This window comes from Fundulus heteroclitus, chromosome 16 (genome assembly GCF_011125445.2).
Source record: "Fundulus heteroclitus isolate FHET01 chromosome 16, MU-UCD_Fhet_4.1, whole genome shotgun sequence".
Classification (NCBI taxonomy): Eukaryota; Metazoa; Chordata; class Actinopteri; order Cyprinodontiformes; family Fundulidae; genus Fundulus; species Fundulus heteroclitus.
In genome coordinates, this window is record NC_046376.1 from 28,307,181 (window position 1) to 28,377,645 (window position 70,465).

General features: G+C 41.8%; 5 protein-coding genes across 10 annotated transcripts in view; 3 read left to right on the forward strand and 2 right to left on the reverse strand.

Annotated features, from left to right (window-relative positions):
- Nucleotides 1–16,120, forward strand: part of LOC105938047 (transmembrane protein 184B) — a 23,043-nt gene extending 6,923 nt beyond the window's left edge. For 2 of the 3 annotated variants that reach the window (XM_012879655.3, XM_036148356.1), the window contains 8 exons: nt 457–622; nt 5,756–5,846; nt 5,986–6,061; nt 8,106–8,197; nt 8,359–8,528; nt 9,586–9,780; nt 10,563–10,589; nt 13,162–16,120. In XM_012879655.3, the coding sequence (XP_012735109.1) occupies nt 457–622; nt 5,756–5,846; nt 5,986–6,061; nt 8,106–8,197; nt 8,359–8,528; nt 9,586–9,780; nt 10,563–10,589; nt 13,162–13,391 (1,047 nt within the window). In that variant the 3' untranslated portion in view covers nt 13,392–16,120. The remainder of the gene's footprint in view (nt 1–456; nt 623–5,755; nt 5,847–5,985; nt 6,062–8,105; nt 8,198–8,358; nt 8,529–9,585; nt 9,781–10,562; nt 10,590–13,161) is intronic. The other variant, XM_012879656.3, reaches the window with a different exon arrangement.
- Nucleotides 16,121–22,750: 6,630 nt separating this feature from the next.
- Nucleotides 22,751–35,058, reverse strand: LOC105938046 (ADP-ribosylation factor-binding protein GGA1). 2 transcript variants are annotated; one of them, XM_012879654.3, is made up of 17 exons: nt 34,969–35,058; nt 33,617–33,701; nt 32,530–32,605; nt 32,311–32,409; nt 32,087–32,210; nt 31,821–31,921; nt 31,586–31,666; nt 30,089–30,226; nt 29,409–29,490; nt 29,207–29,311; nt 28,964–29,110; nt 28,774–28,847; nt 28,488–28,675; nt 25,315–25,526; nt 24,705–24,874; nt 24,336–24,446; nt 22,751–23,896 (listed from the first exon to the last, which is right to left on the reverse strand). In XM_012879654.3, the coding sequence occupies exons 1-17, from the start codon at nt 35,009–35,011 to the stop codon at nt 23,786–23,788; spliced, it is 1,947 nt and encodes a 648-aa protein (XP_012735108.2). In that variant the 5' UTR covers nt 35,012–35,058; the 3' UTR covers nt 22,751–23,785. The 2 variants fall into 2 exon arrangements, with proteins under 2 accessions (XP_012735108.2, XP_036004250.1); XM_036148357.1 differs by lacking the exon at nt 33,617–33,701 and having other exon boundaries at nt 34,969–35,020.
- A 3,007-nt stretch (nt 35,059–38,065) lies between these two features.
- Nucleotides 38,066–53,988, forward strand: LOC105938055 (MICAL-like protein 1). The gene is made up of 15 exons (XM_012879669.3): nt 38,066–38,453; nt 40,018–40,066; nt 40,178–40,319; nt 42,495–42,565; nt 42,649–42,791; nt 44,696–45,261; nt 45,433–45,469; nt 48,074–48,722; nt 49,984–50,106; nt 50,278–50,404; nt 50,509–50,596; nt 52,716–52,789; nt 52,902–53,010; nt 53,097–53,134; nt 53,225–53,988. The coding sequence occupies exons 1-15, from the start codon at nt 38,311–38,313 to the stop codon at nt 53,347–53,349; spliced, it is 2,484 nt and encodes an 827-aa protein (XP_012735123.3). The 5' UTR covers nt 38,066–38,310; the 3' UTR covers nt 53,350–53,988.
- Nucleotides 53,989–54,711: 723 nt separating this feature from the next.
- polr2f (RNA polymerase II, I and III subunit F) lies at nt 54,712–57,416 on the forward strand. The gene is made up of 5 exons (XM_012879672.3): nt 54,712–54,867; nt 54,995–55,061; nt 55,187–55,317; nt 56,821–56,892; nt 57,004–57,416. Exons 1-5 carry the CDS (start codon nt 54,848–54,850, stop codon nt 57,092–57,094), a joined length of 381 nt encoding a protein of 126 aa, XP_012735126.2. The 5' UTR covers nt 54,712–54,847; the 3' UTR covers nt 57,095–57,416.
- Nucleotides 57,417–66,311: 8,895 nt separating this feature from the next.
- The window catches only part of sox10 (SRY-box transcription factor 10), a 7,164-nt gene continuing 3,010 nt past the window's right edge, over nt 66,312–70,465 (reverse strand). The window contains exons 2-5 of one of the 3 annotated variants that reach the window (XM_021307121.2): nt 69,995–70,465; nt 67,329–67,597; nt 67,038–67,175; nt 66,312–66,935 (exon numbers count right to left, since the gene is read on the reverse strand). The exon at nt 69,995–70,465 is cut by the window's right edge and continues 411 nt beyond it. In XM_021307121.2, coding sequence (XP_021162796.2) covers nt 66,406–66,935; nt 67,038–67,175; nt 67,329–67,597; nt 69,995–70,425 — 1,368 coding nt within the window. In that variant the 5' untranslated portion in view covers nt 70,426–70,465 and the 3' untranslated portion in view covers nt 66,312–66,405. Of the gene's footprint in view, nt 67,176–67,328; nt 67,598–69,994 lie in introns of all 3 variants that reach the window. The other 2 variants (XM_021307120.2, XM_012879670.3) reach the window with 2 other exon arrangements.

Consider the following 70,465-nt stretch of genomic DNA (forward strand, 5'->3'; position numbering starts at 1 on the left):
CTATGTTCATTCACGGCTTTTAGAAACTCTGTCTGTTCTTTGCACCTTGGCCCCTTTTTGGCTGCATGGAGGCTTAGCTTCTGGGCCAGGATGTTTTTTTTTGTTTTTTGTTTTTTCTCCCCGGCTGAATGTGTTGACGCAGTTTTCTCCGTGGACGCGAACAGCTAGATAACCACGGCGGCTTTTTAAAACAGTGAGACGGACACCCGATACCTCCGACTGATTGAGTCTTCCCAGTTACCACACTGTTGTTCTCAGCCCCCCCCCCCCTCTCTCAGTTCTCTGTTTGCAACTAAACAATTAACCCTTTTGCTTCTTGTTTACACTCCACACAGCCTTTACTTTCGTGTGGTAATTTTCTAGCTGCGTTAGTGCATATATAAAATGTTTAAGTGTGTTTAAACATCAGACTATAAATGTGTTGTTTCTCTGCTTTTCTTCTCCAAATCTTCTTAGATCTACATGCACCTCCGTTACTACAGCTCTCCGAATGAGCAGAGACACATAGTCAGGATCCTCTTCATCGTCCCCATCTACGCCTTCGACTCCTGGCTCAGCCTCCTCTTCTTCACCAATGAGGAGTATTACGTGTACTTCGACACAGTCCGAGACTGCTACGAAGGTTAGTGCACAGCTAAAAACTGACTCCGGGCCGCTGGTGACAGTCGGGCGTTTTGTGTTTGAGAGTGCGTCTCGACCCCGGTTAGAGACGAGACGGCGGGGATTTATGTGCAGCCCCGTTGGCAGATGGCCTTTGTAATGTCTTCATTTACAAAGGTTGCCATCTTTGTTGTCACGTCTCCAAGGCCTGCTGGGATTGCAGAGGAGGGGAAACCAGTTTCCTAGCAACTGTTTGAAACGGCGGACAAATCCCAGAGAAAGCATCCCACCTTTGGGCAGATTGATCATAACTTGTCCGGCAAATCCCATCAGACCACGGCTCGATTATTACGCATAAAGTTTTGTTCTAATGCCCCGCAGACGTATCGGAACCTTTTCACTTTTTGCCACATTACAACCGCACACTTCAAAGTGTGGGATTTCATAGGATAGAATAACACAAAGCCGAGCCTAGTTGTGAAGTGGGAGGAAGCAGATTCATGGTTTTCAACATTATTTTACATAAAAAAACATGAAATATGTGGCATGTGTTGATCTTCAGCCCCTTTGAGTCACTACTTGTCGAACCCTATAGCAATTAATGCTCCAAGTCTTCTGGTATCTCTCTATCAGTCTAGGGCGTTTTTTTGTCCATCCATTTAAGCAAAATAGCCCAAAGTCAGTGAGACTGGATATAGAGCATCTAAGAAAGATTCCAGATTCAACTGGACTTTGAACGGATCATTTCTTATGGGCTCGACACACGGTGAGTCACAGACGACAGCGACTAATGGCTGTCAATGCCACCGCCGTGAAGACCCAACACACGACATCGACGGCTGCGTTTCAGTAATAGTAATATCATCTTTATTGTCATTGAAACATACATTACAACAAAATTTGTTCTCTGCTTTTAACCCATCACTCTTGGGGAGCAGTGGGCTGCCATGTGCGGCGCCCGAGAAGTGTTCTGGGGTTAAGGGTCTTGCTCAGGGACCCAGAGTGCAGGCGCTGGGGATCGAACCGGGTACTTGCATCTTTCTCTGAGTGCAAGCGCGCTGCTCTAACCACTAGGCCAAGACTCCCCATACACCGAGACGTAGCTCGGTAAGCAATTTGGGGTTAAGTGCTTTGCCCAGGGGCACATCGACATGTGGCAAGGGGAAGCTGGAATCGAACCCACAACCTTCTGATTGCCAGATGACTACTCAACCCATTGGATCGCTTCCTTCCCAGAAAGTTTATTGGTTATGAAATTCAATTCGATGTTATTTATATAGCGCTAATTCATGAAACATGTCATCTCAAGGCACATTCAAAAGTCAGATCCAATCAAATCACACAGATTGGTTTAACAGTTTCCTCTCTAAGGAAACCCAGTAGATTGTATCAAGTCTCTCCAAGCAGCATTCACTCCTCCTGAAAGAGTGTAGAGCCACAGGGAGAGTCGCCTGCATTGTCGATGGCTTTGCAGCAATCCCTCATTGGAGGGCTTTTGATATTTTCAAAGCAGTCCATGACCGACAAGGACGAAGAGTCGGAAGATTTTACTGGAAATAACTGAAATCTTGCCTTTATGTCAACTCCACAAAAGAAAAATACACCCGGGTTCATCCTCTGTTAGAGACAAGGAATCAGCCTGGAGAATATCATCGTTTTAAGGGCGCACCTCACGGCTGATCCAGATAAATGGCTGTAGAGCCAAACGAAAGCGACAAAAGTTGAACGTTGTTCGACCTTCTTGTGTCGCGTCGCCAGATGGTGCGAACCTTCACCTGTACGAGCTTGAATTTTCACACGTGTGAATTTCGCGGGCCGCTTGGCTGGAGGAGGGCAGGTGATCGTCGCACCTTCTCCCACTGCCTCCAGTACTTCATGGGGTTTTCTTCAGATTTGTGAAGAGCGTGACAGATTCTCCCACATGGATCTCTGCAGCTCCTGCAGAGTTACCGCGAGCCTCTCTGCTTTCATTTTGGAAGAATAGAAAGCTCAATTATTGCCCCTTCGGTGGGGAAATCCAGGAGCACCAGCAGGAGCGTCACAGGCAAGTCGAGTCACGTAGATTCACACAAAGGCAAAAATAACAGAACAGGAGACTGTACAGCAGGGGAAAATCTACAGCAAAAAAAAAAAAAAAACTGTGCATTTCTACAAACTAGCATACTCCAACAAAATCTGAAACTGATTACAAGTGTTGGTGGACGACTTATATTTGCAGCTGCGCTCTTGTTGCTGTCAGATAAGGGATGGATGTTATGCTATAGCCTAACCCAGACCTACCTGCTACTGGCTTTTGTTCAGGGGTAATAGACTACGTGGGTTTGATACAAACTCAAGCCAAACTTTGGTGTAAGAAGTGTTGAAAACCCTAGATCTTTTTCCCTTCCTCTTCCAGTATGTGGTTGTAGCGTGGCCGAGGGCGTCGGCGTTCGAGGGTTCTGGATAGTTTTGCAGGGCAACGTTTTCCCTCACATGCGGATCAGCGTTTTAACCTGTGGTGCTGAAGTGACGTCACTTTGCTCGTTATGCTGCGTTGCTCGATGAACTAACTGCCAGAGACAACGCGCGCCTTCCAGTAAATGTGCACAGGTCTTGAGATGAAGCTTTCCCATCGGATTCCTGCACAGCGGCAGGGATATCCAGGTGCTTCCTGGCTATAGTGCTCGTTGTGCGAAGCTGTTTTAGAACCATGGGTTTTGGTGAATCTGTCAAAGTGTATACTTACGGCTTAATGGAGGCGCAGGAACTGAGCTGTGATGCAAAGCAGATCCTGCAACTCGCCATAAAGCTTTCCAAGAAACTTCAGCTGCAGCCTTTGGAGCGGGCCTCTCCAGGACCCCTCCCCTGATGAGGTTTTATTTCAAACAGCTTTAAACAGTGTTTTGGCCTTTTAAGCTGTAACTGCAAGGGCAGAATTGAGATCTTGCGGCGATCTTGGCGTCAGAAAATCGTCAAACCAAGAAAGGACGACGTTTGGCCCGGCTGAAAAAGACACGTCCAAGCAGTATGAAGGACAGTGCAGATCAGCAAAGCTGCCGTTTAGTTTCCTTATAAGCAACCTTTACACTCTCCTTCGTGAATGTGCACGGCAAAGTTTTTCATAATGTAATTATCACAAGAGTTTTAATCAATCGGCTGTTTGTGGGTCGTTTTACGCGCTATTGAAGTTATGATTCTTGGGTCTGTTCTCCTAGAAGTTTGCATCGACAGTGTTTTTTCCGTCAAGCTACAGGGCGTGAGTTCACTTCAGAGGGAAAAGCTCAGCATCTGCGATTACGCAACGCTAACAAAGCCAGCACTGTGCTGCTGCTGCTGCTGCTGCTGCTGACTGCGCTCTGGCGAGTGTTTTCACTATGCTACAGATTTACGCTCTGCCACTTTGGACAGTAAAATAAAAAGCAAGAGTGCAGGCGGAGGAGATCTGGCATCTGTAGGCTCCACCTGGGCCAGCAGATGAGAAACAGTCTGCTCGCTCAGCGGCAGCGATTACTGCCATCGACGGGCCCGGCCTCCGTGTTTATCTGCGCTGTTCAGCAAAAGGACCGATGAACGACAGACCAGAACCTAAAACTGGATGTTCATGTTAGCTTTTTTTTTTTTTTTTTCTTTCGTTAGCAGCCACGGTGTAAATATGCAACTATCTAAATGTTAAGATAAGAATTCCTTTATCGCCCCACATTGGGGAATGTTTAAACAGGAAGAGCAGACATGGTTATTTAAGCAGCATAATGGTTGCCAGTCGGCTGCAGGTTTTTAAACGGCCTCATTTCTAAGTCGCTCTTTACTTCGAACCCCATACAGGGTGACTGAGCGGCCTTAAAAAGTCTTACTTTTAATCCTGGTAGTGATAGGCCTTAAAAAGTCTTAAATGTGCCCAGATTCCCAAGGCTGGGAGTCTTCGATGATGTTTGGTTGAGTCTTGAATTTGAATATTTGGTTATTCATTGCTTACTCCACCGGGCGCTAGTGGTGCTCGTTCTCTCCGTAGTTTGTTGTTCTAACCGAGGAATTTAGGTGTTACAGGTTGTGAGAAACCCACAGGCTCCGTGATGCAGGAGAAGTGATACCAACAGTGCCCTTTAAGGCACACGCTGCTTTGTTACTGTCGGTTCATTTCCTGTTTGGTCGACGCTTGTGGTGAAACCGCGAGAGAGATGCGGGGGTGGGGCAGCTAGTGCAGAACCATGACGTGGGAGAAAGTGATACAAGGTTTTCTCAAATCAGAAATCTAAAAAGTGTGGCATGCACACGAAAGCTGCACATCAAGCCGGGACACACCATCCCCACTCTGGAACATGGTGGTGGGAGCATCATGCTCTATATGAGAGATGTGGCAGCATGCCTCAATGTGGCGAAGTTCAGGCGGTGGCTTTAGGGGCGGTGTAGCCTGTTCTAAAGAATAGCACAACCCTCCAGTGAGCTGCAATTAAAATGCTATTTTATTTAGTTGCTCTTCCTTTTTATTCACGCTTGTGTTTACATAGATTTAAACATGACAAATGACGTAAAGTTAAGGTGAGCGTGGAGCTCTTCGTATGACACGGTACCGACGAAGTAGCTCTCAGTTTCAAAAAGGTTGATGATCCTTGGTCTAATTACTCCCATCTAACATTGGTTGCGGTAAAAAAAACTTGACGTTGAGCACAAAGTGCTACAAAAGACGGGCTCGTACCAAGCAGGAACACGACGCGGCGGCCGAACGACCCGACGTCTGACATCAGCGTCCCGCCCTCCATCGCGTGGCAGCGTTCCACGAACACAAGCTACACCGGGAGTCTGTCTGTTCCCAGAGGTTCCCTCTCACCATGCTGAGCCAGCAGGCACATTACTGCGATGGTCAGACGCAGCCAGCAGATGGGTGTTGGGGGGGGGGGGGGGGGGGATTCAGCTCTCTGCCCGAATCTGGCCGAATCAGCAAAACGGAGCTGCGAAGATTTCATAATTGATCAGTACGTCTGTTGTAGCCGCGTTACATCTGCGTGTTTCAAGGAATTTGTTATAAAATCATCCCCGATACACAGTTGTTAAAGAATTAAACCCGGATATAAAATGAAACATTGAGGACTGTGTGCTTCATGTAGTTGAGAAGCGATGTGTTATTCATCTCTTATTAACAAAGTGTTCATTTTTTTCTTTATTCCTCCCCTTTTTCCAGCATTTGTCATCTACAACTTCCTGAGTTTGTGTTATGAATATCTCGGAGGAGAAAGCGCCATCATGGCTGAAATCAGAGGGAAACCCATCGAGTAAGTTTCAGTGGCTGCCGGCGCAGCTTTCCGCTTCCCTTTTTGCTCTTTCTGCTGCAATCGCTTGCTTCACGTGTTTTACATGCAGATTTTTCTAGATTTGTCAACTCAGCCTGCGTTCCCCCGTACCTTCCTGCAGGTCCAGCTGCATGTACGGGACCTGCTGTCTGTGGGGGAAGGCCTACTCCATTGGTTTCCTCAGGTTTTGCAAACAGGTAGAAATAGCTTTTGCTTCTTCTCGCTGCATACAGATGAATTTCAGCTTTGTGACGACCTATTAGAGTTTGTTTTAATGCAACGTACAGTGTGACGCTCAGGGTTTTGCCGCAGTTTGTTTATATGAAAGGTGCACCGATTAAAGATGGCCACTACCAGTTTCTCCTAAAGAGACGTAATTAACTGCACATAAAATATATTCCTAGTCACGTGCTTTAATGATTTTATTTAGGTTGCAAAGGCGATGTCTCCATCTGCGTGACAGGACATTTTGAATCTTAATTTTATATAATAGTGGAGAATGGACAGCGGGATGGATGGATAATGACTCTGACATTTTGAAAAGGCTGTTCACAGCTCCACGTCCAGGTGGTTCCACACAGCTTAAACGTTTAAAAGAGCAAAAGAAAACAACATGAAAAACATAACATGCTCAGCATTCCTGGTATCTTCTCACGACGGCTCCAGGTCGGTTCGTATGACTTGTCGCCCTCGTGCACACGGCCCCTCCAGCGTTTGCCAAACCTGCAAAGGCACAAAGTGAGAGAAGCAGCTACTCGAGTCTAGCTCTCTGTCCTTGCAGCCTGGATGGATGCTGACATGAGTATAGAGTAGGGGTGGGTGATATGAAGAAAATCTAATATCACGATATCTTTGGGCTATATCGCGATACACGATATATATCACAATATGTTCAAATAACCTTGAATAACAGATGTTTTTAGCCAAATAGTGCCTAAAGTTGCATTGGCATATCTCATATTAACGTGTCAAATTTTTTTTTTGTTTGAAAAATTTATTGCAAAATAAAAATTAATTTAAAATGTTATATTTTAGACATTTTTTAACCACAGCTGCACATAGAAGCGTTTCACAAATTACAATATTGTTACATTAGAGCTCTTTCGTGATCAACACTGGACCTTAAAAAACAGAACATCCCAGCGGCCAAAAGGGACACCAAGGAAAAATCTGACACAAAATAAACCTGAAATAAAAGGTGCTTTTTTGTGCTTAAGACATATAAAATCTGTATAATAAAAATGTGACAATCCCAAAAACAGAAGCTTGTATTGTGACTATAAAATCAACTGACCAGTCACAGCTACATGTTCAGAGCATCTCAAAAATATTTCCGTTGCTCTTTAGGTGCTGGGAAATTTTAAACAAACGTTTTTTTTCTTCTGTCATATAGGATTTAGCAAAAGAAGACGCCAGTTTCAACAGTTTTACGGCTGGTTTAATTGAAGTTTCCTTCGGTGTTGGGGGGGAGGGGGGGGTCGACACGCGGAGTTTACAAGAGTTGCACTGGATGACGTTTTAGGTGGAACAAATTTGTGCTACTGCTACCTTTTGTGGCAATGGTGTTACGGCATGTTTTGCAAATTACCGCGTTTTGTTCGACATCCTTTTTGTGAAATCCAAACCACTGCCTGAAACGCCGCGCTGTCGCCATGGTTCTCGCTGTCTACGTCAATGTAAGTAATCGCACGGGTACGTTGTTGTGCGTTTGCGCCAGAGCGCTTTCTGGCTTGGAGGCGGAACGAATGATGCGTTCACAGAATGTGGGAGAAACTAAACTCACAGTGAATTAAATACAGCGGCTCAATCTTGCCGTGAAAATTTGCACGCGATGGTCGCGATAAAGCCATTTTCAATATCGCGCCGAGGAAAACTCGAGATACATCGAGTATATTCGATATATCGCCCACCCCTACTATAGAAAATGTTTTCCTTTTAAAAAGCTGCTTACATCCCTGTGTTTCCTCTGACTTTATTCTAAGCCCCTAAATCAAACTGGAAATAGCTAACCATGAGTATTCCTACCTCATCAACAGCTACCAGAAGGGTGTTGTTGTTACCCCCACCTTCTAGTTCTTACATCTTACACATGTGGCATTCACAGACTGGGGAAATATGGGATTTTAGAGCTTCTGGCCAGCCGGTCACCACTCACGCTTCTCTGTGCATCTCTAATAAATAAGCCTACTTGCACTACCCTGTTGCTCCCCACCCCTGTAACCGTCATCTCCTCATCCTCAGGCCACTCTTCAGTTCTGTGTGGTCAAACCTCTGATGGCGGTGATCACTGTCATTCTTCAGGCCTTCGGCAAATACAAAGATGGAGACTTCAAGTAAGAGACAGCCGCAGCTTACTCTGCACACCGAAGCACTCAAAGTGTTTGGTGAACTGAAACTTGACAAACTAAACCAAGCTGACCACTGGGTAGCCTCGGGTCGACCTCATGCACATATTTCCTGATGACTTTTCCTTCCCTGTCTTTGTGCTCTCCAGTGTGGCCAGTGGCTACCTGTACGTCACCATCATCTACAACATCTCTGTGAGTCTGTCGCTCTACGCGCTCTTCCTCTTCTACTTTGCCACGCGCGAGCTGCTCGTCCCTTACAACCCCGTGCTCAAGTTCTTCATGGTGAAGTCGGTCATCTTTCTCTCGTTCTGGCAGGGTAAGAACGCCACACGCTTTTTTTTTTTTTTTTTTACAGTCAAAAGGGTTTGGAAAAATCTATAATATATTTGTGACATGGATAAATATTAGTTATGTGTTGTATAAGCGATGAAAATATCAGATTCATATCTGTACATTCCTATTTTTCAATTAAAGTTAGCTCTCTTAATATTGATTTAATCACTTTTTTCCGTTAATTTACACATTTATTTCAATATTTAGACATGTCACCAAATTTTGGTTGATTTTTTTTTATTTTTATTATTTTCTTTTTTCTAAAAAAAAAAAAAAAAAAAAAAAGAAAAGAAGGGGAAAAAAACAGAAAATGTTGATCATGATTGTGGTTGAAGACAAACGCAGCACGCCTGGGAGACTGATTTAGGTCAAGGTATAAATCTGGTTCATTTTCTGCATTATTTAAAGCCTCCTAACACAGACTAAAACATTTATTATTCTTTTAACGGGTGAATTGAAAGGAGCAGCACAAAGAGGAAAAACAACCCAGTGACGCGTTCTGAGTTTGGCCAGAGGCCATGAGAAATGTTCATTAAGCTGGAGCTGGCGTCAGCTTCCATCATCCGTTCATGGATCACGTGTTTAAAGGGATTCAGTGGTAATCAGACGTTTACACACACACACACACACGTCGTGGGCATGAACGTCATATTCGGTTTGGCCTCGTACTCTTTCTGTTTCAAGTCCGGAAAACAAGTCCAGTTGCTTTGTTTTTTACCTTTTTTTGGAACATTCAAGCATTATTTTATGTTTTTGACACTAAACTGATTAGAGAAATTCCACTGTAAATCCGAACTTGTTGACCCGATTGGAACTCATTGCAGTTTTAGTCAGTCTAAATATTTCCCTTTGGGAGGAAAATGGGTTAAAATAGACGTATGCCCTTGATGAGTGTATGTAAACTTCTGAGTCCAACTGCGGGTCAGCTGTTTTGCAAGTATTGATCACGGAAAAGTCTTTTTTTTGTTCCGGTGTCGCGTTCTAGTTGAAAGAACCACACCTGGAACTGACTGCTTTTTCTGCATGACGATGTGACGCAGGGATGCTGCTGGCCATCCTGGAGAAATGCGGCGCCATTCCTCAAATCAACTCCGCCGACTTCTCCGTGGGGGAAGGAACGGTCGCAGCCGGCTACCAGAACTTCATCATCTGCATCGAGATGTTCTTCGCCGCTGTGGCTCTGCGCCACGCTTTCACCTACAAGGTCTACATGGACAAAAGGCTGGACTCTTATGGTAGGTGGCGCCTGTGGGAGGATTCGTCTCTTGGGTTCAGAGGTGTGTGTGTTGATCTTAAAACAGCTGGAATATGTGGATGGATGGGAAAATAGCCTTTAGAGGTGGGGGAAACGGACTTTACATTTTAACACTGGATATATACTGTATTGTGGTAATGATAAAAGTGATGATAAAAGGCTATTACCAGCTTATTTCTGTCTGTTTAGGTAACTGTGGCTTCATGTCAATTGTCGCCCTATAAATGCAAATACTGTCCTCAAAAGGCACATTTAGTAATGTAGCATGTATTAAAACAAAATTGAAATATGTTTCATCAGGACACAAGTTGCATAAAAATTTAAACTGCATACAATAATGGCATTTCACTTTGTTTTTGAAGAAACAAACAGTGGAGAAAATGGCTAAAGTTAGAATCCTGACAGTACTGTCAGCTTTTGGGGTTTTCAGACATTATTAATGGGAATTTATCGTTGCAGAGATAAACCCAAATTCTTATCATGATAAGCAATTTCCACGGTAACGATAAAATGAGACGATAAAGGCCCAGCCCTAACAGCCTTCGCCAGTGATTCCCAGTTTTCCTGATGCAGTGTGAGTGCGCTGCGGCGCTATGACCTCTCTTTGCTCGTCCCTCCCCTTCTTCACTTTGATTCCTGTCCATACGGCAACGAACCATTGATGGTCGCTGTCCTTTCTCCTTCTGTTTGCGCTACCTTTGTTTTCCTCCTGACTCTTTTGTTCCTTCTCTTTCTCTCCTCCTCGTTCTGCTGCGCTCAAAGGCTCATTTCCAAACTACGGACAATACGGTAGGTCTGACGTTGGCTCCGTGTCGTCTTCACCCCTCCCAGTATCGTATGTCAAGAGGCTGGTTTAAATGTGCTCTGTGATTCATTACTTTAAAGGCCTCTCTGTGTTTCATGTGAATGTTCTCTGATATTATTTTACCATTTGAAATGTGTTTTCATTGATCCCTCCCCCTTATTGCTGTTTCATTTCAATTTGCAAAATGTAGTTTAGTCTGTGTTTTTATCAGCTCATTTCACTCTGTAACAAACATCTTCCTGCAGACTAAATCTCTTGAAAAACAAAAATCTGACGTTATGAGCTTAATGTATTTATCCTCTGCTCATCATGAGGGTTTTAAATATAAAAGTAATGAAAATTCTTGTTTTAGCACATTTTAAATGTTTTCATGCAATATTTCCTGAGAATTTCCACCATGTGACAATAATGCGTAGTTTAATTGTCTGAAGTTATTTTTTTTGTCATCAGGTCGTGATTGACGGTTTTATTTTCTCTATCATTTTCCATAACCATTGACATGCTTTTAAAGAAAATGTGTTCATTTGCTTTTGATAAAATTTTATGTTTTCTTGTTATTTTAAAGCGTAAAAGTGGTAATAAAAGGTGTTTGTTGAATTATGGGAAACAAAAGCAAAACAAGTTTCCCGTAGGAGTTATTTCTAAAACACGTGTCAAATTCAAGGCCCGCGGGCCCAATACGGCCCTTCAAGGCAATTTATCCGGCCCTCAAGAGCCAAAAAAAGCATGCTGTGTCATAAAGTAGAGGCATATGTCCTTTTTAAATTGAAAAAATTGTCTAAAACTATTTTTAACTGTGTAGTTACAGCATCCTGCCACTAGATGTCAGTTTTTCCCCAACACATTAAAACAACCTAGAAATGTCCAAAAAGAGAAAAAGTGATGCAGTATGCCGAGTTTAAAGTGTAACTCCCCCCAATACCAACGTTTTTACAGATAGACTGTATAAGCTGAGCCTAAAGGGGCTATTTTTATGTTACTGTGCATTTTTTTCTATTTGTATGTGAACTGAAATGAAGTAATGAAATCAAAAGTATCATCTATACACATGCAACCGGCCCGTTTAATGACGTCATGATGCCAAAGTGGCTCAATATAGAAATGAGTTTGACACCCCTGCTCTAAAACGCTGACGTTATTTTTTTCTCGGAGGGTCAGGCAACTTTTACGCGTCCAACCAAACTGTATTCAGGTGGGCTGAGATGGATCGTTGGATGGTAACGTTTGCTGGACCCTGGACTGATCGATCAACTAATTTGTCAATTGAATTAAGTGATTAATTCACCTCCAAATAAACAATGTTGTTTCTCAGAATTCTTCTTAGCAGCCAGCTTTGACACTTATATACCACAAAATGAAAAACAAACACGGTGTTGCATATTAAAACACAAAGATATTAGATATAAGGCATCAGCTTTATCCAGAGGAATGAAAATAATTCATATCCTTTATATATTATTAAAAATCCAAATAGTCCCCATTTTCTAAAAGAATGATCCATATGACCACACCTTCTGTTAGCCAGGAGTTTGATCTGGTATTAGACTAAAATAATCTCAATTTTATCAAATCCATTGTCTAAACATAAGAGCATAAACTGTAGCATCTTGATGTAACATAGAAATATTTGTTGATGTGATTTAAAAGGGATTGATTTAGATATCGGCATTGACCCACGATTAAGCATGATTGAAATCAGGTAGTGTTGATAGAAAGGGCTTCCTCAACTCTACACATTAACACACAGCTCCAGTAGTAACGCAGGCTGTCAGAATGAACCAGAATCAAATGTCTTACATTAGAAGGACCTTGTAGGACCAGAAGTTTGCTGTATTTGCTCTGTACCGCATCACCATGTCCCATTGGAGCCACATTATGGCCCTATAACTGCCTCCTGAGGTGGATCAGAGGTGGGACAACTTTAGATCCCTCATTCTGTGTCGACAGAGTGAGACATAAAGAATACATGTAATCACAGACAAAGTATGACCTGAAAGGGTCTAATGTTAGTGGCAGCAATCGTGTTTCCCTTGTATTTCTGCTCCGGACTTTCGGATTAAAAGGAGTGGATCAGCTGTCACGGAGATCTTGTGTTGGTCTTCGTATACTGATTCATGACTTGAAACCTGTTTTATTTATTTTTTTCCTTTTTCCATTTTTTTTCTTCTTTTTTTTCTTTTTTTCCATTTTTTACCCCTTTTTTTCCCTTTTTTTCCTTTTTGTATGAAAAAGAAAAAAAAGAAAAAAAGGAAAAAAAAAGAAAAAAAAGAAAAGAGAAAAAAAGAGAGAAAAAAAAGAAAAAAAGAAAGGAAAAAAAGAAGAAAAAAAGGAAGAAAAAAAGGAAAAAAGAAAGGAAAAAAAGGAAGAAAAAAAAGAAACCTGTTTTATTTATCCTTTTGCACTATTTGAAATATTATTTAGTGAGACCATTCCCGTTGGTTTTGATTAAAAAGCAGTTTTCGTCACCCATCAGCCTCCCCCCTCCCCCCCTCCCAGAGTCGTGTCTCCCAGTGTCGGGTCATTATTAACTTTCCAACCTTGCCGCCCCGCCTCCAGGTCGCTGCGCTCCGATGAAGAGCATCTCCAGCAGCCTTAAGGAAACCATGAACCCCGGCGACATGGTCCAGGACGCCATCCACAATTTCTCCCCGGCCTACCAGCAGTACACCCAGCAGTCCACGCTGGAGCGGGGGGGCGGGCCGTCCCTGTCCCGCAGCCACAGCAACGTCAGCACCCGGGGCGACAACGAGAAAACCCTCCTGCTGAGCTCCGACGACGAGTTCTGAGACCGGCGGCCCCCTCTGCGGCTGACACGGATCGGATCTTTCATTTAGGCCTTAACATTAAACGTGCCGTTAGTTTTAATTTGAATAAGAAAGAGAGCTCAGGTTATCAGGCTAACGGGGGACCGACGGCAGCGGCTGGTGATCAGACAGAGGTGTGAGCGAGCATAAAGGGTGAGCCTAGGGAGCGAGGAGGTGCTGCAGAGCGAGGGAGGAGAGCACCGTCAGAATCTTTTAAAGGTCAAGTTATTTGTGTTGATGTCACGCAGCAGCTGGGGCTGCTGCTGTTACAGAGACCAGCTAAACATCTGCATCCAGAAGATGGATTAGTGCAAATAACCGTGCCTCCTCATAGCATCTGGGTGATGCACTCTAGATGGTAGAGCAGAAAAGATAAGCCAGAGAAAATAAGTGCCATCTTCCTTTAAAATATGTGGCTTTCTTCCTTCTTTTTTTTTTTTACTTATTAAAACATTGCCAAAAAAAAAGAGAACTCTGAGATGATTTCGAAGCATAGAGTTGCTTTATAGTGAAAGGTACGGAGCTGAGCTTTGATGGGCTGGCTTTGGGTGTTTTATTTTTTTTTTTTAATTATAAATAATTTTATATATGTTATGCTGTGTGTACAACTCGTTAACACACTGTTTGAGAAACGTGTGTCAGCTATATCGGGTCAACGTGTGTCAGCTATATTATGGAAAAACTCTGTACTTTGTTGTTATTGTAGGATTGTTTGTGAAAAAGCGGCAGAGGTGAACCCTGCGGTCAGCGTGACTCCCTCCGGCTTCTCGTCTGTTCGGGCCTCACAGAACAGCTGTAGGAGAGATTGTTTTGCTTTTTTAGCGTGGGCGGGGTGGGGGGGACGAGCGGAAGGACGGCGCCCACGCAGATTACAGATTACCCAAGAAGCAGCGCTTCCTGCTGAGCTGGCCCAGCTGTGATATGCTGGAGTCTGTAATCTTATAATTGACGGCATTGACTGCGATGCTCTGCGCAGACCAGGCCTGCCCCTGCTGGTTCTGACATGTAACGGCATTTCTACTGTAGTAGATTTCAGATTTAACACTATGATCCTTTGGGTAAAGGAAGACTTTTAACCGTAAGGGGATTAGTATTCCTGACAGTACGTGCATTTTAATGTTTTGTTGAAAAAAAAAGAATGTGTTGAAGATTGTATCAAAGCAAAACAAATTGTGATTTCTGTTGTCTTTGCTGTCCTCTGCTGGCTTTAATGACCTTTCTCTAAGACATAATGGAAATCGTTATAAACCTTTACATTTCAGCCGTTACTTGCTGGTGTCTTTCATGCCTCTGAATGTATATCTTCTCGCTTCTTCAATCACATATTTTACATATCGGTTTAAGTTGATAGGCAAAAACGAGGCACCTCAGAGTACAGCTCATATGAATGAATGGATTCAGTAAAGGTGGAAACTAGTGTGTCAGTAGGATGAGAACCTTACGATTGATTAGGGACGTCCTGATCCGACCCAAAGCATCATATTTTTCACTTATGTCTGAGTCTCTGACTAAACCCAACTCCCACTGCTTGTCGTGATTGTGTTTCTGTCACAGTTTTCTTGACTGTTAAAAAATCACAGCCGATACTCACGTGGACAGATGTTTTTTTTTTTTTTTCTTAATCTAATGAAGCAGAGGTTTTTCCTTCAAAATTCAAGTGGGGTTATTACCCTCTCCAGTGTTCACGGTGAAAGAGAGACTGATTTGATTGTTGCCCCCCACGTTGCGTTATTGTAAAGTGACCTTGTACCCCAGACAGCGACGGGGTAGAAGAGAGCCGCGCCAAGAGCAGCTGAGACGGCAGTCATTAAATGTTATGCTGTTCATAGCAAAGCCCTACACGAAGCATGGGGAGAACTTTTTCTGCAGGGTTTCTTCAGAATAATTGACTAGGGCCAGAGCGAGAATGTGTTTTATACCCAATTATCAATGAGTCATATCAAAACAGAGAGCAAAGATGCTAGCGTTAGCCTACCACTTCAGTAAAAAAAAAAAAAAGAGAGTTCAAAATGGACTGTAGCTGTATGTGTCGAGACTGATACATCTTAAGAAACATTAGGCTGTCCTCTGAAATTTCCCGTTGAGATAAAATATCTCCAAGTGTCAAAATAAACTGACGATACAGCATTTTGACTCTGTGAGAGCAGATTCTGATACAATCTGCTCTCACAATATGTTCAAGACATCGCTATTCTTCTTCTTTTCTAATCTTTTATTCCACAGAATATTGTTTCTATTCCAGTAGTTTTGCACTCTTTGGCGGCTGATATATTTCTTCAAACTATGATCTGCATCGTCTGTGTGTCCTGCTAGCAACTCTTCAGCGCTTGCTACAGCAGTTCGAAAAAGTCTAATTCACGACCCAAACTTCAGCCCTCAGTTATTGTTTTATTCTGGCTTTAGTATCTTGATTTAAAACAATATAAAACCGTTTTGATATTATGTATAAAGTCCGTCACATCGCTGGAAGCTTTGTGAGTTGTGTAAATAGAGTTAAATGAAGCACTGTGGGATGCTTGTAGGGGATGAATGTGTACGGCATCGGGTCAGTGGACTGCTCTGTTTGAATATTTCAGCATTGGTTTTTAATTTTGTATATCCTGCCGTTTTTAGTTGTATACTTTTTAATATGTATATTGGTTATTTGTTTTGATGCTACGTTGACTTCAGTTGGTGTTGGAAAGCAAATAAAGGAAATATGGGGAAAACTACGTTTTTGCCAAGGTTTGTTTTCAGCTGTAGACATAATCATTTCAACATTTTGTGACACCATACCGACATTTTACTGCACATTTTACTTTAAACAACAGAGTGTACAAGAAGATACAGACAAATCTCAAAAAGTAGGAAGTTTTTTTCTTTCTTTCAAAAATTCAATCTCCTGTAATAGCCAAATATAGATCTGTAAGTGATGTAAGAACTTTTTTCTGTCAATTTTGATGATCATGGCTTATAGCCAAAGAAATGCAAAATTCAGTTTCTCAGAAACTCAGATTATTACACAAATAATAATTTTGAAAAAACTTGGATGTCTTCCAGGTTGACATGATAGAGATTTCAATCACATGGGCGGCGGGGTTTTTAAGTCATCGAGCCAATCACAGCAGCTCTTGCTCACTGGTTGATTGTTTGTATTTAATGACATCAGAGCTCCACTAAACACTGTAGTGTCGGCTAAAATGAGAGCCTCAAATGTAGCCTGAAACCAAATATTGGTAGACTGTTAGCCTCATCTAGCGTTTCAATCCTTTTTCGCTGTTCTGCCACCATGACAGCAGCTGAGCGTCTAGTACAGGGGTCTGCATCCTTAACAATCCATAGAGCCAGTTTTACCGTCAGTCCGCCTCAATAAAACTTGCTTAGAGCTGCAGATGTTACATGACCATACTTGACCTTTGGACATCATTTTTGATAAACATCTACTATGGGAAATTTGTTGTCTTTTTTTTTTTTTTTAAAGAACTGTCATTTTATTTCCATTTCGGTTTTAAATAAAAAAACGCATAAACATATTTGTATAAAAAGGGGGATGGATACACCTTCTTCAATAGGAAATAGATATTGTGGAAAGGTCTGTAAAACAACACATAAGTTTTCCACCTAATGACAAGAAAAGTACTTTTAGTGTCATTCTGTTGTGAAGGCAATGCAGTTGATCCATGGAAAAACCTGCCTTGGTTATATTTTTTTATACCAACATGTTGTTCAGCATTTTCAGACAGAGATTTTACGAGTAACCATGGAGGGCCCAAAGAGCCGTAGTCTGGTAGGTATGGTTTTACATTATCTCCAGGGCTCAGAGCAGATTTAATGCTACGGTTGTTCAAACAACGTCTGGCGCACGCAGCTGGTCAGTCTCCAGACCTGGCCCAGCTCTGGGGTTTTATGGACGCGTGTGGAGGTTACTAGGAAGAGTGATCTGATCAAAACAGGTGTGGAGAGAAAAAAAATGGAGTATCAAAAACTATCACACTTCCCAGACTTTCTCAGAGTCTAATAAACCGTCCTTACTTCTTTCTCCATGTGTCCTTCCATCTCTCATCCCTTCCTCCCTCATCCCCCAGTCCTCATACCTCAGTAGCTACCCTTTTCTAGTTTTTCCTATGTAATTTTTGTACCTTTCCATGTATAATATCCTTCTTTGTGTCCTTTCCTCTGTAGTTCCAACTCTCTTTACCCTTTTCACTGTTGTCTTCATTCTTTCCATGTTGGTGTCATTCTTTTTTAATTTTCTCATTTCTTTACTGAGTCCAACTTCAATTCCATGCTTCCTTGTTTACTTCTTTCTGTCTGTCGTTGGGTCCTTCCCTCTATTCCTCCTTGTGCTTGTCCTTTCTTATTTCATTTCATTTCCTTCCTTCTGTCCTTTCATCCTTCTTTCCTACCATCATGTCCTAATTTTGTCTATTCCTTCTTCTTGTGTTCATCTTGTTCTTTTTTATTTTTAAATGGGTATAAATAACTGAGAAAGCTCATTTTTGAAGTCTAAAAAAATCATAATACATGTAAGTATACTGAATACAATGGATAGCAAAGAAATGAGTAGACAAGCAAAAAAAAGATAAGAAAAACAAATAAATTAAAAAACAAACAAAAGACAAAACCTAAAAGCAGGAAAGAAGCACCATTAGTCAAGATTTGGTTGTGAAATTGACACCCTGAAACCCAAGATAAGTTGCTAGCAGTCATTTTCGTAAATATTGACTAATTGAAAAACACATCACTTACTATGAATGAATAAATGATTTATTTCAGAAAATCCAGCAAAATGATAAGTTGAACACATACAAACACTACGTATAAATAATTATGTATGTATAATATAGTGACTATGAGACGTGATCTTCATCTTTATATATATATATATATATATATATATATATATATATATATATATATATATATATATATATATATATAAAAACAAACTAGTTGATTGCAGTTATGAATCCATATAACTCCAAAGTCCATAAACAAACAAATAAATTAATGTGTAACGTACATATAAGGTTATCCCTGTAATTATAGCCTCCCTTTCTGGTAACAAAACATTTGTGTATGCTGTCTGGTAGCTGTTTATTTCTGGCTTTATACATTAACTGTGATGTGTTAGTGTGGCGGTGATAGCAGCCAACCTTATGAACTCGGTCTGAGGGATGTCCTGTAGGTGTTACCCCAGGCCTCTACACAATAGCTGAGGTCTGGCGAAATCAGTGAACAGCAGAGCATGTGTAAGGCTTCATAATTCACAAAATGTTTTGCTTTACAAAGAATTGAGATGCTTCTCAATAGTTTAGTCTGAACATATTTAATGTGAGGTTTCCAGCAGATGTTGCCGTCAGTAATCACATCCAAGAATCTCATTTCATTTACTATGTGTTTTCTGCAGAGCTCGGTGTTGGCCCTTACAAAGGAACTGGCTCAGCATGTCCAGCAGGTGGCGCATGACTCCAGGAAGCCATCCAGCATCCAAAGGTCCTGCGTGTAGCGTGGGCTCCAGAAGAAGCTCAGATCCAGAGCCTTGAGAGAGGTCAAGAGAACACCTTAACTGTCTGTATGAAGGCCTCTCACGGTCGGCTGTGTCAACTCACTGAGGTTTCTAGCTGCTGCATAAAATATATTAGTTTCCACTGTATCTGCAAATGGGTCTCAAATGTGTTAATTTCTGTTGATTGCCTCATTGGCTTCCAGGAGGTTTGAAAGAACAACCTGCCCCGCTGCACGGATGTAGTTGTGGATGATGCTGACCCCACGCTGAAGATGGGATTTTAACCATAGACCATAAACCATAGAGAAACCATTTACCACCTCAGAGTAAATAATCTTTAAATAATGGTTAAGCATTTCTTTGTTGGACCAACCTTTTCTCAAAAGCTTTTAGAATATTTTTTAACTTGTGTTAAAAGTCGAAGTTGATGTCTTCCATTTGCTTTTCTAGTCACACTGACCATAAATTCACTCTGTTTACCTTTCTGCAGCGCCTTGCAACTTTTTTCCTACCCCTTGAACTTCTTGCCTTTTTCTCACATAACAACCGCAAACTTCTGCTTCGTTGATTGAGAGCAACACAAAGGAGCGCATTATTGTGACCCTGCTTTAAACCGACCAATTATTTTTCCAATCAAAAATCTGAAAAGTGTGGCGTAGTCATCCTCCCTGACCACTTTACAGCTGTAACAGACGGCTCATTATGTCTCCACCAGCTTTGCATATTAAACCCTTAATGTTCGACTAATTGTCTTTGTAAAACGCCTCAAGGTCAGTCTGATGGGATAGAGAGGATCTGTGAACAGCCATTTTAAACTCTTACTATAAATGCCCAGTTTTATTTCAGCCTGGACTTTAACTGGGCCATTCGACCACGTGGATATAATTGATCTAAACCGTTCCATGGCAGCTTTGGCTGGATGTGGCTTGTTGTCCTGCTGGAAGGTGAACCTCCACCCCAGTCTCAGGTCTTCTGCAGCCTCTAACAGGTTTTCTTCCAGGATTGAACTGTATTTAGCTCCATCCATCTACCCATCAACTGTGGTCAGATTCTTTTCAGGGTGATGTGATGTTACGCGGTGTTTGACATGTATACCAAAAGTTCAACTTTGATCTTGTCCGGCGTGAGCGTCTTCCTCCACATGTTAGATACGCATCTAACACGTGGCATCTGAGGCCTGTTGAGCATCCGTTCAGTTAAACCAGATGTGTGACAGGAGGGAAACACCTGAGACCTGCAGGACCAGGATTCAGAGACACCTGTTATAATGTACTTTTGCAAGGCGCTTTAATCATCCTTCCTGGCTACTTGATCAGATATTCTCTGAATCTGTCAGAACTTCTATTGTCCCCTTTAGGGTATGTTTCCTGCTTTTTTTTTTTTGAGGGGGGGGGGGGGGGGGGTGTTGGACCTGAAAAACTGGGCTCTGTGTTACCGCTGCCATCGGAAATGTCCTGGGAGGCATTTGGAGCAGACTACATCAGTGTAAGCCCACTAGAAACTCCCTGTCCCAGTTCTCAGATATAGCTTATTCATCGCCACCCATACAGGACATAATAAGCTGTTTTTTGGGAGCACATCACATCATAGAGGTTGCCATTAGCAGAAAAACTTCATCACCTTCTATTAATAACGACAATATAAACAGAACGTCTAACCAGCAGGGCTGTTGTCAGCTGTAATAAGAGACAGACCTCAGATCTCTTTAGTTGATCATTTATTTGGTTGTTGATATATTGCTTAGCTCTCTACACAAAAGGTAGTGTTAACTCTTTAAAATTTCTTCTAAAATCCCAATATACGTACCCAATCCCATAAATATGCTGTAAAATAGTGACATACGGAGTTTATTAAAACTAGCTAACATACAGTATATCAAATTTATTATCTGAATATTAGTGTTTTTTTAGGACTTTAAAGGCCAGTATGTCCACATAGCTCCTATGTTTTTGTTATTAAAAAAAAACACCTAAATAACATAATACAAAAATGATTTCCCTAAATTACATTGCTCAAACACACACATTTTACACCCTGTTTAACACTTGTTTTAGTGGCATTTCGCCCCTTTATAGGCTCATTTCTGGAGCTGACGTCAATTCTGACATTAAAGAGAAGAAATATGATCTGGTTCGTTTACTCGGCATTTATCCACCACAGCTGTAATGGGTTGGAAATTAAAATCCAAGTGGCTCAAATGTCCCCGAGATTTGAAATCTAACGAACAAACTCTTACTATGATTCAGTCCATTCTGAGCAGACTCCCAGTAAACCATTTGCATGTTTGCTGAATGTTTTCCGTTATTCAGCTTCAGCTTGAATCCTTTTCCAGTCAAGCCTTGTGATTGTTAGTGATGGTATGTTCAGTGTCTTGCAAGTAATGTTCACCTCAAAATCTTTAGCTTTAAGAAAATTTAAACTACAACAGAGAAAAAAATAAATATTAACCCATTTCTTAAACTGCCCTTGTTCTTCCTCTCTCAGTAACTAAAAATATTGTTTCCATACCCTGTCCTTTTGGATCGTGAACTGATGGAGGATGTCATGTTCGTCATTAGTTGGAATTATCCCAGCTGGACGGTATCGTTGATGGGGCTGTATTTGCTGTGAAAAACTATTTGGATCCAACCAGAAACATGACAGAGCAACACCAGAGCATCCTTATGATGTGGAGGGAACATGACACACCTCCTGTTTTCTCCATCTACCCTCTATTCCATGTAGGTGTTCCTGTTTTTTCGTGCCTCTCTAACTCCAACAGTCCCAACGTGACATGCCAGGAGGAATATGCTCGACGTCCACCATCTCTATCAGGCAGAAGGTTCTGTACCTTGTTAAACACAGGTCATCTCTTCAGAATCAGTGAGGAACTTTGATTTTGAAAATTATTTCTAATTCCGCCATCACAGCTGTGAACCTTTATGTCCTTAAAAATCACACCGGTTTAAACAAAAATCACATTAGTTTCAAATCAAAACAAATATAAAATTATATAATTGCAAATATGTTAGGTCCCTGAAAAAGTTAGTTACGGCCCTGGATCAGACCCTTCTCAAACCTGCGCTCTAAGATAACTAAGGACATAGAACCCATCAATGCCTTCCTAAAGGAGGGGTTACGTGTTTTCATCGGCTGACTTGCAGGACTTGAGAACCGAGGCGACTCCTTGGAGGAAATAAAGCAAATGACAGAATGTGCTCGTCCAGTCTGACTGAACTTGTGACATTCCTTGTATCTTTGAAGGTTTTTCCTTTTTCGCGCAAGGTTGCTATTGTTTTTCCAGCGCTAACTGCTAGGTGTGAGGGAAGTTTTTCTACTTTAAAGCTAGTTTTTAAGAAAAAAAATATCCCCTGCGCTCAAACCTGGCAGATGATCAGATAAGCAACCCAGCTCTCCTTAGCGCAGGCAAACGTGCCAAAGCAGTAGATTAGGATGGATGTGAGCGAGACATTCTGCTGCACAGCGCAGCATTCATGGCCTGAAGCTCTGCTAAAAGGTGATGACAGAAACCAGACCTGCACAGTGACTGAACTTTGTTTTCTATTTATTTTCAGGAACCTTTTTTCACATTTATATCGTGAAAAAATTTGTGTTTTCTTAGAATAACAATATCATTTTAAAGTGCTTTTCTGGGTATTTTGCTGACGGCCTACAGGCGTAGAGACCTTTCAACACTAAACTAGAATGCTTATAGACTTTTTGATCATTATTTCAGGTTCGTACGTACGAAGAAATAGGTCTGTAGCGGATCACCGGTTCTTTCTGCATTTCTAAGTACGTTTCAGTGCATATTTGTCTCCGTCTGCAGAAGTTGAACTTGTGTGCTTTTCGCTATCAGCAGAAATTCTTCAGATCACCAAGAAAAAAAAAAGAGACTTTATTTTCCATTTGAAATATTCTGCTATCGTAGAGCTCAAATTTACACATCTGATGGATCAGCGTCACTCGTACTCAGAATTAGTGCTCAGGAATGTGATTGAGAGGCTGTGAGGGGGCAGGGCTACCATGCAACGCTGCTATAAAAACATGAGGGAGACGCTGTGCACAGAGAGCATCGGAGTACGACTCAGTTTGCATATATTTAAGTTTGATATTCAGGGTTACCCTCTAAATGGCTCAATATTAACTTAAACCCAACGCAATCGAACCGTCTGAATACATAAAGACGCACACAGCGGATCTCATGATTCACATGTAACAGATGAGGGGGGGAGGGGGGGGGAAACAATCCAGTCAAATGCTTAAAACTTTAAATAATTCAACAGCAAAATAGGCACATATGGCAGAAGACACACAGCTCTGATGTTACAGTAGATTTTGTTCATTACACAGGATGAAGGGGGAAATGACTTGAAAACAGTACTGTCAGAATAATAATTCTTTGTGCAATCAAAAAGTGACTCAGCCACTGTGAGAGAGAAGCAAGTAATCACAAAGTAAACCCTACAAAGCTTAATCGAACGTAGCTCGTTTGTCCAGGAATCTTCCAAGATTTGTCCCATGTTTGCAGAGCATGCCGACGCGGAGGTAAACCGAGATAAGTTAGACAAGGGTTTAATAAAAAAAAAAAAAAACAGGATAAAGCACACAGAATGAGCAAACATGCACACATTTGTCGTTTTCTTCCTTTCAAAATGTGATGACAAAGCGGTTGCAGGCTCCTTCACATAAAAATAGACTGGAGCTAGACACAAACGGCCGATTTAGAGCGAAGCAGACACACGTCACCGTGAATGAGAATAACCCCTAAAAAAACGTTACCGTTCAACAAATATACATCAATGTGACTGCAAAGAAACCGCGTCTGAAGACGAGCTGAGGGGGAGGGTCTCAGAGAGGAGGGAGGCTGAGTCTGAAAGCAGAGAGTCTGTCAGGTTGTGTGTGGGTGCTATAGGTTCCCCCACTTCTCGGCATTGGGAAACTGTTCTACGCTGCCGCTCTCATTGTGCACCTGCTCGCCCATGGAGAAGGTTAGTCTGTACTGCAGCTGGACTTTCTCCTGAAGCACACAACCAAGACAGAAGGTTAGACATCCAGAAACCAGTGGCTGGTTCAGCAAATCACAGCTAAGATGGAGAGGTAATAACCAGGCATGAGGTCAGTGTGATAGCCTTGAGTAAAAACAAAAATGTTCCAGTTTAGCTCATTTTTATATATAAAAAACAAGAAGAAGAAATATTTTCACTGCTGCATAAATAACATTCTTAGTTTTGTAGTTATATTATTTCATACGTGGCATTTTATGCAGAGACAGAAGCATAAACTTAGAATAAACATCTATCTGTATAGACGTTCTGCAGTAACAAGGGGAAAGTAGCAGCTTCCTTTCAGTCATCTCACAAGCAGTGCCAAGCAAGACGGGGAGGGGCAGCAAAAAGCCGAAGAAAACTACAGCAGCAGTCGGCTGTGCGAGCGGACCTAAAGACGTCTGTCACTACCTTGTTAGGGTTGGCTATCAGCAGGATCTGCGTGATGGCAGCAGGGGGGAGGATGGGGTTGAAAGCTGGGAGCTCTGATCCCGATGGCGGCTGCAGCTTCACTCCCACAGACTGCAAATAGTAAACGAAAACATGAACGATCTCCTGAGGAACATTTACAGCTCCTTGCTGAAGTGTTCATACCCACTTTGTCACATCACATTGCCTCCAGCAACCCCCCCGCCTTTACCCATGTGCATTAACATGAACAGAAATCATCTAACGAGTAACAGTAAAAGTCGAGGTGTATGAAAACTGGCATGGAGCAACACAGACAGGTGTCCTGCCTCTTCAGTGGAGAGAAAGACGCTGCGGTTAATCGCTGCTGACCTTGGGAGCTGTAGCTTCAAAGTGAATGTTGGTGGCAGGTATGGGGGCGGAGGACAACATGGATATGATCACCACCAACACGTCGGGTCGAGACGGAGGCGAGTCACGAGCAAAGTGAAAGAGAACCCGCAGGCTGTGTCCGTCAAACACAGTTATGGGTAACAGACTACCTGGAGGACGAGACGGGGAGAGACGGGGAATTGAAGTCAGTTTTTCAGAGCATCGCAACAAAATTAATCTGCTTTGATGGTAACTTAATGTGCAAAGAAACACACACACACATATATATATATATAATAGATATATATAGAGATATTATAAGAATAATATAGAGATAATAGAGAGAAAGACATATACAGACACCAACATAATAGATATACAGACAGACATATACTAAGATAACAATAGAGAACAGATATAGACAAATAGATAAACAGATAGGAGACTAATAATACAATATACACATATATATATATTATATATGATATATATATATTATAATATTATATATATATATATATATATATATATATATATATATATATAAAAACACAGAGATGTATATATAGATGACAGACAGACAGATAGATAATGTGATCTCTGTACTTACTGGGCTTTATGGATTCTAGTGGTACAAAAACATTAGCCAGGGTAACTTCTGGGGAGGGAGTTATGGAGTGAGCCGGTGATTGGTCCAGCAGCGTCCCTGTGAGGCTGGGAGCAGGATGATCGGGCACAAAGGCTACGACAGGATGTGTACCGCTGTTGGCTCCTGACTTGCTCTGGAGATCCCTCAGCGTTGGCTTGGACTGCTGCTTGTCCCTGTAACGACAGAGATAAGCAGCTGACCTCTTTGTATCTTTAAATAAACCCACTGAGCTAACGGATCACTTTGGATTGTCTTGGGGCCATTTCCAACAGATTTTACTTACTTTAAATATTATATAAATTGAAAAACTGCTGTTTATAAGAAAGTGAGGATAGTTTAACCGTGGAACAGAGATGTTTAAAGTTCTTTTTCCTGAGTCCAAATCACCCCGGGGTTAAACTGAACACGCCTTCGCGGCTGATCGCAGCAACTCTAGTCAGTCAGAGCTGTTTCCCCCGGTGCGCCGTGCCGCATTTCTGAAGCGTCGCAGAAGCACCAGCGCTCGCTGCTTCTCTAAAATACGCGGCTGTTCCATTTTTGCTGCTCGCCGCACAGACTACACGTCAATCTAGAGCAGAGTGGATCGTTCGGGCAGGAAGTCAGTTGATGAAAAGCAAAATGGATCCAGTCGAGTTTACAAGCCAAAGACTACATGTGTTGACCGTGGATGGGATCTTAACTCTGAAACATCAACACGTAATTACCTATGGCTCCAGCAACGAGCCACCAGAGGATCTGATACTTGACAACATGGAGGACGAGACGTTTATCTTGGAGGTGGATAATCATGGCATTTTATACGATACCACACGTCCCTTTTGTAAAGACAACACCAGAAAAGACGAAGCTTGGCCTGAAGTTGCCGAGAAATTCGGTCAAACACATTATTTTCGCCCCATATTAAACGCTGCATGTCTGCCTTTACTGGTTTACTGTCCTATATAAAGCCAACAAGTACAATACTTTCGCGTGACCCCGATCCAACTGTCCCGGTGGAACAGGGTGCCTGGCAGAAAGCCCAGCGCAGCCGCACCACGGCTCCCGCACCTCTTCCACATTCAGTGGAGCCCCGGGGGGTGAGACATCTAGTCTGCTGCATCGCTGTCGCTTATCCTTTCAAATCATCCTATTGCGCTTAGACCCAATTTCACTCATTATATTAAACAAATCTCCTGTTCACAACTCAAGCTATCACTAAACCTGTTATAAACTGCTGTCTGTCAGAAATAGAAATGTGGATTTACTGTATGTTCAAGAGAAATGTAGTACAAGCACCAGTTAACGTCGCTTTTTCTGAACGAATGAAACTGGGTTGTAGTTTTGAGGAAGCTTGTTTTAGTCATGACGTAAAATAACATGTTACACTCTGTGCTCTAAATGTCAACTCCTTCACTATTTAGTGCTCTATGCAGCATTGGGAGGTGATAGGTCCCCTCCCCCTAAGCCAGAGGATTAGTAGGTTTATTAGGGAGTCGTTTAATAAATAGAGAAATCACGAGAAATTGCCTCATCTTGATCGGCCTTGATCAACCAGTCGCTCCACGCTAGGCACAGCCGGCCCGGCGCTGTCAACAACTCTCTTGGTTGTACCGTTTTTGTTTTTACTGGACCAAGAAGACTTAAAGTGAGGAACAGCGAGGCGTTTCAAAGTCAAAGGAAGCGAAGAGAAGCGGCTTAATGGGAACCACGTCTTCTACAACATGTTGAGACTCCTCCAGGCGGCAAGGCGGCGAGACTTGACAGATAACAGGAAGGCTGAAGGAAAAACAGCAAAGACACGCCGTTTAACCTCAAACCTTTGTCGTCAAGTCACGACAGTAAACATGTTCAGATGCTGTTGATTAAAAAAACTAAACACCGAGGTCTGCTGCGCCGCATAATTGAGAGAATGTGGGATTTCAGAACAAACCGACCAGGAAGAGGGTTCTGTTCGACGACAAGCGTGTTTGTTCTTAACGATGAAGGTTTAACAGATCTGGCCATTTCCTGCAGGGTTCACTGCGCTGATTACGATGAACTCAGAGCTAGCATGAAAACATTGTTGCGAGCAATTAATCGATCACATCCAGCAAACATCTCTGGGTAATAACTCAAACCCGTTCGTTCACCCATTCATGGGAGAACGGGCAGAGCGGCTGTCAGAGCTGTCCTCTGGGGCTCATTTCACAGCAGACAGTATGGTGACAAGACCCGAGTCCTAAACCTCGACTCTAAGGCTACCTTCACACTGCAGGTCTTGATGCTCAATTACGATTTTTTTGTGAAATCGGATTTTTTTGCGTGGTCGTTCACATTTCCAAATATATGCGACTTGTATGTGATCTCCTGTGTGAACTGAATGCTGTCAAACCTAAGTGTCCCGCATGCGCAGTCGAGGACGCGATGACGTCACACGTAGCAAGCGTCCTCAGTGTTTACGGAAGTAAACATGGATTATAATGCTGGCGTGCATTTTGCAGTCATTAATTTATTTTCTAACCGGAGCTTTCTCTCCATTGACTGCTCTCCTCATTGTTGTCCGCTTTTGGTGTCGTCTTTCTTCCCGCTTCTGCATAGCAGGACGCAGAATAGTGACGTTTGTCGAGTATCAGTGACGTACAGGTCGGATAAATGCGACCAGGCCGTACAGACACAGGTCGCATTTGAAAAGATCAGATACGTATCGGATTCAGGACCACATATCCAAGAGGCCTGGGTCGCATTTGAAAAAATCCGATCTGTGTCGTTCAGACTGTCATGAAAAGATCAGATCCAGGTCGCATATGGGCGGAAAAATCGGAATTGGGTCACTTCAGGCTGCAGTGTGAACCTAGTCTAGGTCAAGGCTCGAGTCTTTGTTGTTGACACCTAAGTCTCAAACCTGCGTACGCTGCTCTGGCGAAGTGGGAGAAGAGGAAGGGTTCTCTGGAGCACAAGACGTGGAAAGGAAAGCCTACCTGGGTTATATTATTAACAAATGTAATGCGTCACCAGCCGCGTGGGGTAAAAGGAAATCAATGTGCAAGTTAAACAACAAGATCGTAGAAAATCTGGGGCAAAAGTCCAAAGTGAGAGTTTGTGCTGTGAGCCTTTACATTCCCGCCCGTCCACAGCCCAGTGCCTGTTAAAAGCAGCTCTCTTTCCAACTTAAATACCATTTAACCTGCAGACCCTCGGGCGGCAGAGACTGCTGCAGCAGGGTCTTCCCCAGCAGGTCCAACTCGTCCAGGGCTGAGTTCCCGGGGTTGGAACCGGACGAAAGCAGCTGGGGGTGAGGGGGAGGGTCAGGACTGAGGAGGAGACCGGGCGCTGCTTGGACGTCTGCGTCAATGCTGTCAGAGGACTGCAAGGAAAAAAGTCAGGGTTAACCAGCTGTCCTAAATTGGTTTAAAAAAAAAAAAGGGGCGGGAGCAGATTCTGATGCATTTTCCCCTCCCTCACCTGGAAGGAGTCCCACGCTGTGGAGTCCTCCGGTTGGGAAAGGAGGTTGGAGGTGTGCGTTCCTTCGCTCAAACCTTGATGACGCACAAAGACTCACAGTTTAGAAGCTGGTTCAAGTGTGGCAAACCTTGAAAGTGTGACTTTATGTGACTTCCTAAAAAAAAAAAAAAAACAGAGGAGTCAATGTTACCAAGCGACATGAGCTCATCATCAAGGAGGCTGATTCCTGTCTCCTGTGAGGGAGCGGTGAGGCTGTCTGTGGGAGTGGGAAGCTCGGGGAAGGAAGGGGGGGACTGCGGAGAGGTGTCCAGTCCTGACAGATCCAGCAACGCCGTCCCTACGAACAAAGAGGCAGCATTTCAGTCAGGTCACACCAAACTCCCGCAGACAAGAATTAATTTCCCGCCGCTTTCCGTCTCTGGTCTTGACCCACCAGCAGGTCTCTGCGTGTTGTTTCCGTTCACAATCTCCCCCTTCACCTGCTGCTTGTACAGGTTGATGACGTGAGTCAGGCTGTCGTTGGCCTGGAGGATCTCAGCTGCGCGGAAGCGGCAGAAATGACCGATTGTTTCAAACACAGTTCAAGACACGCGGGTTGATAACGCGAAGCTGGATCCCCGTCCTAAGCTGCTCACCCAGAGCCTCGTCGTTGTCCTCCGTGTCGCTTGCTAGCCTGAACAGCGTCGGCCTCATCTTCTCGCAGCGCTGGTACAAATCCTGACGGCGAGGAAAGAGAGATTCAGACAGGTTTCAGGTTGATGAGTCAGGCCGCAGCAGCGCGTGGGAACGCGAGCCGACCCAGTAACTGCGTTTGTAATTCTGAAAATAAAACAGCTACATGGAAACACGTCAATTTGGAAATTAGTCACGTTTTAGATAAAATGCTGCTGCGCTGGGATGAGGTGGTTCTTTTCGGACTTATTGAATCTGATGTATTTCTCAAAACCGCAATGGAAACAGGTGTTTCGCATCACACGAGTCACATGATCAACAACCAGATGTTACTACTGGTGAAAAGGACGAAGAAGACCACAGGAAGTAGCAGGTGGATGATGGTGCGGCGCGTAAACACATAAGATGTATGAACACATCTCGTGTTTACATCCATCGCTACCATGTTCTTAAAAGGTTATCACGTGATAAAATGTATTAACGTGTGATTTTAATTGCATTTCCTATTTAAAGGAAACATTGTATTGTGAAATTGTGCTTTTTTTCCCCCAACATTAGCAGAGTATGGACAAAGTTCTGCGCACATTTGAAACGGAAACGTTTCAAATGTGCGCTGCCTCAAAGGATCGGGGTTTTACTTCACCTGTATCAGGTCGGCGTTGCCCTGACTCGTAGCCGTGCTGTCATAGTCCTGAAGAAGCTGAGTCAGCAGAGAGACGCTCTCCTTCACCTCCTGGATGGCGTTCACCCGCTTCGACACCTTCTCCGCTCGCCTCTGATCCTGGAACGGAGGACGGGGACATCCGCCAACGTCACACGAGCCTCACGCAGACAACAGACTCAGGAAAACAAAGCCAAATGCAGGAATGGAAACGTCCCAGCATAACAGGCGTGGGGATAAATCAAATTAAAAAGCACTGATCAGCTGACTCATAAAGCCCTCTCGGGTCCAGAACTATAAAGTCCGTCTGCAAGTTGCAGAGAAAGCACACACTTTCTGTAGCTCCGGGGATACTTCTGGCTGAGCGCTCCTCTAATCCGAGCTCGTAGAGCTCATTTCACTGGATGGTTTACCCAGAGTGGACGCAGGGTGTACATCACCTTAACAGAACCTTGAAGTTAGCCTGATTTGTCCAATGAAAACCTGTTTTAATGCATGATTAAGACCGCTTGCCCTGTTCAAACACCCAGCTGTGTCCAAGTTCTAACCGTTTAGCTTTGAGAGCAAGTTTGAAGGATCTGGTTACCGTCGTCTTTCTTGGTTATTCTGTTCCCTTTGTGTAACACAGCAGAACCGCTGGCAGTGAAAGAGACCCTCAGCATGATGCTACCCCCACAAAGCTAGCACACGGTTCCCATGTTTCAACGCCTCTTCGACTTCTCCCAACTCTGTTCTTGTCATTGTGGGAAATTAGCCCAGTCTTTGTCTCATTTAAGACCCACTTGAAGGTGTCGACTCTGGACCGCGAGCTTCTTTGTGGGTGTAAAGACTCAAAGAAAACAGAACCACTGTGGACAGCGACACTGGTGTTCCAGCTCTTCTAGTTAATGACATGCTTGAGCCCGAATGGTTCCTAGGTCGTTCCTAAATATCCAAATGATATTCACTGAGAAACAGGATTTTGGTTCACATGAGAGACACTTTGCCTCAGTTAGACATTTCAACCACAACAATTGCAAACCCATTCAAAGCAGACTTATATTAAACTGCTGTAATGGCCCAGACATCAACCTCATGTGTGCAGCCCCCAAAACCCGGGGTTGCACCAACAAATTAATTGATTCAACCAATTCTATCAAGAGGAGCGGTCAAACATCCAGGCGCACTTATGCCAGAACCTTGCTCAGGTGTGTGGGTTCTCAACAACTTGCTAAAGAATATTCCTCCCAATAATAGCGGGGGTGAATATATATACATTTCATCTTGTATGTATAATTCTGACCCTGTGTGGAGTAGAGAAATCTGCATTACAGTCAAACTTGTGCTCCCAAATAAATAAATTCAGCAAAGTTACACGTTGCATCGGTCATTTAATTCAGGAAAAAGATTAAAATTCGGCATCAAAAAGCCCGACGCTTTGGTTAAATCGAATTAGAACCGTGACACAGAAAATAGCAGCAACAACAAAAGAGAGCGTACCTCCTGGACCATTTCCTTGATGAGTTTGTTTGCAGCTTTCAGGTCCTCAGGGTGTGAGCTATTTAGCAGGCGGGACAACATCTATCCAAAGAAAATAAATCATTAACTGGAGCAGGAAGGCAAATAAACGCGGCAAAGAGACAGTTCCAACAGACGGCAGGAAACTGACTACAAATGGCTTTTCACGGCATCGAATGAAACTTTCCTTTGGATTAATTGCTAGAAAGCTCCTTACTTTTGACTTCTCCTCATCCTCAAAAATGGCATTTTTAGGTCTGCGTGGGGGAAGGTTCAGGAGTTTGTCCGGCGGCAGCTCCGGGTCTTGTTTGATGATGCCTGATTTGCAGACAGAATAAGAACACGTTTTAAAAAATCTCTCAAGACGAGTTACAAGTTGCTTTAGCTTCTTTAACCCAAGGTAAGCGCTACTGTTCAAATTCAGCTTCTAAACAGAAAATAGCATTATAGCTTAAATTCAACTTGTAGCTAACAGCCTCCTACCTTGTTTCTTCAGCATCTGATAGGCATCTGAGATCTTGGGCTCATCAGGCAATGCCAGCGTCCAGCTATAGATCAACTCCAAAACTTTCTTTTTTACTGCCTCTGGAGAGCGAGAGCCTAAATACTGAGCGTCAGATTCAGGAGAAATTTAAGTACCTATTAGTTCGCTCAGAACAAAAAGAAGGCCGCAAACTAAACCTGCCCGATTCGGGGGAAAGTCTTACCTTCGGTGAAACTACTTTGATGAGCTCGTTGAGAAAACGGAACTTGCCCACTTCGCTGTGAAACCTTTTCCCGCAGTTTTTCATACACGTCTCCAGAACCTGGTGTCGAAGCAGCAGATACAGGTAAAGAAAAAAAATAAAGAGCAGATGGACGTAGGAAAATAGCTCGAATTGGTCTGATCATTCTGAGCGGCAGAACTGGTGGCGGTCTGAACTTACTAATAGTGCCTGGATGGCCTCCCACTCCTGAGGGGACTGGATTTTGTGGGCCAGGAGCCTGGTGGCCAACTGAGGTCTGCAACACACGTCGTTTTCTCAAGGTGAGAACTAGAGTTTTCAAACATGTCTTTACAAAAATAAAGCTGAAAAGCATCATTTTTATTCAAGCCCCATAACCCTGAATAAATCTAGCACAACCAACGGCAAAAGGTAGGCTATGATAGTGGCGGCATCATGCTGTGGGGATGCCCTTCAGCGGCAGGGATGCTGGTCAGATGCTATGGGAATATGAAAGAAGCAGATGCAGTACGCAATAACGCAGGGCAATCCTGGAAGAAAACCTGTCAGAGGCAGTACGAGGCAGAGGTTCGCCTTCTAAAAGGACAATGATCCTAAACATCCCACCAGAGCTGCAGTAAAACGGTTCAGATTAATGTTTTAGAATGGCCTATTTAAAGTCCAGACAGAAAATCTGACAGAGAACTAGCTGAAATGTGCTTTCATCAACGCTCTCCTTCCAATCCGACTGTTCTGCACACAAGTATAGGATAAGACCTCAGCCGCTATATATATATATATATATATATATATATATATATATATATATATATATATATATATATATATATATATATATATATATATATACATATACATACATACATAGTAGGACAATTAGCACTGTTGAAAATGTGTAGTGCTTAATTTCCCTTTTGGATTAATAAAATGTATTTTTTAAATGAATTCAATTGAAAGCTGGTAAAGACCTGAGCCAAAAGAATGTAACTGCTATGATAAAGTGTCTCAGGGGAATTGAATGCACATCCAAGCCATACTGGTCAGAGTGTTAAGGCCTGAAAATCATGAATCATTTTCCTTCCACACCTATGGACCAACTCTCATTGGACCATCGTACAAAATGCCAACAAGGTGCGTTGGTCAGTGGCTGCAACGCAACGAAAATATGAACAGGACCTGCTTAAAATGACTTGTATTTCAACGTTAGAAATCTTAATGCATGTTTCTTTATCCCTGTAGCAAGCACTGACAAACACTTTGAGGAATTTCCTTTCGAGTCTCCTCTTACCCCTCCAGATCATGGTTGAGCTGCTCACAGAAGCCGTGGATGCTGCTCCAGTCTGTGTCTCTGTTCAGCGGATTTGTGGCTTTGTCTAAAATGTCAACAAAGAGGCGCAAAAACAAGACGAGACGATAAGATGAACGAAAATGCACGCCGACATCTTCGATATTCTAACAGATCAACACGTGTGCATCTGGTTGCAGTAAGGTTGCGTCACGGCAAAGACGTGCGCACAGTCCACGTTTGGAACTTGTACAAATGTCTTTTTAGCTGTTACACCCCCTGTAAAACTAGATTCTTACATAAGGACTGTAACAAATCCACCATTTATGCATGCCAAATGCACAGCGACCATCATAGCACGGTGCAGGCGGAAGTTTTACAGGAACCGTGTCAGACGTGAACGCACCATAAAGATGTACCAAGCTTAATGTAACTAAGTTTGTCTTTAATATTAAAGGAATTACTTCTTTTTTTTGCCATATATGGTTCATAGCTAGATAAAAGTAATGTACCTTTATATGTTATAAATGAACTCATACATAGGTTATACATTTTGAAAGGGGTTCTGGGTAATATTCAGAATGACAGCTTTAGTGCATTTAAACAGGAAGCGATAAAAGTTACATTTTTAGCCGATTTTGTTGGGATTTTGTTTTCCTTCTTCAACGGGGGGCGCAACAGAAAACATCTGGGAACCACTGGGCTAATGGCATGCGAATAAAAACAAACCTAAAGAGTTGAACTACTACAAAAGCATATTAGGAATGCACAGAATTCATTAACATGTAATGAAGATCAGCAGGACAGGGTTTTTTGTAATGATAAAAGTTTTGGCTATAAAAAGAAGCTGGTAATCTATCCGCTATTAATAAAAAAAAAAAAAACCTGCTATAATAATTTCTCATTTAGACAAATTATTTAGCCTCGTGTCAGAGCAACTAACCTGCCTGGCTGTCACCGTTTAAGGTGCTAACTGTGTCCCTTAGCTAGCTCTCTGTCGACGGCTGTGTGTGTTTTTTTTTCCTCGACATTTCTAACGAGATAACAGGACGGCCACCTAAAAACATGCGTGACTTTGAAAACGCTGCCCCGGCGATTCGGTCCCCCAGAGTCCGCTAAGAGCTGTCAGCGGCGGTGAAGCTAAAGCTACGCCTGGAGGTGCTCCGTGTTGACAGCTGGCAGCTCCAGCAGCTAGGCTAGCAGCCTGGAGGTGGCGGCAGGCTTTGAGCCCCCACCGCTGCGCCAGGAAAGCCTGCAGTGAGCTGCTATTTCCTCCGCAGCTCACGGCTAATGCCTGCTTCGTGTCCCGACCACCGGGCAACACTGACTCAGAGGGACACGTTTGAAAGACTTACTGATACGAGACTCCAAACTCTCCGTATCGGGCGGCGCAGCCATCACTGCGAGATGTATTTACGTAGGGGCACGTAGCGCAAGGCGGAAGCTACGTAACAAAGGCGGAAGCTGCGTAGCAGAACGATTATTATTATTATTATTATTATTATTATTATTATTATTATTATTATTATTATTATTATTATTATTATTATTATTATTGTTGTTGTTGTTGTTGTTGTTGTTGTTGTTGTTGTTGTTATTATTATTATTTTTGTTGTTATTATTACTATTATTAATATTATTAGTAATAATAATAATAGTAGTAGTAGTAGTATTTCATTAAAGAGAATGAACAACATGCAAACATGGCAAACAATGAATGTGCACAAGCAATATTAGCCAGGGGCAGCATGAACAATAGCAAAATATATAAGATAAAGATTCAAAATTCCTTTATTGTCCCACGATGGGGAAATTCAGGCGTGACAGTGGCAAAGATACAGATAGAGTTACACACAATTAATAGTAATGGAAAAAACCCAAGCTATTCTGATCTAAAGTTAGTTCTAAGTCAACAGAGGGTGCGCGTTATCAGAAACGTCAAAAATAAAAAATAAAAATACCCGAGTAAATATTGCAAAATAATTGATAATATGGAATACTCGGGTAAAAAAAGATGAAAAATTTGTGGAAAAACACAAGGTTATTTGCAGAACAATATGGGAAAGTAGCCTTATTCCAAAAAAGGTAAAAAAAAAAACAAAGCCTGGATGACTAAGAATCTTCACCAGCAGATAGTAGCCTAATGCAATGTGCATGATAGTATAGCAGCATTTCAAATTAGCTAAGGCAAATGTGTGCAAATGTACCTTAGTATCTGGGAGACAGTGTAAACGATTCATGATCAGATCAGCTGCTGCTCCAACAGACCACACCATAGAAGATGGCTGATGCCACCACAGAGTCAAAAGTCTTCAGGAGCGCCCCTTGCAGTCCAAAGATCTCAGCCTCCTCTGCAGATAGAGTCTGCTATGACCCTACCTGTAAATAGCATCAGTGTTGTGACTCTAGTCTAGTTTATTGTTCAGGTGAACATCAAGGTACTTATAACTATGTTCACCTGTGCCAGTGAGGTGGGTCTGTGCCTGTGAAAGTCCACCAGTTCCTTTGTTTTTCCTGCATTTAACATGAGATGGTTCTGCTGGCACCAGTCTACAAAGCTTTCTATCCACTGTATGTACTCTGAGTTGTCCTCATCTGTGATGAGACCTAAAGACAGAGTCATCAGAGAACTTCTTTTCTATGTTTTTAATTGATAAAAGGATTAATATATCATTCTTTAAAAGCTACTAGAGTTTCTTTTAATTAAGTATCACGTCTGCCAATAAACAACGAGAAAACCTTTGTGCAACTTCGCATTAAAAAGGACATCCATCCCAGAAATTGTTTGTTCTATTCTATTACTGCAGTATGTCAGCTAACTAACTCACTGAGAATTAGTAAGAAAAGCAGCCAAAGGTCCATGGTGACTCTGGAGGAGCTGCAGAGAGCCATCACTCAGGTGGGGGGTAAATTCAAAGTCGTGTACTCCACACAACTGGCCTTCACTGAAGAGTGACAGAGAAAGATATGACTGAAATAAAGCCACATAAAGCCCTTTCAACCCATATATCAAAGTATTAAATTGCTGGTAAAGTAAATAATATTTTACAAAGTATAATCATTTTAGAATATTATTGAAAAGTTATTTCAGCTAATCAATTCTCAATTTTAAACACATAATATTGATTAATCACCAACAGACTGACGTTCAAGCCTTTATTTCTGTTAAATATGATGACTGATTTTCCACTTACAGCAGAAATAAGGGTTTAGTGAAAAGTATGTTTAGTCTGTTTAAGGTTGCTATTATGAATCGGTACTCTTAATCTGACAAATGGGCTCTTTGGAAAGCATGTTCTAATTCATTGATTATGTACGTATGAACATTTATAATCATCAATTACAATCAATCATGTGTGTACAGATGTAACAAAAAATGTCCTTAGAGCATCTTTCCAGGAAAGATCTAGATGAGATTTACCTGAACAGAACAACTGAAACACTCAGCTGCAGCAGGGCGACAGTTTAACATAAATTAAGTATCTGAGATTATGGATTTATAAAATAAAAGAGGTTTCACCTCACTTATATAATTACACAGTAACAACAGCATCTGCAATAGTATTAATAGGCAGCTTTGCTTTATTTTAATTCAACTGCCCCAAGGAACTTAAGGCCTTCAATGTACAACAACTGCAGACCTGCAACTTTCTGCTAGCACAAACAACCTGGCAAAGAGAGAAAGAGGTGCCTAACAAAAACAAAATAAAACAAAAAAAAAACATTTAGAGCAGCTCAGTCTGCCAAACTATTTTCTTGAGAATATTTTACTTGGGCCAAATAATGTATTGATTTATTTAAGCAGTGACAGGGAAACTGGCCAGAGATGGTTAGATTTAACACAAAGTATAATAAGATGTTGAAATGTCCCAGTCAAAGTCCCTGCCTAATCCAACAGAGAATCTGTGGCTGTGTTTAAAAACTGCTATTCATAGATGCTCTTCACTCAGTCTCGCGAGGCCTAAAAAAATGTTCAGGTGAATCGGCTGATTAAAACATTGAGAGGAACAAAGGACGTCAGTATAGGCTCCACCTATTTACCACATCTAGTTTCGTGAAGGGAAATGAAAACCCTCTAGCCGTGAGTTAGAAAGCATGTGCCCTGTGCTGCTGATAATAAGCGCGTAACTGGAAACCTCTCCTTCCTAATTATAGAAAAGCAGCAGCTCTACGTCTCCCTCTAGCGGCGGAACTTCGTGGACTGTGGAGCACAACGAGGAGGAGCGAGTAAGCTGCTGGATTTAGTTCAAATTAACGCCGATTTTATCAGCTTTCCTGGGTGACTTCGTGGCACTGCTGATATTCGGACACCAGATCTCCTCCCCGCTGGACTCTCCGGTTGTTGTGTGGTGGAGAAACCGAGTCTGCGACTCCGTGAGTGAGAAGAACCGCTCTATAACTTTGCTTCTGACCGAAATCATCGCAAAAAAAAAAAAAAAAAAAAAACACACACACAACGTGGACATCTTTATGTGATGAAGGTGCACTTCTGAGCGTAAAGTCAGAACTTCCTTCCTGTCTTCGGCTCGGTTCAGTCGATGCACAAGCTGCGGGGTTTGAGCGCTTTGGTGGTTTGGGGGAGAGGATTATCGTTTCCTGTTGTCTGCGCCAAACCAGAGCGCCTCTGCTTGTTTGTTTGATGTCTGACTCGTAAAGGGCGATGCCGATCTCGTCCTCACCTGAAAGTTGCGCACGAAATGGCATCGCCGAAGGCTCTGCTGGAGTGGTGCCGCGCCACATGCGCCCCTTACCCTGGTGTGGAGATAAAGAACACGTCAAGCTCGTTCAGGGATGGGCTGGCGTTCTGTGCCATCATCCACAAGCACCGACCCGACCTGATGTGAGTACACCAAAGGTTTCGCTTCTTGTTGCACTTTTTGTTCTGGAGGTTCTATCCTGCCGAGACCCAGGACCTTTCGTTTGAAATGAGCCCGACAGGAGTGGCACACTATGAAGGCTAATCTGCTGTCCCCATCGGACTAATCCCTCTCTTCATTCTTAACCTTTCCAGGTCCACTTTGAAGGGCTCATCTGACTTGCTTTCTATGCCTTCCAATAGAATTCATACCTCTTAAACTTTTCTGCTGTGTGTATTTATACACAGCACCCCCTAATATATTACAACTCTTGTTGTGGTTATAGCTGCATATATACACCTGAAAACTTTTGTACTTTTTTTGTTGTCGCAAAATAGCTCAATAGATCTCTGATTTGATGGAGATGAATGTGTGTACATGAATTTCAAAGTCTTGCCATAGACTATTGACTGTATTTTCTTCTGGCCTTTGACTAGGCCATTCTAACACCGGAATCTAATTTTATCTGAACCATTCAGTTGCGGCTCGAGCTGTATGTTTTGGATAGTTATCCTGCTTGAAAGGTTAACCTACACCCCACTCTCAAGTCCTTTTAGACTGAAACCGATTTTGTTTAAGGATTGGCATGTATTTAGCTCCATCCATCCTCCGAACATCGTCCCTGTCACTGCTGCAGAAAAGCATGCAATCAGCATGATGCTACCAACATAATGATTGTTCTATTCTATTACAATAACTATGTGTTATTGAAGTCCATCTGTCTATGATTGGGTTTTATTAGTATAAATTTGATTTATTGTGCATTCTGTGTGATTGGGAATTATTCAGACCTATTTTTCATGCAAAGGCCCTTGACGTGATGTTTGTTGTGAATTGACGCTACATCAATAAACTCAACAGAAAAGCCCTGTTGCTCTCATCAGAGCTCAGAATCTCTGCAGCTCCCCCAGAGTTAGCTTGTTGCTTGCGGACTCTATGAAGTAGGAATACAGCATATCTCTGTATCGACATTAGCATCTACTGTTTTTTTTTTTAACATATTGGAATTGGTCTAATAAGTAAAACTGGGCCAATAATGAAAATCGATGTTTATTTCCATGTTGTTGTGTACGTGTTTCAGTATAAGTATGTGTGTGTAAAAGTCAGTAATTGGCCATAACAGCAATATTAATTCATATTCGCTAACCCAGCGAATTATGTGATTTCTGAAGGCAATTATGCATCACATTTTATTTTATTTAAGCGTATCAGTATAAAGGGGTCTCAGTGACAATCCATGTCTCAAATCACGGCTGGTTATCCTTCCATGTCCCTTTTCTGCACTATTATGTTGGGTTAATCACATAAAACCACAATGAAATACACTAAAAGTTTTTAATGCAACTGGATGAAACGTCAAACATGTTCCTGAGGTGTGAATACTTTTTTAAGGCACTGTAACATCGCTGCTTCCAGTCTTAGCTAATGTGTGACCTTTCACTTGCAAATTTTGCTTTTTTGGTACTTTATGTTTGTGACAAATCACCATTTGTGACCCCCCCCCCCACCTGTTTCTGACATCTCTCTTTTCTTCTCGCTTTCCTCCAGAGATTTCAGTTCTCTCTCCAGGGAAAATGTTTACCAAAACAACAAGCTGGTGAGTCGCGCGCATCCTTGTCCGCACGTTAGCCGATAGGATTTCTCAGCCAGCGTTGTGTTTGACGTGCCTTATGCTGGTGAAAACCAATTTATCTTCTTGGATCTGTAGGCTTTCGAGACTGCAGACGCCAAGCTGGGAATCCCTCCTCTGCTGGACCCAAAGGACATGGTTTCCCCCAACGTGCCTGATTTTCTGAGTGTCATCACCTACATTTCTCACTACTACAACTTCTTCAGTGGAAGGTGTCATGGTCGGTTGAAAGTCACCTGTTTTTTTTTCTGTTTTGTTATTTTAAATTGCATGTGTTTTTCTTTTTCTTTTTTTAAACGTGTCTTTATCACTTTCTCGACTTATACAGGAAAAGCTTTGTACAAAAGCATAAAAAGCTTCTTATACTACACAGAACAAGGTGAACAAGCAAACCGCTAAAACGACAACAACAAAAACCCACACAGTGAAAGACAGGAAAAAAGAAATAAATAGAAAAAAGTAATTAAATAAAATTAAGTAAATAAATAAATAAATAAATAAGACAAAATCAGGAAAACCTGTAAAAATTTGTTCAAAAAGGATTAATATAGAGTACAGGTATGTGTTTTTCTTTGATCGTTGCAGTAAAACATTAAGCAGACTGCTACTCTGTGGTTTAAAAGCACGTTTTGAGGTGCAGTTGCTATAAAACAGCCATGTTCAAAAGTTTGTGTGATCCTTTGACCTGAGAGATGGTAAACGGAAGACTGCGACAATCCTGGTCTTTCGTATATTTATCAAGGTATAGGTAAATGTCACATTTCTCAGGGTGGAAAAGAAAGGCAAACCTTTGCTCCAGCATCTGGTCTGACCTTGTGCTGGAGTACCTGCAACAATTCCAGCTCTAGGTTTCCACAGATCTTGATATATGATATATTCTACATATCCATGTATTAACACTTCTGTTGGACTGGGGTCAAAACCGTTTGCTATTAAAGAGCAATAACCGTATTCGTCACCTAAAGATAAATTAGTGAAACCATTGAATAATTCATTACCGCAGAGATATCTTAGTCTAAATGTCTAAAACCCTAAAAATAAATGTTTTCTTACAGCAGCAAATCCTCTGCATTCAGTATGCTCTCTCCCCTATAACGTACCCCCACAGGTTTCCTGCAGGATTTAAGTCATTGGCCCAGACCAAGGTTGATTTTACGCCTGGGGAACCCTTTCTGTTTTAACTTGGCCATTTTCTGATTTATCTTTATAGATAATTTTTTTTCAATTATTTTCAGAGGCCACTGAATGTCATATTTGAAACCTCCTGCTTTTTCAAAGAGTTTCTGATACTGTGCGCTCCAGCACACAACCCAGGCCCACAGCATCATAGATCAGTAACTGTACTTTTAGAGTGACCCACACACCTGGAGTGTTTGTGACCGAAAAGCTCAGTCTTAGGTCTAAACTGAAGACAAGCACTCAAATGGCACAAAGTTAGCTTCTAATGGTTATTATGGAGACTTGGTATCCCCAGAACGTCACTCTAACAGCGAGCTTTAGAGATTTGTCGTCTCCCTCTCCGTCCTGCCCCCGTGTGTTTGGTGTTTAGGGTCCAGCCTTGTAGCCAGTGGCTGAGAGGAACAGGCTTCTGTGTCACGCCCTATCGTACCCCAGAGAAAAGACAAAAAGTTATAGGTTACCATTTATAAGTTCCTAGAAACTCTCGTCAACTTAAACGTAAAGGTTACATTTGTAAAAAAAAATTCTTCAGTTACATGTATTTTAAATTTATGCTACTACTGTTCGAATTCACTGACACAAGTGGGTTTTTGTTTACTAATATTTCTTAACTTAGAAACTTTTCCCTTCTGATTTTTAAAGCGTTTTAAAATGTGATATTGATAAATAGTTTATCAGATTTTTAGAAGATCTTTCAAAGTTTCCATTTGGACCTAGGGAGCCTTTTTCGCTCCTCTTCAGTCTTCTTCATGTACCTGATCACGACAGCATAATATTCAGTATGCGCTTTAAAAAAGGCAGGAAGGTGGACGAGTTTAAGGCAAAGGAACATTTAGCAGGCCCAGAACAACTAACCGCGGCTCACCAACAGTGTTTGAACGTAATGTCTTTACAGTGAGAAATAGGAAAGAAAATCAAGCAGAGAGCTGGCTCAGGACCCCAGAGATGCTGCGGGATGCTGTGTTCTCAACCAATAGCAGCGCTAACCAAGCTGTTAGCATATGGACTGTGAAATCTTTAAAACCTGTGTTTCGAAAAGTGTTGATTATAAGGCAACAGTCTACAAAGTGGCCCAGAATAAGTTTTAGACAGTTTCTTCTCTGTCGGGGCTTTTTATTGGTATTTTCTATTTATTGTGCATTTATCATGTGACTGAAAACTTCCAACACACCTCTGGTTTAATTTCCCAAACTGTCCGCTGTCGACTTTGCAACAGGTCCCTCCAGACCGCGGTCATCACATGTGTTAAACATCACAAAGGTTCAGAAAACGCTGAAAAGCCAAAAGGTAGCGTCTCCCGCTCTCCGTCACCGTGCAGCGTCTGCCGCTGCGTTCACCGTCTGACTGGCTGGTTTCTTTTCTGCTTTCAGAGCCTGACTGATCCAGAAACCAGCGCGGAAGACGGCTACGCCAACTCAAGGACCAGGGCCGTGTGTCATTTATGTTTTAAGCCAGTTCACCTCATCCAGAGACATCTGATCGATGGGAAGGTTTACCACCGCAGCTGTTTCAGGTGAGAGGTGCTTATCTTTACTGGCTTCGGCTGCTTCAAACCCCCTTTTCTAACGTGTCTCAATGACCCCTGGTGCTATTCAACGTCTGTGTCTGACAGGGATTTGACGATGCCTTGCAAAATTACTCGTGTCTCTTGAACATTTTTTGATTTTGCCATGTTACAACAGCAAACTGCTATGTTCTTCTTTGGGATTTTAAGTAAAGAGAAACACAAGTTATGAATAACTATGAAGTGAAATAAAAAATATTGATGGCACTTCCATCCATCCATCCATCCATTTTCCATACCGCTTAATCCCTCATGGGGTCGCGGGGGTTGCTGGTGCCTATCTCCAGCTGTCAATGGGCGAGAGGCGGGGTACAACCTGGACAGGTCGCCAGTCTGTCGCAGGGCAACACAGAGAGACAAACAGGACAAACAACCATTCACACCTAAGGACAATTTGGAGAAGCCAATTAACCTAACAGTCATGTTTTTGGACTGTGGGAGGAAGCCGGAGTACCTGGAGAGAACCCACGCATGCACAGGGAGAACATGCAAACTCCATGCAGAAAGACCCAGGGGTGTACTCGAACCCAGGACCTTCTTGCTGCAAGGCAACAGCGCTACCCACTGCGCCACTGTGCAGCCCATTGCTGCACAGTGGCGCTTGATGGCACTTGTTTTACAAAAATAAACATGTCAAGACTAACATTTTAATATTTATAGCTAAATAGCTCAAGCTCAGTCAGACAGGATAGAGAGCGCATGCCAACATTAATTTTTAGTTCTGGACTTTGATTAGGCCATTCTAAGACATGGTAACGTTTTCCTCTAAAACCATTTCATCTAGCTCTGGCTGTATGTCTCTGCTGAAGTATGAACCTCTGCCACAGTCTCAATTCTTTTGCTATTTCTGACAGGTTTACTTCCTGTATTTAGCTCTTTCCATTTAGCTCAGACCAGCTTCCCTGTCCTACATGAAGAGACGCATCCCCACAGCATCATGCTTCCATCGTCATGTTTCACGGTGGAAATCGTGCATTTAGGGTGGTGTGCAAATCAGTTTTTTTACAACACATCAGCGTTTTTGAATGTAGGCCAAGAGATTTAATGTTTTGACCGCTAAAACGACAACGCCTGTGCAAATTCTCAGTTATCCGGGTTATCGCAACAGCAAACAGGCTTAGACCGGACTTTGGCTCAGTTCTTTCTGAAAACGTTTCGACATCTATGCAGGAGTCTTTGTCAATTCTGATCACTCGCACTGAGCTGACCTGCACCAACCGTGCAACAGCAGCGCACCATCTGCAGGTTGCTCAAGTGCGAGCCGCCAGAATTGACAAAGACTCCTGGATAGGTGTCAAAACGTTTTCAGAAAGAACTGAGCCAAAGTCCGGTTGCCTCCGATTTAAACCTGTTTGCTGTTCTGACCAGAACACATTCTTCTACATGTTGCTCTGCCCAACTCACGACTTGAACTGCAAGCCCAACTCTTAATGTCTTTTTTCAGAAATGCCTTTCTCCTTGCCTTTCCTCTACGTAGGTCAAATTTGTGGAGTGCGCTCTAATAATCAATTTACTGATAAGGTGACTTTTGAAGGCAGGAGTCATTTTTTGTAAAGATTATTTGTAAAGATCATGTTCCTTTCCTATCACTTCAGAATTACGTGCTTCTTTGTGTTGGTCTATTTAATAAAATCCCAATAAAATGAGGTATGTTGTTGGCGTAACTTTAAAATACAATTAAAAGTTCAAGTTGCATGCCTCTATTGCAAGGCATTGCAGTTATTAAAAATGAATACTTGCAAAAGATGCGCGTGATTCACTACCTGCAATACATTTAAATTGTAAAGTCCACGACCATTTAATGTTAGAGTTTGTTTATTGCAGCACATTTTCTTCTGCCGCTTGTCTTTCAGGTGCACAGTGTGCCGCTGTGTCCTCCTACCGGGTTCTTACACTCAAGGAAGCGACACGACATCCCTCATCTGCTCTCATCATGCAGCAGACAGAAAAGCTGCTGGTGCTGACGGCATCCAGCGTTTGAGATGTGCTGAGAATCAGCCTGAGCGCCCCATGCAGACAGGTTTCTACTCTCTGAGTGGATTGGCTATCTGCAGCGTGCCCCGTTACACTCAGAGAGCAGGACTCGTTTCCAAAACACAGCAAACAGAGGAGACAGAGAGGCCAAGGGGGAACAACAGAGAAAGCGTCCCTGTTGAAGATCCTCGTCCTCCGAAGCCCTGCGACTTGGAGCCGACTGTCAGGGCAGAAGACAGAAACAGGCCTGAAGTCGCTGCGGTAAACGGCAAGGGACAAAAGACAGCATCGAAGACCTCTGAGCTCTCCTTAAGCTCCAAACAAGAGACGGGGGGAAGTGCATATCCTGTCCCAGCTCCCAGGAGAAGCGGGGACTCCTATGTGGTTCCTGTTCCTGCACCCAGGTCCAGAACCGCTCAAACAATGAGCGGTTCCCCCGCCGCAGGTAAACAATACTGTTAGTATACTGTAGCGGCTCGCTGCTCTCTGAAAGACGGCGTGCCTCTTCAGCCTCCATCTTTGTCTGGCACATGTCGGCACAAAGCATCTAAAATTAGCAGCATTAATGCTTTTGGTTTTCTCACCTTTTTTTTTTTTTTTTGTGCCCGGATATCAGAAGCCCCGAGTGAACCTTCACCTCATCCTTCTCACATGTAAGTGTACTGAAACAGTTTATTTTGGTCGCACAAATACAATGATATGAATCACATTCCTGAGCTGCTGATTTCAGTCCCCACAAGTATGGTAGGTGGACGATCTAATCTTGAAAACAGCCAGAATAGGTAAACGAGTCTTTGAAAGACGAATGCGACAGCATCGGAGTTACATGACGGGAGTTATCTCAGCAAAGTGTTTTGTCCAAACAGGCCAGAGCATTCCACAGTGTAGCGGTCTAAAATAACGATGGCACAAAGAACAATCCAAAACTTCATGGTCTAGTGTTTCGTATGCATTAGTTTGGATGTAATGTTTGAAACATTTGGTGACCAATTATTTTCGTTAAATAGCCATCTGGTTGCAGTCTGTCAGATTTCATTTCATCACATGGCCACTCTTCGTTCAGTTAGATGCAGCATAAACTGCTTCGCGGGGGTTAAAAAGTGTCACAGGCATGCAAACAATAAACACGACATGATTAGTATTTCCACAAAGAAAGAAACAGATGGAAACTCTAAAAACATAGTACCAAAGATTCAGGTCATTGTAACCGATTTTCATTTTTGAAAACATGAAACAGCAATTGCATCTAAATTAAAAAAGATGAATAATGTTGAACATAATTTAGATTTTTAATGTGCAGCACAATAACCAAATGAAATGTTGATAGAAAGATAAAAATAACATAAATTACATCAAATAAAGTGGGAATAGGAACATTAAGGACAGAAATTCACCTAGAGCCAGAGAGGTATGTTTCAGAAAATTTTAAACATAATTTAACATATTTATAGCAAGTTTATCTAAACTGTGTTTGTAAAATGACTAGACTAAGATTGCTCTAAAACTATTAAGTGTGGAGACATAGAGGTTTCTACTCTTCAAAATGGGTTTTAACCATAGAAGTCTTAAAAGTGGAAGTAAAAATTTTTTTTTAAAGAGAATACTAGGCATATTGTTTGTTTTAATGATGCTGGCCTTCACTCTGAACAGTGAAGGCCAGCTGTCGAGTACTTTAAATTACTTTAACATTGATAAACCATCCAGACTTCTTAAATATCAAAAGCAAATCTGTCACATGACCTAACAATGAAATGAACAATCATCTGAAGTATTATTTTAAAAGGTTTCCTTTTATTTAATAACGGGACTCATAAGAACAGAATTTATTGAAAGAGTCAACATGGGTAATTAACAGTCCATTATCAAATCACTTCTAATAGTAATCAGTATCTACTCGCTACTGAAGCTAACTAAATAAATGAAGACAAATAATTCAATTTCTAATCTACACACTTTGTTATCTGGAAGCTGATGGAATGTTTTGTTCAAACTCTGAGAAAGGCTTTTTCCCAAAAGGAAGTAAGCTGACTGAATTCCTAATACTTAATAAAACAATTTGGTTTACTGTCAGATGTCAGGATGAAGGCTATTTTCATGGGTTTAGAATGGAGAAATGGGAGAAGTAAAATAAAGTTGCAATATTGCAAAGCACAGAATCCACAATTATCTGCTAAGGAGATGGAAAAAATATCTTTTTTGAGACACATCTGGACTCAGAGGACAGCCCTAAGGGTCCCTTTAAGGTAGGACAACACCGACCATCTCTTTCATTTAGATGTTTAGATGTCTGAAGAACGTTTGGATTTGCAAGAAGGTTGCCAACGCCAAAAGGTCAGAGCCAATAAAATGCCTGTGGTTAATGAAAAACAATCACATCAAACGTACTCAAAAATAAACATAAAGTAAAATGCAGAATGAAGATGTATTGCAGCCAAAGCGCAGGCAGGGTGCTCAGTCCTGGCTGACTCAGTCAGGTCCAGCTTCTTTAAAAAACCAACGCTGTTCTGAGAGTTTGGTTCAAAATTTTTCCAAAAGGATTTGCACTTACATTTACTCCAGGTCAGCCAGCAACGTTTCTACCAATCAGAACGTAACTTTTTGGTTATGGTCTGACTGACAGTGGCGCAGGTGGTCAGAGGGCCCGGCGGTGGTGATGTATTGCAGCCTCACTTCTGTCAGTCTGCCCCAGGGCAGCTGTAGCTACTAACATAGCTCACCACCGTCAGGGTGTGAATGGGTGAATGACTGTAGTGTAAAGCACTTTGGGGTCGTTGGACTAGTTAAAGCGCTATACAAGTGCAAACCATTAACCATCTTAGGCTGTGTTGGAGATAAAAAGGAGTGAAGAGAGACAGCTAGCAAGAGCTCTTCCTGTGTGAAGCTGGACAGTTTCACGGTTGTGAGATTTTAACCCGTTCTTTGTATTTTGAACTTATAACCATTCTGCTGATTGGACGCTGTTTCACTTTCAGAGTTTTGACGGGGTGGACGTTCAGCTTTGAATCTAGCTGAGATTCCTGAGCTATTTGCCTGAAAAGGAAATTCCTCATGATGCAAAGCGTTTTCCTGCTAGATTTCTTGTTTTGTTTCATCTAAAAGAGTCCAATGGCGTTTTAAATGACTTGCATGTAAACAGCTTAAAAGATCAATAAGGCATAGACTTTAACAAGAAAGTGAAATGATTATTGTGAGTATGAGTTCATGGTTCAAACAGGAAACGCTTAAGTGGTGTCACGTCACCTGTTTTCTCTCTCCAGCTCAAGCCCTAAAGTGAGAAGCAACCATCCTTGGATGACCATCGTGCATCCTGGACCCTGGACTCTGCTGCCTCCTGTTCCACCTCCAATACCTCTACCTCGGTCCAAATCCGTCTCTAATCCACCGACACCATGGAACAAACCCAGATTTTCTCCTCCTAATCCATTCGACGAAAAGGAGGAGGCTGATGAAGTTCTGCAGGAAGCTCCTGAACACGAGTCACCCAATCAGACGAGGCCTTCTGAGCCTGCTGTTATTCCGGAGAAGAGTGACATCGCTCGTGTTGATGTTGATGAAGAAAAAACAGCCAGAGAGTCCGAACAGAATACAGGTGAAAGACAGGATGGACAGAGTCCCAGGGGACATGTCAAAAAGGAAGATGATGGTGGAGAAGTGGACCCTGCTATGGGAGGGACTCCTGACAGTAACTCAGGAGGAAGTGGCGGAGAACCTACGGATGGTAGTCAGACTGGCTCATCAGATGCAACAGAAGCAGCGGCAGCAGAACCGAGGTTCTCCTCAGCACAGAGCTCCATTTTACCCAGAAGTCTGTCGGTGCCAGCTATCCCATCGGAGCGCTCTGAAACCAGCTCTGTGCTTTCAGAGTTACACGAGGCCAGTCTATCCGTCTCGTCGTCTGAAAATAAGGTACGGGATGTGACTAATAAAGAAAATTATATCAAGACCATCAAATGTATTGATGGTCTTTATGTCCAAAAATTTTAGTTCCATCAGACCATAGAACCCATGTGTCAAACTCAGGGCCCGCGGACCGAATACGGCCCGTCAAGGCAGTATATCCGGCACTCAAGAGACAAAAAAGGCATATCATGCCTCCTTTTAAAGTACTAAAACTGTGCCTCCTATAGCGAATGTGGATTTTTTAACTGTGTAGTAACAGTATCCTGTCACTAGATGTCAGTTTTCCCACAACACTTAAAACAACCCAGAAATGTCCAAAAAGAGAAAAAATGATGCAGAGTGATGAGTTTAAAGTGCAACTCACCCCAACATCAACTTTTTTTGCAGATAAACTATAAATTGGGCCTAAGGGTGTTAACTTTTATGCTTCTGAGCTTTTTATATATTTCTATGTGAAATGAAATGAAATTCTGATATAAAAAGTATCACCTATACATGTGAAACCGGCCCTTTTAATGACTTCATGATGCCAAAGTGGCCCAATATAGAAATGAGTTTGACACCCCAGCCATAGAACATGTCTCCTAAAACAAAGGTATCTGTCCATGTGTGCGTTTGCAAACTGTAATTTGTCTTTTTATGTTGCTTTTGGAGTAATGGCTTCTTCCTCTCTGAGTGTCCTTTCAGTCTATGTCAGTATGGGACTTATTTCACTGTGTTTAAAGGCTCTGTCTTACCAGAATTACCATAAATAGATTTATGAATGCTCTTTCAGTTTGATCCAAATAATCAGAAGCTTTCCCAAATTGTTATAAGGTCTAGTAAGCTGAGCGTATGTAAACTTCTGACTTTGAAGACAGTAATTAAAAAACTATCTCTCTCTGATTAATTTGCAATCAGAAAATATAACTAACAAAGTTTAGTCTTTTTAACATCTGACAGCGTGAACAAAAGCTTACATTACATGAATCATATGGTGGAAATTATTAATTTACATGTGCTAAGGCTGCAGTTAGTCACCATCCTAAATCATTTGTAAAAATAGGTGTAGGACTAAACTTTGCCAATTGAGCATCAAACCCAGCGGATAATGAGATGGCAGGTCTTGTGACGCATGCTAAATAAGTGTCCATTTATCATTTCCATGAAACAAAGCGATGTATTATTTATTCTTCTTCTGGTGCTTAGTTCAAGATTTAAGTTAGAAATTTGCTTGTTGATGCACGCTCGTTCAGATTTTACATGTTGTATTCATTTCTATTTTTAGTCTACTTGCACAAAAAATCATTTCGCTCAACAACCGGAAATGTCCAGGTCACAGACGGTCCAGAACCTGTCGTCCACTCGGGGGCCTGCTCCCGGACATGGTTTCCCTCTCATCAGGAGGCAGGTGCAGTGGCTGAATTTCAGATAAACCTCTCATTCTTTTAGTTCCGTGGCTATGACTTCTTTGCATTCACAATATATGTGAGCGGTTTTGAAACAGCAAAATTGAGTTTAATGTTCTGAGCTTGCTCCACTGCTGAAAACGCTCTCAACCGTGCGCCCGTATGAACAACAGGTGCGGACAGACCAGGGCGCTTCCACAGAGGATCTGCACGTGCAGATGAGGGACTTGGATGGACGTCTGGAAGTCCTGGAAAAACGAGGAGTGGAACTGGAGAGGAGTATTCGAGACTCCAAGACGGGTACACCTCGCTCTCCTGGCCAGTGAATTTCTGGATGAAGTCAGTTTTCCTTGGGCTCTGCACTGATTCATAGTTTATAGCAAATGGATCTGTTTGTTTTTTAGGTAAAGAAGAACAGATGCTGACGGAGTGGTTCACTCTTATCCGCGAGCAACATGCTCTGCTGTGCAAAAATAAAGAGCTGTTCTATCTGTAAGTAGACTAGACTATACATTATACATTATGGACGTTGCAGCATGCAACCCTAACTGGACATCACTGTTACAATTTAGCAAGCGGTTTGATTTACTCCCGGCGTCTCCATCGGGCGGTTTTCTTGTAGGAAACCAGTTTTAAGAATTAATCTGCCAGACAATCCACTTTGGCACAGGCCGAGGTTCACCTAGCAGCCATCCGTGATGTGATGGTCACAGACAAACACAGGCTAGAGCACTCCCAAAAACTAACAGCCAACCACTTCTGATGATTAGGCTCTTCTTTAGGAAGGATGAACAAAATCTGAGACCTCTTGTAGCTAAAAACACATATTTGCCACATATCTATAGCTAAAAAAGCAGCAATTGCTGTCGCTGTGCAGATTAGGTGCTAAAAGACCCACTTGGTCTCAACTTTGAGCAGAAATGATCGTGCTCTGCCTCACAACACCGCTCATTGGGCGTGTTGCTTGCTGGGCAGGGGCGGCGTGGTCAAGGTAGGTACTTCCTGGGGTGGGGGGGGGGGGGGGAATTACGGCTCTACGTAGAGCGCTCAGGGCCACTCGTCATTCAGGACAGTGAGGGGCTGCTGAAGGTCACAAGGATTACTCAGACCTGCATGAATCAAGAAAATCACCACTTTGGACATGATTGTGATGAAGGGACAGCATCATAACATTGTTAAAAGCTAAAAAAAAAAAAGTTGGTTTTGTATGATATATAGGCCCTTCTGTGATAGACCAACACAAAGTTGTGCAGAACTGAATTGCTAGAGAAATAATATAGGGGTTTAACATTTTTACTCCCAAAAACTAAAATGAGATATGGTTCCCTGTCTTCCCCCTTTACTCTAATACCCCTCAATAAAATCTGGTGCAACCTATAGCCTCCAGAAGTTGGCCGATTAATAGATGGAGTCCACCTGTGTGCGTTTTATTCTCTGTATACATTTGGTTGTTCTGTGGAGGGCTTAGAAATCTTTCAGGGAGCATTAGTGAACAAACACTATCATAAAGATCAAGTAACACTGCAGACAGGTCAGAGCTGTAGAGAAGTTAAAAGCAGGAGAGGTAGATTATAAAACAATATCCCAAACCATAGACTTCTCACAGAGCTCTGTTCAATCCATCATCCAAAAATGCTGCAGTATGACAGGACTGAAAACCTACCAGGAGATGGGCGTCCGCTTAAACTGACACGCTGGGGAAGATGGTGGCACCATTAAGGCTTTTCTTCAGCAGTGATATGGAAGATGGTTAGAATTGGTGGCTCTCTAAAGGACACCCCTGGTGTAAAACTAACAGTAACAGATGCTCTCCATCCTGTCTGACTAAGCTGGAACTAAACCTTGCACAAAAACTAAGGAAATTTGGGTTTGGTTGATTTTTTTATGCTGTTGCTGTCGCTCTTTGCAATAAACCTTATCGCATTAGAAAGCCTGCTTTTTATCCCATTAAATGGCGTCACATTTGTAAGGAAATTGCATTTGTGGGCTGAGCAGTAGAGCAAACCCTTTCTGCCCTTACCAGATAGTTTTCACCGAAAAGTGATGGTGTGCGGCGGCATCTCCCTGACTGGAAAACAGGTTTGTCACCGCTGGAGGCAATCTTAGTGCAGAGAGAATAGAGAAGATGAGATTCTGCCACCAGTGGCCATCCCTTAGCTTCACTGTAAGGGACCATATTCTGTCCTCCAAGATGTCAACTTTCCTGACCATTCTGGGTGAACGCTTGCAAGCAATGCGGCTTGAAGACACATTTATTGCCAAAGAAACATTGTTACATAAAGAAATAATCCCCCAAAACAAACTTCCTTACTTTTTCTGCTAAATATATTTTACCAGGTGGATTGAATGCAAATCCTTTTTAGATTATTATTGGAAAAGATGTTGGGAGTGATGTATTGTTTTCCTTCCACTCCACAACTGCTGCACTACTTTATGTTGGTCTATTACATGAAATTCCCTCCCAAAAAACACTGGGGTTCAAAGCTGTAATGTAAAAAAAAAAATGAATGTGGTATAAATATCTTTATAAGACACTCTATGCCGTGTATGACATTATTTTTCAAGAGGCCAAATTATGTTGATTTAAAAATGTCTATTTTTTCCCCCCTAGAACGAAACAGCAAATGTTAGAGGACAGACAAGCAGACGTGGAGTACGATCTCAGATGTCTTCTCAATAAACCTGGTAGGTTTGTGTCCTTTCTGGACATTATTGGACATCTTAAAATTGTAAACAATCAAACGATCAATTTGTGGGTCTCTGTTCAATTTGTAAAATTTCTCTTTTTTTTAATCAGAGAAAGACTGGAGTGAGGAGGACCGAGGCCGAGAGGAGCGGCTGATGGCTGAGCTGGTGACCATCATTGAACAGAGGAACCAGATCATTAGCATCTTAGATCAGGACAGGTAAACAGGAGAAAAAAAAACAAAGAATGTTTTTTTTTCCGTCATTGGTTTAAAAGTTAAAATGAAGTTTGTTTTTTTCTCATCAGAGAAAGAGATGGAGACATTGAAAGCACAAGGAACAAGGGTGAGTTAAAATTTTACATTCAAATTTATTTTGCGCTCTGTTTATGAGAGAGCTCATATATAACTGATCTTTCTCCTGGATTCTCCTCAGGCTTTCAGAAGGAGGGGCTGAAAGAGCTGAAGAAGTCTAAAGGAAAGCTCAAGGCTTCAAAAGTCTTTAAAATGCTGAACCACAAAACGGAGAGCAGCAAGGAGCCGGTGGAGAAAAAGAGCTGAAACAGCGGCCCCCCAACAATAATAACCCATGTTCCAATGACGCTCATCTCAAGTTCGATATAACAACATGCAACATCAGTATGCTAAATATACCGAATGTATTCAAACTTTTATTAGTAAAAGACCAAATTTGTTCTTAGTCACTAACCCATTTAATCAGGATTTTTTGCACCCATTGAAGAACATTGTTTTCTCATTGTTTTGCACCTTGCTTTTTTTAATTACTTAGTGTGTAGCAATTAAATCCAGTTGAATCCAAATGATCCAAACAGAATATCTGTCCCACCTTTGAATCCCGTTTATAGAACTGATGGTGTTATTCCATGTGTCTTTCTTCAGTCCTCAAACATGATCAGTACAGTAATATTTGGATTCACTAATGTTTTGACTTTGTTTGATTGGCTTCATAAATGCTCTTTATCTGCTGCTTCACATTTCATACCAGACTTTTTTGGGCCCAGTTCAATGTTATGATCCAGTGTTTTCTCATGTGTATTCCTTCATGGAATATATACAATGATAAATATAAATAATTTTTTTACATTGTTGGTGTTTGATGGTGTGTTGAAATATATCATAAGATTTGGAGAAAGATTAATGCTGAAAGCCCTCGTTATAATTATATCCTTTATCTCTCAAGGCTGCTGTTATTCCTGATGATTGAGTACTTTTTGTTCCACACTATTTCCTTCCTCTTAACTTTACATTTAAATGTTTAAATATAACACCTTTTGTGGCCTAACCTTCTTGTGGAGTGGATAAATGTAAATGTCTTCTATCTAGACAACCATCAGCTTGAAAGTCTTCCCAGGATTATGTTGGCCATAACTTTACATTTCCATATTAAACATATATATTAGTTCTATGTTTCAAAACTGAAACAGAATTTTTTATTTTTACTAGCGAAAACCCATAATAAGTAGATCAGTAATCAATAAATAACATTTTTAATTGAATTACCCTACATAAATTACTTTTCAGTAATATTTGGATTTATATGAGATAACGAAGGGCATGTTGGAAAATATGCCAACAGACTACTGGCAGGACAATGGCAGGACAAATTTCTTTATTCACAATAGCTTTTACTTGACAGAGGGGAAAACAGAAAATTAAAAGGATGATTTTTTTTATAGTTAAGAATTATACTTCATGCAGAATGCCTCGTCTTTTGGTAGAAAAATAAAACATTTATTTTAAATAATGTTGAGTAAAACTATGCCAAATATTCATAAAATCTGTCAAGATTGTGTAACTATCTCCGCAAGACAGCAGTCGTGAAACCATGCAAAGCAAACAATTTAAAAACAGGAAGGAGAAGGAGCGGAACTGAAATGATCCTCTTCTTAACACACACGGAACATCTCGCGGCGGAACACTCAACCGGAAGTTACCCAAACCGCTCATGTGGGCCAATGTTGACAACCAAAAATTGCATCTGAGATAAAGTAACTCTTTTAGCGGCTACAAGGAATATCCACACATTTCCAGATAAAACATGTCTGACAACGAAGACAAGTAAGTACTGACTCGGCACTCACGGGGACCACTTAGCTCCGTGTTTACACGAATATGTATATCAACTAGCTTTGATGCTAACAGGCGGTTAGCCTGTTGACTAATACATGTATTAATAAATGTGTAGCTTCGACGATGATTTTGAGTACGCCGAGGAGGATGAGGGATTAGATGATCTTGAGAACGTTGAAGACGTAAGTACCATTTAAATAATAAAAAAAAAAACTAAATGGAGGATGAGCCTCACATAACGTGGCTGATCTTGCCTGAGTTTTATTTTCGTGGCGCAGCCTGAACTTGTTTACTCTCCGCTGAGCAGGAGGATCAGGAGAATGTGCAGATCCTCCCCGCAGGAGAGGGCCAGCAGGCAAACCAGAAGAGGATCACCACACCGTACATGACCAAGTACGAGAGGGCCAGAGTGCTGGGGACCCGAGCTCTGCAGATAGCGTGAGTGTTTCCACACCTGAAGACTCGAGCTGTCTTACAGATTGCTCATGTTATTGCTTTTTTGTGATATTTATATGTCTAAGACCATCAGACAAACGGCATTACCAAACAAATACAACCCGAGTAAATTGTAAAAGAAGTTTTCAAATGTCCTTTATCAAAGGAGTAAAGATATCCAAACTAACTTGGACCCATGTGAGAAAGTAATGGCCTCCTAGCCTGCTTCATTTAAATTGTATACTTTTAAACTGGTTGTTGAAGAGACTTGGATAAGGGGAGTAGGGGAATCTGAGCACACCTAAAATGAGCTGTGAGTGAGCTTATAGTACCAATATTATATTTCCTAAAAAACATTAAATTAAAAGTTTTACTGATGGGTTCTTATCATATTGTAATAATGATGCTTTAATGTGTTAAAATCACAATAATAATAATAATAATTGAACTTTATTGATCTCACAATGGAGAAATTCACATGAAATTGCATGAAAACATTTGATTATAAACTCAGCTTTGTTTGGTCTCCAACTTTGTATGCACAATTTGGAGGTGTGTCCACTCTCCCCGGTTACAAGACCTAGGCTCTATCCCAATACCCTTATAGAGTAAGGACTCAGCGGTCGCCATGATAAATGCAGTCAGTAAGGAAGGAAGGAGGTAAAAAAAAGTAGCCTGTATGGTCCCTCCTATGGCTAGTTTTGCCTAGGAATCCCGCAACATCCCTTAGTGGCACTAAGAATCCTTTAGGTATCCCAAAATTCTTTGAGTGACATGACATATAAGCCCCCTCACAGAAATCATTGAAAATGTCGGGAGAGAAGAGATCGTAGTTCATTTTCAGAAGGTTCTAGGGCCCGAAGTGACTTACATCATCCATGTGTGTTTTCGTCACATAATGACGTCGGAGTTAAAGGCTGTCTGAATTTGGCACAGCAGTCCAAAGCCCCTTTCATTCCTACGATGGAGTTCTTACTGTTGACCCCATGGAAGGTCAAGGAACAAGAGCTTGGAGCTATTATTAAGTGTGTTCGGATGGAGCCCTAGTCCACTGGAAGCCCATGTTGAAGGGGCCTTATCATGGAATTGTATTTGTTAGCATGGAGATTCTGGATTGCAGCTGCATGGTGGGATTTTCCTGGTAGCAGCCACAGCTGTGGCAGAACGCAGCAGAAATATCTGCTAAGAGCCCGGTGTGGGTGCCAGAACTAATTTAATTAGCTAATGAACAGTAGGCTGAGTGCACAGACGTGGACCGGTCGGTTCCCCTGCACCCAGGACCCATATTTGCAGCCACCATATTAAACCATGAAGTCTCCTTGAACTTTTGTGCGTGCTTAAAAACAGAAGGGAAACTATCCTGCTCCATCACGCATATTGAGAAGTACGCTATGTTCTTTGTCCTTTTTATATTCACCTTAACATTCACAGCCTTTACAGGATCTTGGACTTCTGATCCAGCGAATTCTCATAATAAATGTTTATTTTGACGTCTCGTTTCAACAGCATGTGTGCTCCAGTCATGGTGGAGTTGGAAGGAGAAACGGACCCTTTGCAGATCGCTATGAAGGAACTTAAGTAGGTCATGAGTTCAGTCATTTTTGTCTTTTTGGAATCCTCTCTTTTCTGTCCACATCTGGGAACCAAGTTTTTATTTTACACTCTATTTGTTTTTCTTTGTTCCAACAGAAGCAGAAAGATCCCCATCATCATCCGCAGGTACCTTCCTGATGGCAGCTACGAAGACTGGGGCTGCGACGAGCTCATCGTTACTGATTAGACATCTTATCCAGCGTCGTCTCTTAGGTCTCTCTGTGTTTCAAAAGCCTCTACGTTGCAGTTCGTCACATGGCTGTTAACAGATTTAATGGGACACTATCAGAAGTATTAATTTATTCTCACTGTTTTAACAGCTGTAATGCAAGGAATCGCCACAAAGGGGAGACATAACTTTAGTCACACACTTTTTTTCTTCCCTGTTTTTTTTTTTTTATTCAGAAGGTAGTCCCATGTTGTGAGATTCGATTAGTTGTTTTTCCAAAGAAAATATTTGTGTAAAATAATTTTTTTATTGTTAAAATAAAGTCTTTGCTATAAGCTTTCTCATTTTATTTTAATTACACCATGATGTGTCAAGACAGGTTTGACGTGGATTTGAATTTACGTGTGAAACATCAGTTATTTGTCTATGATTTGACTATACAAATATGAAAGTAGGCAGAGACACCTTTACCTCTGTGTTTTTGCACGGTACCAGGCAAAAAGTATCCACACCCCTTGAACTCATTCTGTTCTATTGCAACCACAAACTTCAATGTATTTTATTTAGTGTGACAGATCCATCCCAAAACAGTGGAGGGTTATGAACTGGATGGTGAATGAGATCGAGTGGAGAACATCACTTTTCAAGTCTAGTCATACGTTTCCATTTTGTCTTAGGTTTGAATAATTGTTAAAATATTTATATGCTTACAGCTAAGCAGGCATCACAATAGATTGAATTGCAAGAGTCATCTACCAGTGTGGGCAATATTCCAAAGACAAAGCGGTCTTTGGTAGGCTATATATAACTCAGAAACCATTAAGTAAAAGTACTGGCCAGTATTTATATATTTGTCCATTTGAATGGAGCGTTGATGTCCTTTATACTCACATCGGTATTCAATGTTGGTCACCAGGACCCTAAAGTTCAGAGTGTAGTGAAAACATTGTTGTAATGGAAAGGAAGGAGTAATGAGGAAAATATTGATTAATCCCAATCTGTGTCATGGCAATTGCTTTAGTTTTGCTTTATTTCCCCCTTGGGGGAATTTCCATTTCGGTATAGCGCATCAAGAAAGGCAAACACGGGTAGATAGGTGACTGAGGCTTCTGCCTTTGTGCAGAATAGAGAAAAAGAGCACATTGGGATGGTCATAATATTGCAATATGTTTTCCCAACATTGTGAAGCCCTGATTTGAGCCATGCTGTTGTAGCGGTATGTTTGGTTTTGTTCTGCATGAAGTAGAACCTCTTACCCCAGTCTGCAAATGGCACGGTTTATGATTCTTTTTTTCAGCTACTGCTTTCTTCTGGCCCCAAGGCATGAAACCTCTGGTTCCAGAGCCGCAAGTCCCTCTTTGGATCTTCAGCAACGTCTCTTAAAAAGTGTCTAAAAATTATTTTTTAAACTATATTTTGAAATATGTAATAATGTATTCAAATGTTAGAAATTTTTTTCTATTCATGGAATAGCTGAATTCCCACAACAGAGTGACATCATTTTAGTCGTTAGGTCTAAAGATGCTTTAAAAATAGTTTCTATAAATAACATTGCATAGAACAAAATGTATCAATCCGTTTTTTTGGTTTTTTTTTCCATTTTCATTATTTATTCTACCATGTAAAAACAGAAAAAACATTTTTTTTTTATGATAACACATTTCCTGCTGCAGGTAATCAAAAATTGCGAATTGCCTTTTATTAAAAGGCGCTGTAACATTAGCTGATCTGTATTAGTTTTATTTAGCGGGTCTTGGGATTAAAAGTTGCAATCCCCTGCTCTGGCAACGTTTGTGAAGTTCACAGCCAACAGCTGTCATGTTGACTGATTCTCCCACCTGAGCTGTGAATCTCTGCAGCTCTTCCAGAGTTAACATTGGCCTCTTGGCTGCTTCTCTGATTAATACAGACGTGGCAGAAGATGGAAGTATTATTTTCATAAAATTCCCTCCAGGTTGAGTCACACGGGAGGTTAAATAAGGTTGGAACCCTTATTGCGATTAATGAAATTTTGTGTTTTTATTAAAGGCATAAAACAGTTTTATTGTGTTTTTATTAAAGTTTAAGAAGTATTTTAAACTGAAATATTCAGAAGCTGCCTTGAAGGGCAGTCACCAGTTTACTCCAGCTGATAAACAACTTTATTAACTGTCCCGATGAGACTCCCTCCTCTTCCCACATACAACCACGCACATGCAAAGCAGCTAAACAGTCTCTTTATTATTTTTGTGGGAATGTAGTTCTGTTCAGGAAGAAAGACAGAGGAAAGTGGAGTTTAGGAGTTTGCAAGAAACAGGATTACATGCTGTGTTGTAGAAAGGGCTCTTATCCGTGACTGGTGAAAAGAGTGAGAACTTATCTGTTTAGCACATGTGGATGAAATCTACAGTGCCATGAAAAGTGTCCAATCACTGATATCTTCTAATGTAGCTTTTTTGTCACACTTAGTATCAGAAACCAGTTTTAAAATGGATGGAGGGATTTGGTGACTGGTTTATTTTGGCACTTTCGTCCTGAGAGAACTGGTGTAACTGTAGGTGAAGTCCACACTTCTCTTACACACATTATTAGCTCTACAAGGCTTTATGAATGTCACTCCAAAACATTACATTTGTTGTCCATAGGCCCCTATGTAATCAATTTGATGGCACGATGAAGTCTTTGTTCTTCTGGAAGCTCACATTTGTGTCAAGCTTTATTTTGGTGCTGTCTCTTTAAATATAAAATAGGCACTTCACAGGCAGAGTGTTCCAACACCCCCCACCCCGCCCCGTTTGGCCATTTTTGTAGTATGGTGGGGATGGTGTAATATTTTATTGAACTGATTTACAAACTGGCTGACTCATAATACTTGGGGTTGTAATTTTGATTCTTTGAATAACGTCCATTGCATGATCATAGATCTGTGGGTGTCATATCAGAATCCACTGTATATATGTGATTGATTTATATCCACTAAATATAAATCCACAGATTTATTTATTTGAAGTAAATACTTTTCCTTGCTTTAATTACTCATTTTAAAGTTGATATGGTAATTCTGCTTCCTTTGATTTATGATGAGGACCGGGTGCTCATGACGAAAGGATTTTGAGCAGCTGCAGGACTGTAGATCTCTCCAGACACCTGCTTTCAGAGAGTTTTGCAAACTTTGCTAAATCACACCAGTAAGTTCGTTGTAACATTTTGCACCTTTTACTCCATCACATAACAAGCACATTTGGTTGACTTCATAGGTACGCACTGGAGAAAGTGATGGGGAGGGTACGAGTAGTGAGGATTGCAGAGAGTAAGGGTCCCTTTGTATCCCCGTGGAGCTGCAGGCGAGGCAGTTAGTTGGGTAAAGCTCCCTCTCTGCCCTGTTTCCTTCCCTCCTCCCCCAACATTCCCATCAATGGCCCTCTTTGTCTTTCCAAAGTATCACACAGCCGATTAAAGAGGGGGAATTAGGAGTCAGGCTTAACCCTCAGTACACTGAAAACACTAACAAACATGCAGAACAGACGAGATCTGAAATATGCATTCAGGAATCCTAAACCAATCATACCTCTCTAAGGTTACATCCGATCAAGTTAGGTTGAGGAAATCTTTCAGCTGACAGGAGCCAGCCTAACTCATATGCAAACTAAGCAGCTGCTAAGGGTCTGATCACCAGTAGGGGACCCCCAAGATTATTACAATTGTCAGTGAAGTCCGGTTTTAAATGTAATAATCAGTGGCATGATAAGATAAGTGGGGCACAAAAATTCAACACCTGTTAGTTGCATCTAACATTTTCTGTGATTAATACAACCTAACTTTGATCAACTTTAAATGAAGCAGATAAATTAGCATAAACCAACACACTAGAACTGCCATTTTATATAAGATAAATTAATTGACGATTCAAGCTTGGGGCCGTAGTATTTGTGCCACACGGCTGTCTATTGACAGTGTGTTGGAGATGCACACTGCAATTTCAGATGTTCATTATTTAAACAAATGTTGGTGGGCCGTCCCCAATATCAAGACGCCTCAAGAGGATTTAGCCTACTGAGCTAGTCAGTATTCTGGCAGATTCATATCTCTCTCTCTCTCTCTCTCTCTCTCTCTCTCTCTCTCTCTCTCTCTCTATATATATATATATATATATATATATATATATATATATATATATATATATATATATATATATATAATATTACTCTATAAAGAATGATCCTGTCCCACTAATTGTTGTGTACATAGAGCTCCATAGTGACATCTGGTGGGACCAGACCCCACTGGCCCCCGATGCAGAGACACCACAGGTAACAATCATAATATTAATAAACATCTTTATTTGTCATTGCAACATACGTTCCAATGAAACTTGTCCTCTGCATTTAATCCATCCCTTAGGGAGTGGAACGCTCTAACTACTAACCACATTGCTCTAAGCGCAATGCTCTAACCACTAAGCCACCACTCCCCAAAGCAAATTGTTGATAACTTTCATCCACTGCTACAGGAGACTTTTCAAGACTCTGATGTTAAAGAATATATCATTCCTAATCCACTCCATGAGAAACGGATACTGCCATGGACCCCTCACCAATTCTAAAGCACTCACAGATGGCCCCGTCCTCTTTTGATAGGATTTCCCAACTACAGGAGATGATGACGGCATAGTTAGCTAGTTTTCCTTTAGTTCATTTTCCTTTATTGTTTGTTTCCATTAGTTCTTACCTTTGTGGACCAGTTAGTATATAATTTAGTGGGTTCTTGATTCTGTCTTGTTTCTACGGTCTGAATTCTTCCTGTGTTTCCTCCCTATCTGCCATTATTCTGCCTCTAACTCACCTCTCTGCCTTCACTATTCTGTTGCACATAATCTGATGACTCACACCCAATCTCCATGCCTTCTCTCCTCACTCCCTCTCTATATAAGCTGCCCGGTCATCTCTTCTCATTTACTGCCTCCTCCTTTATGCTTCCTCCTGCATGTTTCTCTGATCTTCATTGTCCTCTGTTTTCCTTCACCCTAATTATTATTAAATGCACATATCTGATCATCCATATTTAGGTTAACCAGATTTGGTCATCATAAAATAGCAGTGGAGGAACAGGAGAATATATATAATTCAACACGACCTCACTACCATACACTGTCAGTTTTCTGAAGGAAGAGTGTCAATCGAGATCAAGGTCCAATCCTATCAATGATAAAAATAAAAAAACATCTTCCTTCAATACATTTTTTGACATCTACTCTAGCTGTGTTGCTATGGTTATGTTATTTTATTGGTTCTGCCACATGACTGATGGGCACTTTTCACATCATGGCTAACACCTATTAATGGATCATATGCTTTAAAATCTCCTAGGTTGTTTTTTCACTCGCCCAAATTCTGGATGTATCTTATTGGCAGAGAATATACGTAGTTTTTCTCAAAACTGTATCAAAAAAATTGTGAGTTTGGTTTGAGAAGAGACACGAATAAGCCCATCATCCTTCACAGACATTTTGAATTTTAAGGAATGCATTAATGGGAGAAAAACTCTGATTAACATTTAAATGTGTGATTTTATCGTTTTAAAGATTATAATGTGGTTATCTACAATTTTCAACCTGATATCATTTGATGTAGGTTTTGATAAAAAAAATAAAAATCATTCATCTTCAGCTATAATATTATCTGTTTAGTGAGCCAGGTTGTATTTAATCCTTTTTTAGCCCACCATTTGCTAGTCTTTAGACATCAGTCACTCTACTCCAGGTTTTGGTTGAAAATCTGACCCAGAATGCTGGGTCAAGCCCATTACCCAGCTCTGTTGTCTTAGCAATATAATCATAATTGGGTTGTTTTTAACACAGTTGTTATTTTATATAATTACAGTTGTAAACCACAATGATAAAATTATTAGTTAAACTGTGTAAAGCTGTGTAGTTGGAAGGTTTTCTAGACAAATTCTATTTAGGGTCCCATAAAACCTTGGACTGGCTCTGTAGCCAATCAGAATCTACGTTAAATGAAACTCAGTTTGTTGGTTTTTCATCTGTTATTACCACTGCAAGTCATTTCTGAGCCACGTTCTGCAAATAGTCAGACTGCTGAAGCTGTTAGTTGATCTCAATCAAGGTCAAGCAAATTGGTCTTTAGAGGAACAGATCATGTCATGTGAGCTTGAGAATATGTTGTTTTGCATTTCTATTAAGCGTGGGCTGGTAATGAAAGCGGCCTGACCAGGGTGTACGCCGCCTCTCGCACAATGACCACCTGGAGATAGGCACCACCCCCTGCATGGATAAGCATGAGTAATGGATGAATGGTTGTGCAGGTAAACCAAGGTTTTAAAAAACTGACAGATTGAAAACCTCTAAAACTGTCATTCATACCATTCTGATGTATTTAAGTCCCTTTAATGAGAGCGTAGAGGAAGAGTTTTCTTCAGGTGTCAGGAGCGTAGCGTGTGGGGCACCGTTCCCCTTCCCTGTCTGTTGCTGCGAGTGGCGCGCTCTTGTTGAGGTTTTAAAACTACAGTTGCCAAGCTGGGGGTGACGCCTGTTAAGCAGCTGACAAAATGCATAAAGCTTGAGCACATAGACACATCACACTAATTAATCAGCTAATATATGTTTGATGTAATTGAGAAAAGCTCTGAAAAGAAACATAAACTTCTAATATCCTGTGCAACATGATGGTTTAGGTGTTTACACTGTACCCAGATGCTAAGGTCACTTGCAGACACTTTAGCTGGGATGCTGCTGGACTATGATACATAGTGCACTTTGTATAAGCTTGGTACGTTATACATTTGTACGTATGGAAGTATTGCATATTGTGTTATTTTGTGTTAGGCAAATATACTGGAGTTATTTTTCCACTGTCAAATATAGCTTATGCAAATATATAATATTCTACTCTGGGTGTTCTTCCTTAGAGCTAACTTTAGATTTGACAGTTTACTTGTCTTTTATTCTTTTTTCTTTTTATGAATCTCTAATAATTGTGTGTGTTTGCTACTGTCACACCTGTATTTCCCCATAGTGGGGCATTTAAGGAATTCTTATTCTTATTATTCTAATAAGTGCCCAAAAACTACAAGTAAATGCATTGTTTAGTGTTTATTCCATATTTTGTGCATATATCTGTATTTAAAAATCAACATTGCAATAAAAAATGTTGTTGGTGACATTATTAGGGCTGCAGTAATTAATTTTGGCAGCCATATAAATAATTGATTTTTGTTTTGCTTGGTTTAAATAAAAGCATTTGGATCATGGTATACATGTTTAGTTTTACATTTTTGTGCAGATACCCTGATACAATGAAACCATGGCATTTTAAATCAAGTTGAGCTTTTTTAACGATCAGTTTTATATCTTTATTTTTATAACTTTTCTCAGTTTATGGTCAGTTAACCTCATTGCAGGAAGAACTGAGGAGGCATAATTACATTCAAGCAGACAAATAGCTTTATTCCAAGAGCGAGTTAGAGGAGCACTGGTCATTTTCACACGTTAAGGCTTTTAGCTGCTGTTTTTATGTGGTTTAGCCATGCTCTTCTGCTGAAAAAACATCAAACATCAACCATATCAGTGAAATGAAAAGAAATAGCGGTGCAAAAATAATAATAATAATAAAAAAATCACTTAAATAAGAACGGTAACACTCAGAACTGAAGTCGCTCAAACTGTTCAAACAACAACAAACAGCTGTGACAGAATAAAAAAAACAGTTCAGACATGTGTCCAATGGTGATACATTTCACATAAGACATAGCAAAAGATTTTTTATTATTATTATTATTATTATTATTATTATTATACCTCAGGGTTAATCATATCTTTAAAAATGTAGATTCATCAGAATTAAGAAGACATTTTTTTCTAATGAAAGGAAGTGTTAGCCATGAAACGAAAAAATACGTATTATTTACAAAACATGAAATTACTTTCTGTACCAAATGGTAATATGCGTTATTAAGGACAAGGCACTTTACTGTTAGCTAACTTCCGACTGCTTTAAAACACCTCACAGGTGGCAGATGCCTCTTAGTGTTGGCCTCTCAAACACTGAATACTGAAATTTTACAGAAACAATAAATAACACTCAAGCAAAAAGCAAAGACAGCAGAGACGTCTTCCAGTGTCGTTAGTCATTGTGAAAATGATGTTATAACAATGAGTTGTTAGAGCTAGAACTGTGTTCTTCTCAATGGCACATTTCTACCACCAGCAACAGAAACAGCTCAGCAGTCATGAAAATCAGTTATCGATATGTGAGAAATAAGTCACAAGCTGTCATAGTATTCAGCGCTAGTGCAAAAGTAATATTTGACACACATATATATATATATATTGAAAGAAAAATCATACTGAGAAAAACAGATATTCTAAAGGTCTACTTAGCTTCAGAGCGTCAGGTAGTTTTGGATGTCACGTTGGGAGAAACATCTATAAGCGTTTCTGTTTCTTCTTTAGAAAACATCAAAAGTTTTGGTCATAAAACTTTGGTCATCTTACAATAAAAAGTTTGCATCTGCTTGCATAAATATAAAACAGGTACATTTACAGCTTCACTTGCGCTACATCATCTATCTAGACGGTAAGCGTGTAGTTGTACAGTTGGGTTTGTGAAAATATACAACATACTTTGTTTGACTTGTGTCTGTTCGCTTAGTTATGTCAGATGACCGTGTCCTAATGTGTAAACTGAGTAAAATGCAGTTTTCTGGGTTTTAATTGTGATTAAAAGGTCAATCCTGAGTTAAAATGGAAAGCCAACAAAGGAATTGCCGCTCCATTCGTGTGGCATTTGTAGCTTTTTTTTTTTTACAAATAGAATTTGGCTTGCTTTTAGTCACGACCCTTTTACAACACTTATTAAGGCCTTGCTGCTGTGGAACAGGCGTGTAAAAGACAACGCGGCAGCTGAAAAGCGCATAATGTCCTCGGACTAATGGGAATATCCTGCCCTCTCACCCATTTTCGTGTTTGGCTATATGACGTTTGAGGTGTCAGAAACTCTGCTGCGGTGGTGTTGGGTGGATGTTTTTTCTTTGCGTCGCCCGAGGTTTTACTCTCCCAGACTCCTACACCGAGTGTTGCCAGTGAATAAAACGGGATTCGAAAGCTCAACACTCAATCTTGTGCTGTGACGGCATTTTCTACATCCGGGCCGAGATCAGAAGGCGTTTCCCCTCCTGCCTCCCCGGCCAACTCCCCCAGTGCCTGCCCACTCCCCCCAGACCAGAGCGCTGCCGTCTCTGACGTAACAGACAGAGCTGCCGCCGCCGCCGCCTCTCCTGCTTTGGTCTGACACTGGGGCTAAACCTGCACCGGCGCTTGCTGCTCTTGCTATCTGTCATGGCCGCGACAATGTCGTGTAGACGGGCTGGTCCCAGTGCGTGGGGCTGTGAGACTGCGACACAGTGGCCGGGTCAGTGATGGCCGTGTAGAGAGGCCTCTGGGAGGGCCCCATGTAGGAGAAGGCAGAGTACAACCCCGATGCCTGGCCGGAGTGGCCGTAGTACGTGCCCGAGGGCTGGTGGTCGGCATACTCTGCGAACTGAGCCCTGGAGGCCAACGAGGGGAAGGCGGAGCTATAGTGGGGAAGGCTGAGCGTTGTGTAGGTGACGTGAGCACCTGCGGGGGCTGCTTCAGCAAAGTGAGCCCCAGAACCTCCTGCCTCACTCTTGATCTGCGCCTTGGCTGGATCTGAGCCCAGCGGGGAGCCGTGATGTTGCTGCTGATGCTGATGCTGCTGCTGCTGCTTGGAGAGCCAGGCTGCCGAGTGTCCACTGGCTGCAGCCAAAGCTGTGGAGATGCCGTAGGCATACGGGGAGGCCGGAGAAGCTGCCGCAGCACCTCCCGCCGCGCCAATCTGCCCAACCCCTGGATGACCATTAGGGGGAAGGTACTGGTCAAACTCATTGACATCAAATGGCTCCATGTTGGCCATCACCTCGTGGCTTATTTCACCAATGTCCACATTACCAAAGTCGATGTGAGGTTTGCCAGATCCTGGAGCACTTTCTGCTCCGTTTGTGCCTCGGGTGCCACCGTGCCCAGCTCCCTCCCTCTTAAGTTCGGTCTTGGGAGTGGTGGGAGGCGTGGGAGGACTGTGGCTCTGACCTGGAAAGACACAGAAAGATGGTTGACCCTCTTTTTCCTTGCGAATCAAAACATTTAGCTAACAGTGGGCCATCCTTTACGGTTGAGTTCTCATGGATCTAACAGTGAGACAATGATCTGAGGGGTATCAGCAGGAGGGAGCCTGCAGCCCACCTTCAGCATGAGGGTGGTGCCCTTCAGCCAGAGGGGACTCGGCTCCCCCGCCGTGGGCCATTTCCAGGTGGAGGCCCTCGTAGTGGGACTGGCTGTGGCTGACCTCACCCTCCAAATGGCTGTCGGCCTCACTTCCTGAGCCGGAGCCCGGCTTTCCGTTTTTGCGGCGTCGCGGCTGGTATTTGTAGTCCGGGTAATCCTTCTTGTGCTGCTTCCTCAGCCTCTCTGCCTCCTCGATGAAGGGTCGCTTGTCGCTCTCATTGAGAAGCCTTGGAGAAAAAGAAACGATTTTGGTAGAATCATTTGCTTTCAGAGAGGTTTGCACTTATAGATCTTCTAGTTCTTTGTGCATTAATTTAAAGTAGGAACTAATTAACTTCAACATCACTATTGCTTAAAATGTTTTGCCGTTATGCGTCGATAACAGAATTCTATTTTTAAAAAGCAAATTAGTCCAAATATTTTACAAGTATAAGCCCAAAAAGTGAAGCACGCATTTGTATCCAGCCCGACAGAATCAATACTTCGTAGAACCGCATTTTACTGAAATCATTGTTGCAAATCTTTTGGGATCTCGCCCTACCACCTTTGCAGCTCCAGAGACTGATTTCCCCCCTATATTGTTGTTTGTTCTCTTAAGTTCAGTCAGACTGGATAGATAGCATCACTGAACAACTGTTTTTTTTTTAAATCTTGTCACAGTTTGCAATTGGGTTTAGACTTGGACTTTGACTAGGCCATTATAACATATGAATATCCTTTGATCTAAGTTGTCACATAGTAGGACAGGGTGTCTGTTTAGGGTTGTAGTCCTGCTGAAAGGCGAACCTCCACCCTAGTCTCAACTCCAGTGTTCCAGTATTTTTACTCCATCCATCTTTCTTTCACCTCTGACCAGCTTCCCTATCCTTGCTAAAGAAAAACAACCCCACAGCGTGATGCTCCTAGCACCATGTTAGTCAGTAGGAAGGGTTTAGTCAAGTTGATGCATTAAAGGGTTTAAATACAAATGCAGATCCCACTTTTTAAACTTATTTGTAAAATAAAAAAAAAATTAAATCCACACATCCTTCATAATTATTCACTACTTTGTATTTCCCTATTAGAAGGAATCACTCTTGCAAAACGCTGCCTAATATATAGAAATATTTCTTCTGTGCTTTTACATTGTAACAAACTGTGGTGAGTGCCATTCTCTCTTTTGTTTTCTATTTAATGCAAGTGCACAGCTGATATGCCTGCCAGGGGGCTTTTGACTGCCAGACACTAATTAAATAAAAAGGCCAAGGTTGCATCCTGTCTGCGAACACGGAACTGAGCTCCTACTATTACTACTGCTGGCTGCGATGGCATGAGAAACCCCCGACCTTCCTTAGCCTCCCCGTTTATCGTGTTTCAGGCCCAATTAACTCATCCTGACCGAGCACAAGGTCGGGTCTTTATCAGATTAATATTTGATCCGATCAAGTTTAACTCTGTTAACTTTGTTGAGCTTCTTGTCTTGAACTGGGAAGTATTGCGATTTCACTCGACCGTTCAAAATCAAGTTTTAGATAGCAGCCTGTATGTGAGGTTTGCAAGTGATGGAAAGTGACAATTAAACTCATTCTGTTACATGCATGAAGTTGCATTCACTCTCGATCTCGATAGATAGATAGATAGATAGATAGATAGATAGATAGATAGATAGATAGATAGATAGATAGATAGATAGATAGATAGATAGATAGATAGATAGATAGATAGATAGATAGATAGATAGATAGATAGATAGATAGATAGATAGATAGATAGATAGATAGATAGATAGATAGATAATACAAATGTACATTTCCATTTGAATATTGTACATGACATTTTTACATATTTTTTTCATTATATATATTTTCTTCTGGTACAATATAATGGAGTCATAGAACTTAGAGTTTGTTTTCTGGAACTTGCAGGTCTTTTTCATTTGACCTATGGTTACTTTCCAGGCACTTCCGTCAGCAACTCATTCACACCGATAGCCACAAATTACACGCCTGTGATTAGAACTGAAGAAGCATCTTGAAGAAACAAGAGAATTACTCCAGTTACTTTATATTTTTAAACTTGAAGATTGTCATATTCCCGAGAATAGAGCATTTATTAAAAAAAAAGGTCTGCGTAAACAGGCTTTACTTTTTTGCGTTAATACTATAGGCAACATAAATGTGACTTATGCTGCACAGCACTTTGTGACTTTGAATCTGTGAAAAGCACCTTTTAAACATGCGTTACTCACAGAATTACTTTATTTACTTGCTTTAAGTGCAGAGAAAATACCCAGTCAGTTCTAGAAGGTACTGAGAGGTTCTGGAAGTAACCTCTAAGTCTGCAAAACGTATACTTAAAGGTTTTATTTTTGTATGTGCTTTATTTTTTCTTTTATTTATGTGTTATTTATAAGGACTTGGCTACCAATCTTCCACATATCAACCCCTGTAGTTGTCTACTTTGTTTTGTTTCCTGGTCAACAATGAAGTTCTCTCGTTTCTACCTTGTCCACTCCAAATTCTTTATGTAAATATATTTAATGTGCTTTACTGCTCAGCTTTTAACTGGACCGGTGAGTGGGCATCAAGGCAGTGATATAAAACCCCCATCAGCAACAAGTGGCCCGCAGGCTTTGGGCCCCTCACCTCCACAGTTTCCCCAGGGTCTTGCTGAGCTCCGCGTTGTGCAGGTGGGGATGCTGGTCGGCCAGTTTCCTCCTCGCGGCCTGCGCCCAAACCATGAAGGCGTTCATCGGCCTCTTCACGTGCGACTTGCTCTTGCTTCCGGCGCTCGCGCGCACGGGCATCGGCACGATGGTCCAGTCGTAGCAGTTGAGCACCTGGCTCACCGCCTCGCGGATCCCGGCGGGGAAGCGCTCCTCCTCGTCCTCGGACTTGACGGACGAGCAGCCGGCCGAGGCGTCGTCCAGAGCCGCCAGCTGCGACCGCTGGCCGCGGATGGGCGAGTCGAGTCCTCCCGCCGCGCCGGAGGAATGGCCCGGGGACAGGGAGCGACTGTCATCCGACATGCCGGGACTGAGCTCCACCTCTGAGAAGCTCTGTTCCTCTCTGGCCATCTTCTCTCTCTCTCTCTGTCTCTCTCTCTGTCTCTCTTAG

Coding starts and splice junctions, on each gene's coding strand:
- LOC105938055 (XM_012879669.3), top strand. CDS start 38,311: ATGGCATCGCCGAAGGCTCTGCTGGAGTGGTGCCGCGCCACATGCGCC. Junction 42,566..42,648: donor AAACGCTGAAAAGCCAAAAG/GTAGCGTCTCCC, acceptor TTCTGCTTTCAG/AGCCTGACTGATCCAGAAAC. Junction 53,011..53,096: donor AGCATCTTAGATCAGGACAG/GTAAACAGGAGA, acceptor TTTTCTCATCAG/AGAAAGAGATGGAGACATTG.
- LOC105938046 (XM_012879654.3), bottom strand. CDS start 35,011: ATGGCTGCGCCGCCCGATACGGAGAGTTTGGAGTCTCGTATCA. Junction 32,606..33,616: donor CTCAACCATGATCTGGAGGG/GTAAGAGGAGAC, acceptor CGTGTGTTGCAG/ACCTCAGTTGGCCACCAGGC. Junction 29,491..30,088: donor GCAACGCCGACCTGATACAG/GTGAAGTAAAAC, acceptor CCTCGCCGTCAG/GATTTGTACCAGCGCTGCGA.
- polr2f (XM_012879672.3), top strand. CDS start 54,848: ATGTCTGACAACGAAGACAA. Junction 54,868..54,994: donor ATGTCTGACAACGAAGACAA/GTAAGTACTGAC, acceptor ATAAATGTGTAG/CTTCGACGATGATTTTGAGT. Junction 55,062..55,186: donor ATCTTGAGAACGTTGAAGAC/GTAAGTACCATT, acceptor TCCGCTGAGCAG/GAGGATCAGGAGAATGTGCA.